Raw genomic sequence first — 72,089 nt, 5'->3', positions numbered from 1 at the left:
TAGACATAACTTAGAATTAAGTTTCGTTTTTCTTAAAAATAATGTTCAGCATACAGATGTTTTCCATCAAGCTATTGATTTTGCGTGTGTGTGTGTGATTTCTGCTAAAACTAAAATAAAATGTAAAAAATACACAGCCGTAGTTTCCGTATGAAAAAAAATCTTGATATGTTACTGAAAATGTATCTAGTGAAAAAAATAATAATAGTCATAAATATTTCTTTTCGCTCGAGAAAATGTTGGCGATCTTTCAATTCTGATTTTATTAGGCAGCTACAGATATACAAATGGGCAAACATGGGGTTTATAATTGTACCTTCTGTCAGTGGCGGACCATGACCCGGAGGAGACAAAGCATTGAAGGGGCACTGTATTGTTTGTGAACAATGCTGTGCCCCTCCAATGCTTTGTCTCCTCCGGGTCCAGGTCTGCCATTGTCTTCTGTAATTTGTAACATGAAAAAGATAAAAGCAAAGAAGAAAAAAAAACGTGGATGATACATGAATCCTTGTTCCCATTTCAGTAGACAAAATTGTTGACAAGTACATTATCAAATTTCCTTTAATAACCTTGGGGGAAAAAACATGACAAATAAGACTCGCTATCTCTTTCTTTTTCCTGGTTGTTATAGAGCAAAACTCCTTTTATTACAACAGCTCCCTTCGGTATTCCGTGCAGCGATCGAAGCCGCCGGTTTTCCCTGTAAACGGGGATCGATTCTTAATTCCCACAGTTCCCCAGAGATGAAAGGATGTATTCTTATGATGCAACCGCTACAGGCAAAATGCATCAGCTTTATGAAACAAGTTAAACAGAATCAACTTGCATCCAAGGGAGAAATTCGTGAAAACTTAAGTCACTGGTTGTCACATTTTTATTGTGCTCTCAGCCAGTTAGATGCAAGTGTTGCACTAGCTTTGAGTAGCGAGTAAAACCCCCCTGTGTTTTGACAAAGTGCGTTTCGTGAAATCCTCTCTAGTAGCCAAAACGAGATTCATATAGACCCAATGAGCTAGACCCTATTTCTATGAAACATCAAATCTGATATTTTTTATTTCGGTATAAACGTAAAAGTAAATGCTGAATAAGTCTTTGCAGCAAAAAAAATCATTAGAAAGTTTTTAAAATCAAGGTTATGTACAACCATATCGTATATATATCTAGTTCTGGTACGTGAAAATAAACTTATGTTTGTAAAAATTATGAAATCTTAGCTAAGAAACAGATAATTCCGATAATAACTAACACGACAAGTCATAATGAAGGATAGTGTATTAATATTGCTTGGAAAAAATACTCGACATTTTCTGAAATTCCGTGCTTATTATGCTAATTTCTCAGCAATTACAGTCATTTGGTACCCATTATAATTACAAACACTTGGGTGGTAATTTTATTGGATTCTATTCGAACTCATTTGAGATTACAATAACTATATCCTTAACGACTTATCTCAATGAGAATGACCATTAATTACCATTTAAACAAGTTACCATTTAAACCATTTAAACAAGTTTCATGCACAACTACGATCTGGGGCAACACATCCTTTCTTTTCAAATTAAAAGATAAATGCCAGTTGTGATAACGATCTCAAAATGACTTTTTACAGAATCCAATATAATGACCACCCAAGTGTCTGTTTGTATGGATAAGAAATATGTGCCGTATGATTTTTTTTTTGAAGAAATTGTTTAATTGCTGAGAAACAAGCAAAATAAACGTGGATTCGGGCACTTCCGTCGGGTCTTTATTCTAGCAATAATATACTGTCCATCGTGTGCCTATCTGTGTTGACGATCTTCAGTGTGATCGTTTTCAGCTTAGATTTGATGATTTCACAAAGTTCATTTGATGTAAATGTACCAGATCTAGATCCACGACGAAATACATGTAGTAAAACCTGACCTTGGTTTTACAGACTTTCTCACGAAATCAGCGTTTTACTGCAACTACTTTTATTTTGCTTAAATGTGAAATTATGTTAACGGAATAAGACTCATCTGGAGTATAGGACCGAATTGCTTCCCCACACACAACAATTCCACACTCTGTCCGATTATCTGTATTCAAGGGCTCTATATCTATAAATGTGCCAGAATCCCCAATGAGCCATGGTTTTCATCACTTATTATTTATGTATACTGCTTATTGCGACTTAGCCCATTACGGTATACCGCTTCAGAAATGCTGAGTGCTTTTTGCTTCAAGTAATATATCACTTCGGTTTGACAGTCTCACTTAAAGGGAAAGTTGACCCTGACAAAAATTTATTATAGAAATAGCAGACAAAATAAAAAAAATATTGCTGAAAGTTTGATCAAAAGAGAAGGAAAAAGTCATTAGGATTTTGAATACATGTATCTGATTTGTGAGCAGTTTATTCTCCATGCACACATTGTATGGTAATAAAAAATCAATGAAATTTGATTTTCTCAGGAAATAATAATAAAAATTACCGTACCTTCAGTTTATCCATAAACAAATCATTCCACACCCGCTTCTAAAAAGAAAGCAAAAATAAGTCATTGCGAACCAATGAAAATGTGAAATTCATTCACTTTATTTTACATAATATATGGGGCAGCTGCTCATTTATGACGTCACAAATCAAAACCTTGAAATTCCCATAACTTTCTAAATCTTTAATGGATTTTCCTCAAACATTCATATATTTTGTATTGTCTTTTTATTTCTTTACAACAAACTTATCTTCAGGGTGAACTTCCCCTTTAAAGGAAAAATACGTCAACCCTGATAGCGATGGCCTCCCGGCAAGCTGGCCCGAGTTATATCTCAGACCATTGCTCTATACGGCTGTCTTACGGCGAGTCGAAAACAACCACCATTTCATCCATATTTATTTAAACCACCTATATGTAACTCACTGGAGGATAAGGGGGGAGGGGGGCACAGCCGGCCCGTGCCCCCCCCCCTGAGAAGCAAATTGAAAATTTATAATGTAAGAATTACATTAAAACAAATGTGTCCCCTCCCCCTTGTTTGTTGAAAGTGAAGGCCTTTTTGTTTTTTTGCTTGTCATTTTTTTTTACTTTTTTTTTGCTTGTCAAATTTATTCTCCGAAAAATGTGCCCCCCCCTTTGGAAAATTCTAAATCCGCCCCTAATGTACATGGTACACAAAAAAGTATAAAATTGCTGTTTTCGAACCACCGACCGTCGTAGAGCAATTAAAGGTGACTGAAGTACTCTGCGCAACTTTTTGTTCGACTAGTGAGCTTTTCGTGAGAGATTAACGGACAAGTCATCCCCAGCAAAATGAATAAAAAGAGAAACAAATAACAATTTCGCTTAATTCAGCAAAACAGTTATCATGGTTACATGCACATCTTGGTCTGTATGCAAATGAGGGGACTTCAGCAACTCACTATTTATTTTGTTTTTATTTATATAGAATATGAAATGTTCCATTATTTATCCTCATCGCGTGAAAGGATTTGTCTTTGAAACACTGCCGTGGCAACCAACAATCTGCCAACTGCGTGAGAAATATCCAAAATTGTTAAAATGTCAGAACCGTCAGAAAAAGTAATTAAAACAGAATAATACTACTACTAATAATAATATATTTACCCAGGGTAGCCACTTCAGTTTCGAAAACTGTTCTATATACCAGCGGGTCCTGCTTATTTCCCGAGGCTTTAGCTGAGCTGCCGAGGTGCTGAAGCATTCAAGGAATTTCTTCCTACTGGGTACCCATTCACATCCCCTGGGTTGAGTGCAGCACAATGCGGATGGGTTTCTTGCTGGAGGAAATTACGCCATGGCTGGGATTCGAACCCACGACCCTCTGTTTCAAAGTCAGAAGACTAATACACCAATGACCCCTTAACAAGCGACAACAAAATCTCCCCCCCCCCGAAAGGATACGATTTTTCTCCGTCATAAATACATAAAAGCAAACGAAGGAAATAAAGGGATATATGCACCCCTACAACCCCACTAACCACTACGCTCCCCTCACTCTAGATCCTGCATCTTCTGATTCCTTCTTGGGTAATTTATGACCAGTAATCGTGACAGCATCTCCATTAACGAGTCAGAATTCGTCATTATTAGTGCATTAAACAGAGTGCATATTGGCTTCCGCTCGGATCCGGAAATGCCCCAGCTTAAACCGTATTCTCAAGATGTTTTTTTTTTCTTGAAACGGCAAAAAAAATGTTAACGGTTGTTTATATTGAGGTACCGTTCTGTGAGCTACCGGTAATGTATTTCATTGCAAAATGCAGCTTCTACGATCTTGTAATTCGAGTTGATAGCAGGGTGAAATAGATAAGTAATTATGAATTATCATGATAATGCAATTCCCATTGTACCCATCTCTACCCCGCTCTCCCTGTCTTTCTTCCCTTTCTCACACACACGTGCCCTCACGCTCAAATTGAAAACCTGAAACACACACACACTTAGTCGAAAATCATTTCACCTCTCTCCCCCTCTCTCCCTTTCTGTTTTTGTCTCTCCCTCCCTGTCAGTTCTGTTTTTGTGTTTTTGTGTCTCTATCCCCCTGCTTTACTCCAAACTCCCTGGTTTGATAACTATCTAGTTCTTTATTTTAATGCATCTTTGCGCTCTTCTTTTTTTTTAGAAGAGAAGGGATGAAACACCTACAAAGTCACTGAGTAAAGTAGCCAATATTAATTTTCAAGTCCCAATTGAATACCGGATCGCTTGTTTGAGTCAGAGCTTTAGATATTCAGTTGGGAGTGTGTTCACGTTTGCAATAAAGAAGGGAATATAATTTTTAGTCTGCATACTTAAGGTGAATACATTCAAACTGAATTTAATGAACTAATATTCCGGCTGTTCAAAGTGAATCGAACGAAATTTGATTTTACTTTTTATTTTTTTTAAATAATAATATAATAATAATAATGGTCTCTATTGGTACTCAAAAAGCATTCGTTGCAGCCAAAGGCTGAATTACAAATGCTAGTACAAGGTAAAAAATATGACACATAAATTGACAAAAAAACGCAAATATACAAACAAGGTATATATCATGTATAGATAAAATAAATAAATAGATAGATAAATAAATAAATAAATAAAACAGCAAGTCAATACAGAATACATAGTGACCTCCGTTCGGCCTTGCAAAAGTAGCAGGAAACATAAATGAGTGAAGATATGGAATTAAGTTGGTAAAAAATCAATAAGTATTTAACACGTGTGAAACGGAAACATTAAGAACAGGGGAAAAGAAATGCGTAACAATTGGGAAAATCATTGAGTAGCATTGTGTATTATTGGATTATAAAGAGAACGATAAATCGGTGTAATTGAACATATTGAATATGTTGTATTTCATTAGAAGCAAAGCCGTAATTAAAAATGAATCAAAGTAATATTCTAATCATGCTTATACAGAACCTCAATTCTAAACAAAAATACTTATCTTTTACCTACAATTTCAGGGCCGTCACCAGCTTTTTTCTAGGGGGGTGCTTTTTATGAAAAAAACACAAAAACACAAAAACAACGTATTAACTCAATTTCATGCAGTTATATAGCCCGCCGGCCAGATCTTTTTCAAAAGAGCCCTCAAGTATCCCTACCCTCCCCCCCTCTGGTTGTTTGTTTGTTTGTTTTTTATTTATTTATTTATTTTATTATTTTTTTTGGGGGGTTCTGAAGGGGGGTGCGTTCGCACCCTCCGCACCCCCCTGGCGACGGCCCTGAATTTTGTTTCATTTCGCTGTAAAAAAATAAATAGAGACAATATGAACAATTCTCATGAGCGCCAGAATAACAACCACCTGAAAAAAAATAATTAAACAAAATTCAATTACCTCTTAGTTCTGGCCACATCAACTTAAGCGACGCGGTAGTTTTCCACTAAGAAGCTCTTCTATTCTTCAAAAATACCGTCACACGTGACGAGTGCCTGCAACAAGTTTCTGGAAAGTCAATGAAATGCTGTTAGGGTTTAATCACTGAAAAGTCCACATGTATCCATTCAGTCTGGCCAAGCGTTAAATCAATTAATTGTAGTTTAAAGGATTGTGTTCGCCGGCGTGGCGCTTTCGTTGAGCGGCAGTGAAGATATGCTAACCACCGGACGATAGTTCACTTTCTTCGTTTGATATGAACTCACTATTGCACGCAAGTATTCATGCACTCCCCGTCCCCGTAGACCGAGGCCGAACGCACAGAATGCTCATACAATACACTGCTCACTTTATCAATGTGTTTATGCGTGTGTATGGAGGTATAACATGTGTGTTAGTCATAGGCTTCGGCATTTTCGTGTACGTGTTGCATAGGAGCACGCAGGCATAATGATATTGGTAATGACCATGCTGTCTGTGTATGCGAGTGTATGAAATGTCTGTAGGCCTACTGTCATGACTCTCATTACAAGAATGCGATGCAGGTGTGGGCAATTTTACATTGCTATTGTGGGAATGCCATCCGGTTTTTATGGCAGCTGTATATAATGTGCACGTGACTACTTTTCTCGAGTCCCATTGGACGGTGGCATTGGACAGTGAATTTGGACGGTTGAATTTAGCGCATATTAGTTTTAAGTATTATGCTCTTATGAAATCTAACATTATGACGAATTTTTGCACCGCGACTCAGAACGATTTCAAAAACATAGAACATGTATTGTCCAATGTCCTTCGTGACAAAGAGAAACCAAGGAATCTTTGTCGAAAATTTGTGAATCGAAACAGCAGATTCATCCTGGACTCTGCACTAACGACCTTTTTTTCATTTTTTTGTCAGCTCCGAATCTTAGCACGAAACTGCTCTACCGGTTCACCAATTTTCGACAAAGACCTCTCTACTGTTCATTGTCATTTGAATGGGCACTGTAAATACATTTGCTGTGTTCTCGCATTAGTTCTGCGTTGATTTACGAAACTCCCTTCTATATATCATGTATATATTATTGCTATTGAATAAACGTATAATGATACGCGACCATGAAGACTCCAATCTGTTAATATATTTTATGAATTTATATATAAATGTTAAATTGTGCTTTATAAATAGTATAAATAAATAAATGTAAAATAAAGGTTTTGTACTAGGAGGTCTTCATTTGATAATAGTAATAAATGTAAGAAACAAACATGCAGAGGTATGGCAATACAAGCGTGAGCTTTAGGCATTGTCACACCTTTCACAACATAAAGCACATAGAGGAAAATACTACGAAAGTTAAACTAGTTAATTATACTGACTATGACTAGAAAAAATAATGAATCATTGTTTCATAATAAAATTTCAATAATAAAAAATATGTATATTTACGAAATGTATATGAGGCCCAATTACTAGAAATTAAAATAGTATTCAAGCACTAAAGATATATACAACAAACAGTTGGTTTTGCGAGAGAATTATATTCCCTCGTCGCTTTGTCGTGTGGGAAACGAGGGTAAATGGGTAATTTCAAGTTCAGTGTTGACCTTTTGGTGTTGGTGTTAGGTCAACACCGAACATAGAATGAATATGCTTCTGAAAAGTCACTCACTGGTTGTTGAGATGTCAATAATGTGATCTGGACCAGTTCTACAAACTCAGAATAAATTTTGGAGCTAGGGGAAGCAATCCAAATTCCAACACTTACACCAACACCGGACTTGAAATCACCCAATGTGACTGTATTGCGAGCTACAAAAATAATGTTTTTTGTTTCAATTCAATTCAATTCATTTATTTGACATCCTTTCAAAATATACAAACATATGTAAAAGTATAATATAATACAACCTGAAAAGAGTAAAAGAATTAAAGTCACAGGATATAAGCAATAAAAATGGTAGAAATATACAAGAAATGAAAAGAAAATGTAGCGGATGTATAAGTCAGAAAGGCCATTGGCATGTCAAAGCCGACTCCCTTGATTACTACATTACGGCACGATTCAAAACGCAAAGTGAATAGTGGCAAAAAAAATAATAACAGACACGAACAATATGTATTAATATACACTTACCTTTATCTGTATAGGCCTACATCAAACGAAGAATAGATTCTTTCTTCAATGTGTGACGATTTCTCTGGTGGCTCAGAAGATATACTGTCTCACTTGATAAGCTGTCTGTGATTTCCTTACACATTCACAATTTGAGATGGAAACCTGAGAAAGGGTCATGGATAGAAAGCAATCCCTTTTTTCTACCAATGTGACAGTTTCGATAATGCCAGGCCTACTAATGCCTTTTAAAATATCCCGTTTCACTTGTCTGCAACTTCACTTACATTTGCAGTGTAAGGGGGAAATCCGAGAAGGGTTTTTTGTACATGTATTTACATTCGCGAGGCCAGACGTGGTTTCCAGGAGTTAAATGTTTATATTTGCATTTCCTTGTAATCTCTTTGTTCAATAATTCGGTATTGACGTAAACTGGTCCATTAAGTGAGTTGGGATCATCCCCGCTCCCGATATGCAAACAAAAGTTGGAGCCTTCATGGAATCAGAAGTACAATCCAATATAAACAGTATTGCGTATTACTCTAAAAAAGATTTACACAGTATAGGGTAAAATGGGAACATGCATGTTGGTTGGGTAAAAAGATATTTTGTAAATTTTACGCAATGTTGGGTTGAAATAGCCCAATACGGGGTAAAAATTGTACCCAGGAAACATGCATGTTCCCTTCCCACCATATATTGGGTAAAATTTTACTCAGTGTTTTTAGAGTGTTTCTTTTTGCAAGGTAATCTGTCTCTCAATGTCGACTTTTCAGATATGATGTCATTTGTATCGGATGTTTGCTTCCATATGTCATGACATTGCGCTAGTTGACGATTTTATTGAATTACGACAAACGTGCTCAGCTCTCGGCCTCGTACTTTCCTCTCTTTTATCTCTCTCTCTCTTTCTTTGTTCAAAACGTCAATGTTTCAGGTCGGAAAAATAAAAATTTCAGCCACGCTTCGCGCAAAAAGACAAAACTAATAATAATTTCCCCTCATAATGTTAAACAAAGTTTTATTCTACCCTAAACATGTGGAATTGTTATTTTCTAACATTTTGTGATCAATCAAGCCGTCCATTTTTGTCAAGTCGGAGAAATATTGTATATTTCATACAGTAAAAAAAAATAGTAATAATGAATAATGAGGGACACCCTCAATTGCATAACACTGAGTTTGTGCATAAAACTGTATAATGAAAAATTAGCAAAATTGCTTGTGTGATAGCTTTCCCGGTGCAAAAGCAATTTTTGATGACATTTTCAGCATTATGGTTGTTTGATTTCTCTCTAGTGATTGAAAGTGTTTTCTAGGGTGAATTTGACCTATAGGACTATGATTTATCTAAATAACGGTCCTTGGAACTCAGAGTCATTGAAAAAAAATAGAAACGAATTCACATATCCCATCAGAGGAAGAAAAGTCTTTATTAATTTAATTATATGAACATGTTGATTTCGGTAATAGTACAGTATAAAGGCCATTGCACACCTTACGACTGGTCCACGATCCGATTTTGGAATAAATCGCATATTGCTCAATTTCTGACAACGTTAATGAAAAGTATATTCATATTTGCGGTTCAAATTAACTGAAAGAATACTAATGTAACAGATTTGGTTGATTGCAAGCCATTTTTTTTTTTTAGAAAAGGTCAAATTTGTTTTAAATCGTGGCAAATCGTACGATTGCTACGATGTCATTACGACTAGATATTAAATTCGCTTTTATTCAAATAATGACGATGGCATAGACATAAATTTGGAATATATTTTCGTTGAGGATTTACAACATTACATAATAAGATATTCCATGTCTCAATATTAGCATGAAATTGTACTATGAGTTACTCCAAAATCAGGTTGTAGACCACTCCTAAACTTTGCGATGGCATTTAGTCTGCTGCACTCAGTTACAAAAAGTAACGTCATACAAATTTCGCACAATACACAACTTCTCAGCTAGCTGGAAATACAGGTATGATATTATTTTGTGGGAAGACATTTTACATTTCAAGTACCAAAATATAGAATGATTGAATAAATAAAAAAAGGAAGAGATACATTTTCCTTTTAACTAAAACCACAAGGAAAAGCAAGGAAAATTGAGGCAGATTACATAACCTTACACTTGCCTCTCTTCATCACAACTTAAAATGCACATCAAATTGCGTCAAACCTTCATTATTTTTTGCGGTCTCAGTAATCGATAGAAAAGGCAATCTCTAAGGTGTGTTATAATTTTCCATAAATATAAAAAATATATATATTTTGCAACTGATATTGATGTGTGACCTTACATAATCAAGAACTTAAAGGGATGGTCCGGGCTGAAAGTATTTATAGCTTTAATAAATACAGTAGAATAGAATAGAGCAAAATGCCAACGATTTCAACAAAATCGGACAACAAATAACAAAGTTGTGTAGGTGCCGTGGTCGAGTGGTCTAAGACGCCTGGCTAAACATTGAAAGTCCGGGGTTCGATCCTCGGCCGCGGCACCTATGCCCGTGAGCAATGCATTTAATCTACAATGCTCTTTTATCTTGCTTTCAAATAAATGGAAATGCTATATGCATTATTGGTAACTAGGTGTACACTTAAAAAAAAAAGTTATTCGATTTTAAAGTTTAGCAATATTTTTTTTAATAAACAATCGTCATGAATATTCATTAGGTGGGCTGATGATGTCACAACCCCATTTGTCCTTTTGTATTTTGCTATATGAAATTAGGTTTATTCATTTTTTTTCCTCCAAGAACTAGAAAAATTGGATTGACAACTGATTTAGTGCATTAGATATTTATTGCTGCAACTTATTTCATTATAAGGGAAACATGTTATTCACACAAGTATGAAATAATGAAATAGTTTTGATTTTATGTAGTAACATAAACAGAAAGTGGGGATGTGACATCATCAGCCAACCTTAATAGGTATTCATGACGACTGTTTTGATAAAATATTGCTAAACTTGAAACTTCAAAAACTGTATCATTTTTTTTCCGAATTTGATGAAATTTTCGGCATTTTTCTCAGTGAATTTTACTCTATGTATTAAAATATAAATATTTTCAGCCCGGACCGTCCCTTTAAGATCACAGTTACATTTTAACTTCGTTCGGAAAGCTACCACGAAAGCGATCAATTTTTTTTTTATATTGGCAATAGAACACAAAATTCTATGTTTCGTAGCCAAGAAATGTATGCTCTATCAAATGACGATCGTATGGGTTATCCATAAGATTCATGCATCTCTTTTCGAAGGCAATCTTTTGAGGCACCTTTCTATACTTACAACATACTTACGACAAGAAGTAGAACTATAATTTTCTGTTCACACGAGTTCTAGTCTACTATATTAACTTTGATAAGGCACCGGACCAGGGTCTAACTGTATAACTATTTCTGGGTAAGGCACTTTTGTATTTCTTTGACAAGTGAAATAAATAAAACTTCAAATAAAAAAAATAGCTGGCGTTCAAAGCTCGACCTGTATACTTATATAAAGTAAGGAAGCCCATTTTACACATTCCATACAAAAGAAAAAAATTCTTTAGGCTATTACTTGTTTTAAAATATCAGCACATATTGCACTTATAATGTTTACTATGCTACACAATGAAATTGTCTACGGCCAATCAATATGTACATGATAAATCAAACGTTTTTATATACATGCTATAAATATTAACTGTAAGCAAGGCATTAACTATTGGCGATCTCGATACAAGCATTAATTTATTACAACAATGATTGTCTTAAGCATTAAAATCGATCGTAAATGTATAAGTCTTTTAAAAAATGATTGTCTTAAGCACAACAGGATGTTCATTGGCCCTTCAAAAAAAGTTTTAATTCTTTCAATTCTGCTAAACTAAATCCTATACCTTTTTTAACATTGTATTTTCTTTCTAGATATTTTTTTAAAGGTGCCAAATTTGACATTTTTTCCTGAGCGAATTAATCACGTATTCGCCTGTGCATTATTACACTGCAAAAACACCGATGTTGATTTAACACCAGAATCTATATATGTCCACACCAGAGAAGTGTTAAACCACATCAGTTTGGTTTAGGTCTAACACCAGATAGGTGTTTATTCAACACCAAACACCAAAACAGCATGGGTTTGATTCCAAACTGGAGTTGTTTCAATACTCACATGCAAGTGACAACTGTGGCATACCAACCAGTTGAGTATGCTTGACAAAAATATGATTTAAAAAAAGTTAAAACAGACTAAAAATACACTACACGTGTTCCTATTCTATTCTCAGCAACGAGGTCAAAATTTAAATACAAATTTGCATGGAAATTCAGTTAAGAATTAAAAAATGTCTAGTCGATGAGTGTCAGTTCGTATGTTTCTAATCACATGCGCGCATGTGGCGTTCTTATTGTGACGTCATGCCTTCGGGTTTCCCTTCATAGGTAGGTTGACTCAATGCCTCAAATGTAAACGTTTTACTTTACACGGGATGTCCCTTCTGGAAATGCCGGTCGATCCTCGATTCTCCCCGTGTTTGACATTCAGAGTTCAGATAAAAGCAATGTATCATTAAAAAATCACATCTTACATCCATGCCGCGGCTTCAGACATCTATGTGACGTCATAAAAAATGCTCTTATAATTAAATTCCGAACCGTGTTCTCATTTCCATGAAGCTAATCAGTGACAAATAAAATAAAATTTACAACCGGAACGTCACTGTCTTTTTTCACGATATCTACAGTTACGCGTCGTGTTTAAAATGTCAAATATTTCAACATGCTATCCTATTGCACGTACTACAGATACAGTACAAATGGAATGTAATTTACATGGGCAAGGAAAACAAGGATAATTAAAAAGAAAAACAAATACGTTTATAAATAAAATATTACAAAACATGTTTAGTTCATAGGAAACATTAAGTGGGAATGATACGGCAAACCACCAATGTAGTTTTTATTATGTCTTTTGAATAAGGCATCAGGAGAAAAACCGGATTTTTTTTCCATGAACGAATTAGGGAAATCTACCATCAAGCTGTGGGAGTGTTCAAACTACACACTCAGCATTCGTAGGTGGCGCTATTGAATCAGTATTTTTCGGTCGGTAAGCTTCGGATAGAGTCGCCAGCATCTTTGGATTTTGGGAGGATCATGTCGGCTCTGTCGGGGAAGTTTATGAAGTCTCGACTCGCTACAATCTTAGACCACATGTATCATTCTTCCAATTATTTCCGAATGTCTGAAGCATATTATACCATCTCATAACGATCGGCATTTTTCGACATACTTCGGGAAAGGTCGGTAAAGTCCAGGCGGCGGCTAACGAGAGTAGCCCTAGAAGTCGCAGCATCCCGATTCCTTTTTCTTCGCTGGGGTTTCTTTGTTCAGCGTTATTCCACTTGAACTAACTTCCAGATCTTCCCGCTTGTGAAGTTGCCTGATAAAAAGGAGCAGAAGGATAGATATTATTCAGTAAGAATATTACGTTCTACCATTATCAGCACATTCGCCACACAAACGCCGCTATTAGAACTGCTTTGAACATGATAATCATACTATATAGAATTATTAGTGCCTGCTGCTATACTACAGCTGGCTATATGATTGTCATTATTTCAAAAAATTAAAATTTGTTATTCTTTTGTTTTCAACTATTACAAAAATTTTATATCAGGGGTCAAAGTTGTCAGTTGTCTCGTTTGATTGGGATTTTATGCTCAAAACTAAAACAACTTTGCAATGAGTTTGACAATTAATTATCACATACGTGGGAACATTAAATGCATTCCACGTGACGTCAGTTGACCAATCAGGCTGCTTACATCATTGAACCCTTGTTATAAAACTTTTTATTACCCACTGATCTGAATAGTGTACAGATCAGTGCTTTTTTTGCTGTTTAGCCTTTATTCAGATAATATCACATTTCCATACATAAAAGGGTAATAATAAAAAGGGCAATATAACAAATGAAACATTATACATTATGATTAACATTTTTTAAACAAAGATTATCACAGGAAAAAAAGAAAACAGTTACTTTCACTTGTATTTACTGTATAATGCGGTATTGTATGATGAAAAAAATCAAAACATAAAGACTTTAAATTCTGATCAAATAATAAAATTTATATATAATACTTTGTTTAATGAACATGTTAATATGCTGTCCCATGATAAAGATATACATATCTATATCTCCATATTTTGTAAGACAATACAAAAAAATTGTCTTTACGTTTATACTTAGAAAGTGTACAACAATCTGAATAAAGATTTTATATATAAAACACACAAAAACAAAACAACAACAAAACAAACAAAACAAAAATCTGAAGGGAGAGCAGCCAAAGTAAAACCCATCTCCTTTATCTTTTACCCATGATGGCATCATGATTTTATGATATTGAATTATTATTATTATATTCATGCTTTGTTTCTATTGATTTTATTGTATTTGTTTTATTCACGTTCTGTTTAAATTGTTAGAAACTCCATATTATAATATTATTATCATTATTATTATTATTATTCCAATACCATACTAGAAATCATTTTATACGAAATAAGCTTTGTAGGAAGACTGTAGGAAGATATTACCTTGTCAACTCTATGACAGCGTCCTCTACGTTCGACCCCTCCTTGGCACTGGTCTCAATAAAAAGAGCGTTAAACGACTGGAAGAAAAAATAAAGAAAAATAGAAAGAGGTTACAGAATTTGACCACATCTAAGGGGAGGAGGGCCTGTCATTACAAAGTGGTCCCTATGATTGAATGCACGTAACCGTTTCTTGTACGGGAATATCTACTGAATAGGGAAAAAATTGGGAAAGCTAGAATGATTTTTAAAATACTAATGAAATATAATGCTATTATAGGGTTATCTGATTCACCCAGTCATGAAAGTTGGGCTGTGAAACATCAAATCCGTTAAAATATATATGAATTATTTGTTTATGTTCATTCTTTAATCAACATACACTCTAAAATGGGTTGAGTTGTGGGGGCGTCGTGGTCTTTCAATCCGAGGGACGTGGGTTAAAATCCAAACCATGGCGTGTTTTAAATTTACCCACATTATGCTGCACTCGACAATAATAACATAATCATGTTAAGCATGGCCCACTGGTAGAACAGTTTTCAGAACTGAAGTGGCTACCCGGATAATATGATATTATTTGATTTGATTTATTTATTTCCACATTACAATAACAAAAACATTTACAAGTGTAATCATTTTTCTTAGCGAAACGTAAGAAAATGAAATAATTAATAACATATATAACAATCTAATAATCTAAATGAAATATATTTATACCTGATAATTTTTTTATTGTAAAAAATAGCAGAAAACAATTATATATATATATATACATACATGTATATATATATACATATATCAACATAATACATTTTGAAATGTGGGAGACCGTCATCTTAAGCTTAGAGCTTGAAATTACCATTATTATAAACACGTTGTGCAAAGATGGAACCTATTTTTTTATTCATGAACCAACAAAGTGGTTGGTTCATAAGTAGTTTGTGACACAGAATCGCGCGAAATTTACACAACATTAATCAAGCGTTGGTACATTTAACGTGCATGCTCCTTTTAACAAAAATACCATGTTAACTGTTTAGGAAGTTTAGGAAGTTCATTGCTTACCGTAGCGAGTCTTTGGCCGTCCTCTGTCCTTACACACCGCACACCCTCAGCCATAGCCAGCGGTCTGGCATCCAACTTGTTCGCGCAGATCATTACCGGTACCGGTTTGTGTGAGCCCTCCTATAAAAGAAAAAAAATGTGAAAGTATATTCATAGTGAGCACCTTGCTGCTTTTTATTCGTTCTGTAGCTCATTTTCTTACTTTTTAAAGCGGTTTTGTAGCCACTATGCATCCCAAGTCTGATGAAACAAATTTGGCCTACGAGAAGATAGCTGGATCTTGCCATTTTCATTATGATAATTATTATTATCATTATTATAATGATAATAGTTATTATTATTATTACTATATCTATTGTGATTATGTAATTGATATAATTATCACTGTCATTGTCTTTATTACCAGTAGAATAATCGATATGTAGTTTGAAAAGTGATTGCGACTAAATTGTTTTTGTCGCTATCGTCAACATAATAAACTTTCTTATAAAATACTTACTTCTATTGCCTCAATCCAATCACGCACGTTAATGAACGATCTCTCACACGTGCAATCATATAGGAGCAACACACCATCAGCCCGTCTGAAGTAGGATTTAGCGATGCTTCGAAACCTTTCCTGCCCTGCCGTGTCCCACAATTGTAAAGATGTGACTCGATCATCCACATCAATGGTTTTCATTTGGAAGTCAACACCTTCGTGATGATAAGAGATTTCGATTCAAAACGTCATAAGAATGGCTTAGACTTAATACATTGAAAAGGAAAGAAAGAAAACTGACATCGCCCTAAGAAAAACATTTAGATCAGCGATATCAGTATCCAAGTAGGCGTGGTTAAGAGCAATGTGTTCTACAGTGTAGAACACACTGTGGAATCAACTGTACACTGTTAAGTTTCTTTGCAAGCTGAATTATTATTGTTATTATTTTTTTTTTTTGGGGGGGGGATAAAAATGACATTCGTTTTCATGTAATTTCCTTTAATTCAAGATAGCCGTATTGCACCATTGATACTTATATTTATTATATACATGTAGATGTGATCAAAGAACTATTGCATTTTATTAGCTTATCTAATTTGAAGGTAGGGGAGAAAACTGATTATTACGATTGTTGAATTTAATTGCACAGAATGTGCAAAATTGCAACATCAGCGGGAAAAGGGTTAAATTTGAGCATTTCAACAGTGTGAATCACACATAGTTGAGCATGTGAACACGCTGTCGTCACGCTGTTCAGTGAATCTGAGTATTCAACAGTTGAATAAAATGTTCGCATAGGCCCGTATTCTGAAATCAAATTTAAGGAGAAATTCCAGTAGTTGCAGTAAAAACTGATTTCATGAGAAAGTCTGTAAAACAGGGCTAAATTGTCAGTATATCATCGAGGATCTAGAATTGGTAGAGTTACATTAACTGAACTTTGTGAATTCTTAAATCTACGCTGAAAAATGTTCACACCGAAGATCCCCAACACAGATAAACGCACGTGGGACAATGTATAATTATTGCTTAGAGCGTCGGGCCCGACGCTCTACCCGAATCCTGTGCTTATTTGCTGATTTCTCAGCAATTACACAATTTCTTCCAGAATCCTTTGGCACATGCGTTTTATTTATACAAACAGACACTTTGGTGGTCATTTCATTGGATTCTGTACGAACTCATTTTGATATCGTTACCAAAACTAGCATTTACCTTTAACTTAGACCATATTCTAACTCTGTGCTAAAATTATGGGAAGCCAAACGTGTCAAAATCGTCATTAAGTTGAATGTTTCTTATATTTACTGTGGTCTTTCCTGAGTCTCAATGATAAGGACAATAATCTATCTATACTTTCCAGACCATTATGAATGATTTGAAAGCCGAATGAGCTGAAATATGATATCTCTACTGTTCGTGATTTCTGTTACAATTGGCTATCCATACTGTTACATATAAGAATAATTTTAGAAGAATTGTAAAAGCAATTACATCCATCTATTAGTTATTTCCCTTTAAGGCTAGCCAAGAATTGTAAAGAACATTCAAGAATGTCTTTTTATTATGCAGGCCTTGCCTATTTAAAGGCCAAGGAGTTGTATTGTTATTTCTGAATAGAGATTAGGAACAATAGGCTTAGCTATGTTATTGACACTCTTGATTTCAATGAGGTCATTCAAGAGTGTTCTGGATTTTGACTGCTCCTGAAAGGAGAAAGTTCTTTTGGAAGAAGGTGCTAGAACCTTCTATGGTGGTGACATTTTTTAGAAGCTTCTAGATTAGTTGAAACTTAGTATAAATAGCTGCAGTTTCTTTAATCACATCATCACATCATCACATCATATTAGATCACTTTGACCATCACATCATATGAGAGCAGGAGATCACATCACATCATATGAGATCACTTCACCAGATCAGATCAGAGCAGTTTATGCATCAATGAACTGTTTGCAGTTATTTTGAGAAATTATCAGTTCTCATCGAGATCATCAACATCATCAACCTGTTCAATGAACACGCTTCAACCCATGGATTGCTGAAATTGACTGTTAATCATCATCAACATCGTCTTCACGGACATTTCAACTCGTTGCAGTGACTCTTATTATTCATCGGACTTCAACATCAGTTTCATTATCGCCATCATTGTGAATTTTCGCCAGTCAACTGGGATTTTATCATTTGGATTATTACTTGGATATAATATCATCACTTCGGGATTTTACATCGGACACTTCAAGAGATTTATGTAAGATCATTATTTGTTTTATTTTATGTATAATTATTTCCTGTAATAAAAAAAAGGAAAATTCAAACTTTATATTTAAAAATCTTCTGTTATTTGTTGCAGTATCGTAACAAATAATTTTGGGGGCTTGTCCGGGAAACGAAAACCAAATTTGTACAAGCCAAGGCAATTTGAAACGAAAACCAAATTTAAAGCCAATTTGAAATTAAAACCAGTTTTTCAGGAAACGAAAGCCAATTTGAGACGAAAGTCAATTTGAAACAAAAGCCAATTTGAATTGGAAACATTTTGGAAAGTTCTAGAATATACTGTACTGTGTTATTACTTGCTTGTATTTGTGTATATTCACTATGGCTACATTTGATGTTGAAGAATTTCTTGCAATGACAGAATTGTCATATGATCATTTGAAGTCACTGAAGAAAGATGATTTGATAACAGTTTGTGATCATTTGGGTGTATCTCTAGCCCCAGGTTTAAAGAAGGCAGAGATAATTGACTTGTTAGCTAGTCACATGAAGCTTACAGAGGAGTCTGAAATTTCTGTTATTGTTTCAGATGATGCTCAGATTCAACTTGCAAAATTTGAAATGGAAATGAAAATGAAAGAAAACATTGAAAAGGAAAGAATCAGAGAAAACATTGAAATGGAGAAAATGAGATTGGAGTACCAGTTAAAGTTGAAAGAAATGGAGTTAGCCCATGCAAATACTAACTCTGCCAAAGATAAATCTCCCCAAGGCTTTGATGTGGCGAAAAACATTCGCCTTGTGCCAAAATTTGATGAAGAGGGAGTTGATACATATTTTGTGTCATTTGAAAAAGTGGCCAAGAGATTGAATTGGCCCGAGGAATACTGGACTCTTCTCCTCCAAAGTGTTTTTGTTGGAAAGGCTGCAAAAGTCTATTCTTCGCTCTCTGAAACGCAATCATGTGACTATGCTACAGTAAAAGAAACAATTCTCAATACATATGAGTTGGTACCAGAAGCATACAGACATAAATTTAGGAACATGCAAAGACAAACAGGCCAGACGTATGTTGAATTTGCTAGGGAACAAGAAATGATGTTCGATAAGTGGTACAGATCACTGAAAGTTGACAAAGATTTTGTTCACCTTAGGGAAGTTGTCCTCCTAGAAGAATTCAAAAAGAGTCTTCCTTTTGGCATTAAATCTCACTTAGATGACCATAGAGTTACTGAAGTCAGTAAAGCAGCCATAGTAGCTGATGAATTTGAGGTCACACATAAAGGTAGTGGAGATAGGCCTCCTTTCAAGAATTATTGGAAAAAGAAAGGTAAAGGGTCATTTGAATCCCACAATAAACCTAGTGAGGGAAAATATGCAAGCAAGGATAAAGACACTAACAAGAATCAGGCTAGTGCGGGCACAGAATCAACCAAAAGGTCTGAGAGTCGTAGTTCCAAAATTTGTACTCATTGTCATAAATCGGGACATTTGAAAGAATCATGTTGGAAATTGGTTGGAATGCCAACCAAAACTAAGAAAGACATGGGTTTTGTCAAGCAAACAAGTGTTCCCTCGATGGAGTTTGTTCCATCAGAGCCCAATCAAGATGTTGAGAGTGTTTCTCTGGTATTTGCTGATAAAGTCAAACAGGTTGATGAAACTTTTAGAAGTTTTTTGCATGATGGTGAAGTATCCCCTTGTTCGACTGGTGCTGCTGGTAGGTCAGTGGTGATCCTTAGGGATACAGGGGCTGCACAGTCCCTGATGGTACCAGGTGATTCGGCTCTTCCTCCGGAGAGTTCAGAGAATGCCAACGTCTTAGTTCAAGGTATTGGCCCAAATTTCATGTCGGTTCCTTTGTATAAGGTCGACTTAAAGTGTGACCTAGTTAGTGGTCCTGTGACTGTTGGTGTCGTTCCAGAATTACCCATGAAAGGTGTTGATTTCTTGTTAGGTAACGACTTGGCTGGAGATAAAGTTGTTGCATCTCCAGTGGTTTCGGAAAAGCCCGTTGAGGTAGCTGAAACTGAATTGTTGCAGGAAGATTTTCCAGGGATTTTCCCGGATTGTGTTGTTACTAGGTCTCAGACTCGTAGAGCTGAAAAGGATGATGCGGAATCTGCTGATGTAGAGGAGAGTACTGATGTCTGGTTAGCTGAAACCTTTTTCAAGGATTTGAATGGGGATAGTGTTGAAGGCTCTGTTGCTAACAATGATAGTTTGTTTAGTAAATCCTCCCTTGTACAGGCACAACAGGCAGACCCAGAATTAAAAAGCTTGTCACAAAAAGCATGTTCTGAGGCTGAGGCTGATAAGGTTCCTGAGTGCTTTTATGTCAAAGATGACATTTTGATGAGGAAATGGAGACCTCCCCGGAGACCAGCTGATGAAGATTGGTGTATAATTCACCAGGTTGTAGTTCCTCCTTGTTACCGCACAGATATTCTGAAAATGGCTCATGAGTTACCTATGGCAGGTCATGTCGGTATTCGGAAGACAGAAGATAGAATTATGAGGCATTTCTATTGGCCTAAGATGCACAAAGATGTTGTGCATTTCTGTAAGACATGTCACACATGTCAGATTATTGGTAAGGCACAGCCTTCTATCAAGCCTGCTCCATTGATACCAATTCCTGCATTTGATGAACCTTTTACTAGGGTTCTTGTTGATTGTGTCGGACCCTTACCCAGAACGAGGTCGGGTCACAGATTTCTCCTGACGATTATGGACTTGTCTACACGGTTTCCAGAGGCGATACCTTTGAGAAGTATCACTGCAAAGACAGTGGTGCAGGCGTTAGTGCAGTTTTTCACTAGGTATGGTCTGCCCAAGGAAATTCAATCTGATCAAGGGTCAAATTTCATGTCAGGAATATTTCAGCAAGTTATGAAGGAGTTGGGAATAAAGCAGATTAAGTCCTCTGCTTATCACCCACAGTCCCAAGGAGCATTAGAACGCTATCATCAGACTTTGAAGACCATGATTAGGGCTTATTGTGAAGACTATCCCGATGACTGGGATAAAGGGATCTCATTCCTACTGTTTGCAACTAGGGATTCCCCGAATGAGTCCACAGGTTTCAGTCCGTTTGAATTGGTCTATGGTCATGAGGTTAGGGGTCCTCTAAAGCTTATCAAAGAGAGGTTTATGGTTCAGGATGATGATGTAAACCTTCTAGACTATGTGTCAAAGTTTAGAGAAAGGCTCTCAAAAGCTTGTGATGTGGCTAAGGAACACTTGAAAGAGTCGCAGGGAAAAATGAAAGCTCAAGCTGACAAAAATGCAAAAGAGCGAAGTTTCAAGCCTGGAGACAAAGTATTAGTGTTGTTGCCTTTGCAAGGTGAGCCCTTGAAAGCTAGGTTTAGTGGTCCCTACATAGTCAAAAAGAAATTGAATGATGTCAACTATGTGATCAGTACCCCTGATCGAAGAAAGTCTCAAAGAGTTTGTCATGTAAACATGTTAAAAGAATACTTTGAGCGAGAGGCTAGTCAGCCAATAGGTACAACACAGGTCAAAGAAGAAGAAAAACATGTAGATGTACATGAAGAAGAATGTTATGGAAAGACAGATAATGAATTGTCTTATACAGATGTATCTAAGAATGAACCATGTGGTGTAAAGTTGTCTAACTCAGAGATGTTAGGAAATATGGATGAGGCATTAAAACACCTGCCTGAAGATCAGAGAAATGATATATCTGGCCTGTTAAGAAAATATGAAAATGTGTGTAAAGACAAACCAGGTCGTACACCTTTAACTGTACATGATGTAGACGTAGGTGATGTAAGACCTATCAAACAGAATCCTTATAGGCTCAATCCAAGCAAGTTGGAAATGGTGAATAAGGAAATACAGTTTATGTTAGATAATGACATAATCGAACCGAGTCAGAGTAGTTGGAGTTCTCCCATTGTAATGGTTCCAAAGCCAGACGGCTCTCAGAGATTTTGCATTGATTACCGAAGGGAAATGCAGTAACTAAGACTGACTCGTATCCAATTCCTAGGTTAGAAGATTGTATTGATAGGGTTGGAAATTCTGCCTATATCACAAAGATAGACTTGCTTAAAGGATATTGGCAAGTGCCACTGACTGACCGAGCCAAAGAGATATCAGCCTTTGTTACACCTGAAGGCTTGTTTCAATGCAAAGTCATGCCTTTTGGAATGAAAAATGCACCAGCAACCTTCCAAAGGTTGACAAATCAAGTGATTGCCGGACTTGACAATTGTGTCGTATACATAGATGACATCCTAGTATACAGTGATACTTGGAATGATCATGTGAATCATTTGCGAGCACTGTTTGACAGGCTGGATAAAGCCAATCTAGTAGTGAATCTGATGAAAAGTGAATTTGCCAAGGCAAAAGTCACATATCTTGGTCATGTGGTTGGTCAAGGGCAAGTGCTACCAAGAGAAGCCAAGATACAAGCTATCTTAGACTTCCCAATTCCCACAACTAAGAAAGAATTGCTCAGATTCTTAGGTATGAGTGGCTTCTACAGGAAATTTGTTCCAAATTTCAGTACAGTGGTTAGTCCTCTGACAAACCTGCTGAAGGCAAAAGTGAAGTATGTTTGGTCTGACGAATGTCAAAGATCATTTGAGAAATTAAAGGCCATTTTGGTGAATGAGCCTATTTTGGCAGCTCCAAACTTCACAAAGCCATTCAAAGTAGCAATTGATGCATGTGATGTTGGAGTAGGAGCAGTATTGCTCCAAGAAGATGAAGAAGGCATCGAAAAACCAGTGTGCTACTTCTCTAAGAAACTCAATCGGTTTCAAAAGAAATACTCAACTATTGAAAAAGAGGCCCTGAGTCTCGTACTAGCCCTTCAGCAGTTTGAGGTGTATCTAACCAATGGAGAGATTACAGTCTATACAGACCACAATCCTCTTGTGTTTTTGGAGAAATTCAAAACAAAGAATCAAAGACTGTATAGATGGAGCCTAATGCTCCAACCATTCCCTTTGAAAATTGTACACATAAAGGGAAAGAATAATGTAATTGCTGATGCTCTGTCAAGAGTATAAAAAGTGAAATTATTCATGATTTTGACCAAGTGTGTCATTTGAAGAAAACATCTTTGATGTTCATTAATTTTAACATGTTCGTTAAGTACTATATCTTTGTACACGATAAATGTAAATGATTTATCAAGATGACTTTGAACAGTTAAAAGAAAAAAGTAATCTTAAAGAAACCTTTACTACGGTAAAGCTTTCTTTTCTCCGGTGGGGGAGGTGTTACATATAAGAATAATTTTAGAAGAATTGTAAAAGCAATTACATCCATCTATTAGTTATTTCCCTTTAAGGCTAGCCAAGAATTGTAAAGAACATTCAAGAATGTCTTTTTATTATGCAGGCCTTGCCTATTTAAAGGCCAAGGAGTTGTATTGTTATTTCTGAATAGAGATTAGGAACAATAGGCTTAGCTATGTTATTGACACTCTTGATTTCAATGAGGTCATTCAAGAGTGTTCTGGATTTTGACTGCTCCTGAAAGGAGAAAGTTCTTTTGGAAGAAGGTGCTAGAACCTTCTATGGTGGTGACATTTTTTAGAAGCTTCTAGATTAGTTGAAACTTAGTATAAATAGCTGCAGTTTCTTTAATCACATCATCACATCATCACATCATATTAGATCACTTTGACCATCACATCATATGAGAGCAGGAGATCACATCACATCATATGAGATCACTTCACCAGATCAGATCAGAGCAGTTTATGCATCAATGAACTGTTTGCAGTTATTTTGAGAAATTATCAGTTCTCATCGAGATCATCAACATCATCAACCTGTTCAATGAACACGCTTCAACCCATGGATTGCTGAAATTGACTGTTAATCATCATCAACATCGTCTTCACGGACATTTCAACTCGTTGCAGTGACTCTTATTATTCATCGGACTTCAACATCAGTTTCATTATCGCCATCATTGTGAATTTTCGCCAGTCAACTGGGATTTTATCATTTGGATTATTACTTGGATATAATATCATCACTTCGGGATTTTACATCGGACACTTCAAGAGATTTATGTAAGATCATTATTTGTTTTATTTTATGTATAATTATTTCCTGTAATAAAAAAAAGGAAAATTCAAACTTTATATTTAAAAATCTTCTGTTATTTGTTGCAGTATCGTAACAATACTTAAACCATCTCTTTAAATCTGAGTTTAAGGAGAATGAAATCTTTGGAACAAAATAGCTTGTATGAAAACAGAAAACTCAAAGAAACAGATCAACGAAAGTTTGAGAAAATTCGGAGAAATAATGAAAAAGTAATGAGCACTTTAATATTGCGATCACTAATGCTATATGGAGATCCTCACATTGGCAATGCAACAAAGATGTGTGATGTCACTTGGGAACAACTCTCCCCATTACTTTAATTTATATATCACTCAGTATTAAAACTGCCTCTTTTTCACATCTTTCAGTAGAGCATATATTCTTTCTATAGGAGGGCATGTAATACAGATTTTTAAAGAATACATCATGGATATAGAGTTTGTATCACCATAAGAAGAAGCAAAATGAGACATTTTGGGTGTATTTTATAGTCCATCAAAAGGAAAGTTGTTCACATGTGACATCACACTCCTTGTCGCATTGACAGTGGGAGGATCTCCTTGGCATTAGTGATTAGAATATTCATATGCTCATAACTTTCTCATTATTTGTCCGATTTTTCTCTAACTTTCTTTGTTCTTATTCTTTGATTTTTTCTGTTTCGACATAAGCCTACTGTCTTGTTCCAAGGGTTTCCTTCCCCTTTAAGTTAAACCCAACTTCAGAATACGGGCCATAGTCCACACTGTGAAACAGTGAAAACACCGTGTGACACACTGTTCCTTCCAGTAAGGGTAGCACCCCAAACTTACCCAAAGTTGAGTTGAGATTACTGTGGAAGATTCCCTTGCACAATCTCATGATAAAACTAGACTTGCCCACAGCTGCGTCTCCTGCTAAAACAATCTTGTACATTCTCTCTGGTTGGGCTGTTGGTGTTGGCGAGAGAGGCTAAAACAAAAGAAAAATGGAAATGACTTCTGGCTTCCTTGTTATCCCAAAAGTTTCAAAAACCTGGGGGGGGGGGTCATTTACTTTTGCATGCCCCATTTTGTGGAATAGCCGTCCTGAAGACATGAAAAATGTAGCACTGTCGAAACTTTCAAGAATCTTATAAAAACTTTTTTTTGTATTTAAGTTTTTATGCGCCTTGAGCACTCTACAAAGTGGATTTGGCGCTTTATTAGTCACATTATTATTATCATTATAGTTATTATCATTATTATTATCAAGACATTAAATCATTGTTAAACTTTAACCATCTTAGTGACGGATCCAGGAGGCACATCCCGCTACTTGTCACATTTTGTTAACAAGAATGCCCCCTCCCGTGTTCCGCGGCTAAACAATCGCTTAAACCATTCATACTCATTTTTTTACGAACTTGCCAGGTCAGCCTAAGCTGAGGTTTAGTTAACCATGTCAATTGATACATTTCATAGATTAGAATCAGTTAAGAGGAGTTAGCAAGGGTTGCGTTATGTCACCCGGTATGTTCAATATATAGGCATAAACATAGCTGCATACCAAGTTCGAATGGTACTTTGGTTAAATTTAATGGAAAGATAAGGTACTTTTGGAAAGCTTTCATTATCCATGCTGTTAGATTTCTTTAAACTATGCAATTTTAGTCATCGACTTTATATTCATAAACTGAAATTTAAACTAAATTTACACAAGAATCAATCAATAATCTTTCAAGAAGTGAGAGAGGATTGTCCTAAAAACATATCACGATATACTTACACTGAGCAAATAAAACAACCACACGTTAGACAAACTGAATCAGCGAAATTATTCTTAGAGAGAACTCGGTCAAAATATACGTCATTGTAAAGGTTTCGGACTTACCGAAGGCATAAATTCAACCTGGTTATAACAACTTAACAATTATTCAACAATAAGAACAGACACCAGTCCGTAGATTTCTTTTTCGAACGTAGCGCTGCAGTTATCTTAGGAATTTTCTAACCACATTCAACTCATATGTTAATTCGGGTGTTATAGAACTTCATCAAAACTAAAACTAAAAATATGGAACACACCTACGATAAACAATTAGTTTTATTGAAATATTAAATATTCAGAGTTTGTCAAAGGAATGTATTGTTATATTATTAGTTTGTCAGACCGTAATTTTGTACCAAGCGTGTTCACCATCAAGAAATCTTGTCCCAATTTACCCAAAGATTTATTGCATATAACTTACAGGATAACGGTTTCATTAAGGATGAATATAATTAATATGTAACTTCTGAAACAAGAGAACATCGGAAAGTTAAGAATCGAACTCTATGCAACTTTTCTATAGTCAGATTATGTTTTAAAATAGAAATGCTATATCTTGGAATTAGCAGCGTAATGTTACAGTGAAAACACGCAGCTATTGTATGCCTACAAAGTAAATCGTCTCTTTTTGGTGTTAGTATTAGTGAGATTGATGAACTTAAAATCCACTGAGAAGTGTCTTTTATGTCAGCGTGAATGTCTATACCTCATTTTCAAAATATTCCATAAGATTATTTACCACTGATGTCACCTAAAAATTAAAAGTAAAGTAAAGAATATAAAAATGATCTCAATAATAGATATTTAGTCAAACAAATTTCAATTTCTAATAAAAATAACAAATATCATCTCCGAGGTAATGCATCAATGTTTGATATTTCTTTACATTCTGTATCATACTCTAATAATTTCATTCCATTGAAAAATTGAGTGGTGACAGACGATAAAATTATTCCATCGAATGGAAAATCTATAAATTTGTTTACAAATGAATATAGGTATGCAAACATTGAACTTCAATGAAAACCATAGGCGGCAGAAGCGGGAGGGGGAGGGGGCCTGTCCCCCTAAATTCGAGGTGGGGAGGACGGTCCCCCCCCCAAAAAAAAAAAGATTTTTTTTCCTTCTTTTTTTGCCTGTATAATTTTTTACCCGTGTCCATCCCAAAATTTCTGGTGGACCCCCCCCCTAAATTGTTTGGCTTCCGCCGCCAATGATGAGAACAGAGGTAGGAGTAAAGTATTTTTTAACAAAAAATAAGTAAGTGATGAAAGCCCTACCTTTAATCATTAAAAAGTTTATTTCATGAAAGTTAAAAAGGAGGATGCCTAGAGGGATTTACTGACATTGCTTTTGAACCGAACCAGTCACATGATATTTTTTTGCAATTAAGAAAACACACACAGAGCAAAAGCTGTGGTGTTAACCGGTGTACATAGAGGACCACACCAGTTATTTTTCACCGGTGTTAAAATGGTGGTGGTGTTAGTTTTACACCTATAAGTGTCATTACAACACCTTTTGTTTTTACATTTACACTCTTTGGTGTTATGTTTAATCTCTAGGGTGTAATTTTAACACCTCAGGGTGTGGTCCTCTATTAACACCAATTGGTGTCAGTTTTAACACCGCATTTTTATACAGTGCATGCGACTGAGTGTAGTGAAAGGGTGCGAGAGGGGCGGGGGATGGAGGGGGAGGAGGGGGCAAGAAGCCACGTAACATTTCCCAAATGAACAACATAAAGTGCCTCACAGCTTATTGACGCCGAACAACCCGTTTGATATTTTTTTCTTCATTCCTATCCCATATTCGATTTCTTTCCACCATCATTGCATTTGTCATCACTTAAAAAAAGGCAAATAAAAAAACACTTCACAGTGGCAGTAGTCACCAAACCCGATATCCCATTACGCCAACATTTCGCAACGAAAATAACCTCTACAGGGAAAAGTTCCAAAATCTGCTGCTAAATAAAATTGAAAATTTGCGACTAGAGTTGTGCAATGTGTAAATAATAAAATGCGAAAATTTTGGCTAAATTAAGAAGTTATAACCAAAATCTTGAATTTATTCACGAAGTATGACACCTGAATTGGCAAACAGGACTATTAAGTCGTGAAATAGGCGATCAACACTGATCTTTCACGACAAAAGTCATGTGTGATCGAGTGTACTTCAAAAACATCATATTACGAATCACGTACCTGTTGGGGAAGCTGGGGAAGGGCGCGCTTACGAGATCCCCCTCCGCTGGATCGCGGGGAGCTACCACGTGATAATGAACGCATGTCTCTGATTGGTTCCCCGTAGTTTGACGTATGGAGACTTGCGCTTGTTGCTCCCCTGGGATTGGTCGAATGTTGGGTTGACGTAGCATGCGTCGCACGTTGGTGCGAGGCTTGTTGGCGATGTGCGTCTTTCAATTCTTGTTTCTAGAATGGTGGAAGTAGGTGAAAATATCGTTGATATCTTTTACATGAATAGCCATTTCATTTGGAATTTGTGTACTTGGTCAGCCCTTGAGATTACTTTCGACCGTGTTTCTATTAAACTTCTTTGGGTCCCCCCCCCCACAGCACTCTTACAAAAATGGGAAAGAAGTAAATATCCGCTTTATTTTGTATCACCCTTTAAAACTGTACGAGTGTCGTCATTATAATCAATGACATATCACGCTGCTTTCAGACTTGTACATATAAATATGCGAAGAGATTTTGTATTATATAATAACAAGAATTGTTGTAATCTATTTCTCTCTCCACCCTCTTTCTCGTTGATATATGTAGACAATTGTAGCTGTACATTAATAGATTATTCATTTATTCATGCAAATATCAAAGATTAACGCATCATGGTATGTATACTTGGAATTAGGTTGGTTGCCTGAGGCGAACATAGTCCACGTAACAAACCACAATAGACCCATACGATTTATATTTGTTAATGAAGAGCTCAAAGAGATTTCCCAAATTCAAACAACAACATACCTATAGATACTGGAAAATGAAATTAATACTCATTCATTTACTTTTATGTGTTGCTCAAATTTTTAAACAATAAAGGCTCAGTTTGAAAATTAACCCCCCCCCCCTTTCATTTCCTTTTATTGCGTTTATTTAATGTTCATTTAATTACTTGTTCATTCTTTTATTTCTACTTTTATTTTATTTCATTTATTTGATTTAGTGTTTATCTATTTAGCTATCTATTTATTTATCATTATTGTTATTATTATTTTTTTTTTTTTGGGGGGGGGGGAATTTTGACGGTGCGTCACATACCATAGACACTGCAATTTCCTCCCGCAATGGTGGCGCTCTTCTGATATCATCTTCGGTTTCCGAGTCGAGCTCATTCGGGTCCCGAAGTGTAGAGTTTCCAGAATCTAGAGGGGAGGGGGTGGTTACAGTAGGAGGTTACAATAATGATGATATTATTATCATTCTTATTTTATAAGCATAGATGTGATAATAAGGATTGGCGAGTAAAAAAACTACCTGCCTTGTGAGATAAGACATTGTTATCACAGTGCATTAAAATGGGTTCACCCAATTATTTGTGTGTGTGTATGTTGGACTGTTTAGCCTGGAACAGACGTATGACGTCACCAATTAATAGACAGAACCTGGGCTGGAACCTCGAACCTCTGCATCAATTTGTAACTTTCCAACTTTAGCGTGAATTACAGGCACACGACCCAACGCCCATGCAGCGTTCCCATGGGATATGCAAAGATAAGATGTCATTAATACCTTGGTCACATTTTCTTAATGGCGGTCGTACGGCGAGTCGAAAACAGCCTATTTGTTAATTTTAATTCGAACCACAAAAAATGTTAAAACGGCTGTTCTCGACTCGCCGTACGGCCGCCGTAGAGCAAATAAGACCAAGGTATAACACTTTTAAAATGCCCAAATTAACCACTGTGGACAGCTTCAGAGCGTGAATGTATAGTGTGTTCACACATGTGTAAAATATAATCCATAGTGTGAGATTAAACAGTGCTAGCCTTATTCCACAATGGGGACAAGTCGACAGTGTAAACGTGCAGTGTAAAGATGGGAGCAGCATTGTCGAAATGCTCATACTGAACGGTGTGAAGACATTTTCACACTGTGGATAGCTCAAAAGTGCAAACATTTGCAAAAATTACATAGTAGACTGTTCCAACGTTTGAATCACACTGTGATAATGCTTAAAAATCAACAGAGTAAAGGAAATTTCACACCGCGTGTAACAATCACGGAAACTAAGGATAAATTGACATCTTAATACAACGTTGTTATACCATATCAACCTTTCAGAGGTTGTTTAACAGTTAACCAACCATGCTAAAAGTATTTCAATATTTTAAAATCGTAATTTTTTTTTATTTATAAACAATAAATTGTGTTGTTTAAGGTTGTAAACAATTGCTTAAACCTTTTAAACAACTACTTTTAATGTTCGTATAGGAAACGTTGATATATCGAATTTTTAACAACGCTTTTAGCGTGATAATAAAATATTGATAACATGATTATTTTTTCTTTATTCATATTTTGACTTTGGAATAATAACTGCTTTAAAAATTATGTATTAACGTATTTCTCGGGAAAACAAAGGGTGTATTAGTCACGCCAAATAAGTTAACACTTGGTTTCTAGTTTGTCTTTAAGTTTGTTCTTTTTTTGTAAGTAATTACTCTTTACAGAAAGTACATATGATATAACGCTATACTGGGTAGTACATTGGTAATAGGAGATTTCTTCTAACGAGGATTGGTAAATTGGAGTCCATACTGTTCAAGCCTCCACCACAATGCACATCCACGAAATACTTTTCCATATCATAATAGAAGAAAGTCAAACGAAATTTCAGTGCAGAAGTCTATAATTAGTAACATCTAAAGGAAGGAATGGGTGTATTAGGCTTCCACACAGTGCAAATCAGCGATATCATGTCACCACGCGATGAGAACATGGTAGGTGGTTATTATTTATCATATCTGGGGGTGTTTCACAAAGATTTAAGTATGACTTAGGTCGCACTTAAATGTCCACGCGTACATGATATGCAACGCGAAATCTTATTGATCAATACGCAGTAGTGCGCGTCCTCTTGGCATTATTTGACCAATGCTGTCATGCCTTTTATACTGCGCGCAACTAGACATTTAAGTGCGACTCTAAGTCATACTTAAATTTTTGTGAAACACCCCCTGAGCTTTTTACACAGCAATCACCACACACTCTCACCGAGAAATTCCTCGAGAAGTTTTCTCGCTCCAGATTGTTGTATGAGTGCTAGACCATCAAATATTAATACAATGATTATTTTGATTTTTGTTTTCATTATTTCAACATCGTAGCGCATCAATCTATACTAAGGCAAATCACCCAAGTCCATGCATATAATGTTTATCGTATATAAGTGACGAACCTGCAAGATTTAGGCATTGGAATAAGTAATATATAACTTACATGTTAAAGAGAAATATATATACCATAAAACAGCAATATAACAATTGAAATGAGTAGTTTAAGTATGAAAATATAATATTTGTCCATCTTTATTAGGGATGAAAAGGATGTATCTTATTTAACTGAAAGTGAATTGAAGGAACTGATTGGCTTTCTGTGCCTACAGGCATATTAATTCTTTTTGTTTTTGTTGTTGTTGAATAGATGTTTTACAGTGCATATTTTATATATTGAATATGTTTGTTTTGTAAATTGGAAAACATGTTCTTATGTATATGTGCATTTTTATGCGAATAAAGAAGACTTTGAATTGAATTGCAATAGTGACATTGAATCTGCATTTTGCATGATGATTATGATGATCCACAGCATTTATATTGTGCCATATTTCTGTTAAAAACATTCAGAGGCGCAGGCTCATCCAACAAGCTAATCACTACACATCTGCCGAAATAAGTGAGTTTTGAGAGACGGTTTAACGAGTTCTATGCTGTCAATATCACGAAGTGAATTAAGGGAGGGAGTTTCAAAGGTGTGGAGCAATAGAAAAAAGGCAGTCTCCAAATCCCCTTGGCAGTGCCGTATCTAGGATTTTACACAGGGGAGGCAAAACCGTCCGCCAAAAAATTTGACAACCAAAAAAAAAGGTCTTCAATCACATAAAGGATATTGTACCAGAAAAAAAAGGGACAAGCAAAAAAAAAAGTTTTCAAGCTGGTCAGGGGGCAGGGATACGTGCTTTGCATGGGTTGTGACTCGTCAGGGGGACATACTGCCCCCCTCCCCCGTAGGTACGCTAGTGCCCCTTAGGTGTGTGATGGGTACATGATAATCATTTGAATAATAATAGCATGCCCCTCGATTTCATGAAACTGTAAAGGACGATCGCAGTAGGAAAGAATGCACTGTCATGCATATCGTTCACAGTGTGTCCAAATAGTTGACTGTGTATAAGGATGTTATTCACATTTGATTTAATGCCCAAATTTTTCAGTGTGAATGTACTTCAACACTGTAAATCTCTACATAGTGAGGTTTGGGTGTGTTCACATAATGTGCTTTTTATATGATTCATCCTGTTTAAATGCTGAAATTCCACTGTGGACACCTGTACAGTGTGAGCGTCTGTCCTGGGTCGAGTGCAGCACAATGTGGACAAATTTCTTGCTGAAGGAGATTACGCCATGGCTGGGATTCGAACTCACGACCCACTGTTTCAAAGTCAGAAGACTTATCCACTGGGCCACAACGGTCCACGCTACATACATGTGTATTACAACCTACCTCCGTCATCGGGGTAGTTATCACCGTCTGTGGTATGGTAAGCAAATTGGCGCCTTCCTCCGCTCATCTGAACCTCCGAGCCATCGTATGAACCTTGCGATGCGTACGATTTACGCTGCCTAGACCTGCGGGTGTGATATGTCAGAAGAAAAAAATCAAATCATTTACATGCGGATGTTGTTCCCCCTTTTAGAGAAAGAATACGATAGCAACAACATTCTTCCATACAAATTATAGAATAAAAACCCCAAAATACTCCTTGCAGCTAATGATTTTACTGAATGTTCCTCCACGGAGCATAATAATAAGCAAATTCAAGATGTGATACATTACATACAATCTGAACACCAAATTTGAATGAGCTGGATATGCCGTGATGTGTATAATACAAGGATTTTGTAGCATGCTTTTGGTTCGTTCTTTCTCATATAGATATTAATACAGATATAGTTTCTCATACAGATATAATTTCTTTTGAAATTGTGAAAGTTATAAACCGCTTTTGAAGCATCAATAAAGAAAAAAATAGTCATACATGTATCAACGAAACATCAGCAAACACAAAGGATTAATAAAAAAAAATGGAATTGGTATATACAAGAATGCAGGCATAAATGCGACAAGCACTCAAACTTAATAGTATAAAGAGTTTATTACATGGAGGCTTGTTTTATATCATGTGATGGTCTTGTTTTTACACGTTTTCTTAAAGCGTGCTGAACCAAATCAATTACACATTCAAATTGAATGTATCGCATTGTATGGATGCGACAAGTACCTAATAACAATAAATAACTAGGAATAAAAAAGAATAATCAGTTTAAACAAAACAAAAGTGAACCAACAAAAAACAAATAACATTAAAACAAAGATACGACAAAGGTGTCTGAAAATGATCTGCATTTTTACTTTTTTTTCTTTTTCAAAGAAAGCCTTTATTCAATATTTCTCCACAACGCATATAAACAAATGCAAAATGTATGTGATACATCAAATTCAATATCATACATATACACAATACATAATTTAAATATGCATTTTTACTTACTGATCTATTATGACGTCATCATCTACGTAATCATTCATGTATGATGCTGAGCTAAGAAGACGTGTCGTTCGAGGCGACATACGAGACGACTGAAAGGAAAATATCATTTGTGTAAGCCGATAATTTACATTCACATCCTTGGAGATAATGAAACATATATAAATGATAATGATACTAAATGCGTAGTAGTAATGATGATAATAATAATAATCATAATAATAATAATACCAACATGCTTATATAGCGCATATCACTGCCAAATGCGTCCCTATGCGCTTTTGAAGGAGACAGAAAAGGCAAAGAAAAAATGAGAAATTTGCTGGAGATTGTGGCACTAACTCATTTAAAAGTCTTCTTGAATAAATATGTTTTCAAAGTGGATTTAATCCTGGGTATAGAAGAGTTCTTTACATATGATGGGGTGGTATTCCAAAGTGAAGGGGCAGCATGGGCAAATAAATGATCGTTCTCCATAAAACTTGGTCTGAACACTAGGGCAATTTGAAAGATACTTTTGAGCTGATCAAAGATTACGAGATTCCATAATGATAATGATGATAATAATAATAATAATATAATAATACATAAATCTTTTGATGATTTATATATGTAATAAATTCATGAAAAGAGGGGTCCGTGGGCTAGGGTGTTACTTAACAAAATAAAACTGCTAATCGCTTAGAATATAGCAAACAATAAGGGATTTCTCAACGAATTTAAGTGATGCCATTAAAAAAAATTGCACGTAAGTCAACATTCTTACTGAAAATTAATTTAAAAATGGATTGAAAATGTTCATTAAAGAAAAGTATGTTTTCCACGTTCGAATTGAATTTATTTAAATTTCAATTAACGCTTTGATTAAAAGAAATCGGAAGAAAATCAGATTACGTCCTGGCACCTTGTATTATTTAAGGCCTATTGCAACGCTGAATCTTACCACCAGATCATAACATGAACTTCCCTTAATCTAGGCTACTTACTCTCGATACATTTTCCAGTGCAGCTCTAAGATCGTCATTCGTATCTTGAAGTTTTTTGTTTGCCTCACTGTAAATCAGAAAAAATAGACAACTCGTTCAGAAATTTATGGATCTCTACAAACTTTGGGTATTTAGTTAAAATATGTTAAAACAAACTACTGTTTTATGATTTATCCGGATTCGTATAAATAACTCTTGTATTAAACAAGCTATTTTTATGACGTTTCCAAACGGTGGAAGAAATATTTTGCTCATGTATCTTTTACCATTTTGATATTAAAGAATCATACTCCTCATGTAATATTTTACTATGTGTAGTTTTAGATGTTTATTTTTTCACATTTTACTTTTTATGTTTTTGAAATATTACAATGGCCTTTCAAGGAAAGAGAACGCTGATTTAGTATCATTTGTTTAATATTATTGCTCAGTGTTTTCTTAACATAAATAACATTTCGTAAAACTATACACTTGGACATTTTGAAAATCTATTCATAACGGTAACCCTTTGCTAACATTATTTCTTTATTACTTTGTAATGTTTATACTACACTCTAAATAATATTGGGTAAAAATGTTCCATGAGGGTACTTCTGTGTCCAGCCAACATTGGGCATTTCTTTTGGGCATTTTTATTTATCCAGTGTGATGAAAATTTTGCCCATTCTAAAGTAATCGCTGCTATTTTTTGAACATTACTGGACAATATGCTTCCCGCATTGGGTAAAATACTCCCCCAAATTAGTTGGACACATAATTACCCACGTACTGGTTACAAAGTTTTTTACAGTGCAGTCTTTGAAACATCTCTTAACTTACTGTAATAATTGGAGTTGTCTCGTGAGATTTTCCTGTTCTCCTATGTAATCCTGTATGACGTCACGATTACTGAAAAAAATATATACACAATATTCATGTTGTTATTTGTAACAATTTCTAGTCAGGACTACATGTAAGTGCATTTGACTAAACTTTTTCGATTAGACATTAACACATGTATGACTAAAAAAAAGTTGTACTTATTTATTTTCTCGTTTATTTATTATTCAAACAATCAGGTTTAAACATAAGATGACAAACATAATCCCAGTAACAATTTTGCAGGGAGGAGAAAGTGCAGTTTGGTGAATAATGGTATCACACATCACCATTTACAATCAGGACAAAAGAACGATGAATTATTCATGAATAGAGAATCAGGAATTTATAATAAATTGATCAATATCCATCTTGATGATTATGGTCCATTATTTGCAATTACGGGGTGGGGGCGACCGCCAAATAATGGAAATACTGAAAATATTTTCCAAATATTGTTTTCGTTTGTGGTAACTCCCGTAGGAACTCGGCAGGACAACTTGTTGCTGGTAAATGCCAGGCTGGTATATAGCCAATTACCTCGAATTGAAAAGAGAAAGGGGAATTTTTTTTTCTCTCTCTCTTTTACTAGAAGTGACGTTTATCATTCAAAGAAAAAACACACCACCTTTAGCATGTTTAGCTCGTCTCTTTGTTGAGCAATAACCTGTCTTCCCCTGCTTGCCACAGCCTCTAACAAATTACACATTTAAATTTGTGAAATGAGATGGGTCAAACCGGTGCGTAAAGTTGAGGGGGGGGGCAGAAATGACGTATGCTGTGGACAAACGAACTATGCTTGCAAATTCCTTGACATTTTCAATTCAAAACTAATTTTAATGCAATCTTATTTTGTAGAACTTTCAATGTAATAATCAGAAAATATATATCACGTTTCTTTTCTTTTTTTTTAGTCTTGAGAGCCCCCATCAGAGTTCCCATCAGTAAGCAAATTTGTAACTTTTCAAGTCAAATATAATTTAAATGCAATCTTATTTTGTGTAAAAAGGTTGATGTAATATTCAGAAAATATCATCTATATCACGTTTCTTTCCTTTTTACTAAAAGTAGTGAGAGCCCGCCCCCATTCCCCCCCCGCTGCAGTAAGCCATTGGGTCAAACACACTTTGAAATGAATCCATTCTGTTCTTCAAAGTCACTTTTCAGGGTGACGAGCTCGCTTCTTGACAGGACCAAGTTGGTCTGAGCCTCGGTTAGACTACTTCTCAGACTTCTATTTTCACTTCTCAGTTGTTCGAGATCCTGTTTCAGGGAATGAAGCAGGTCTTCACGTGGTTTGTCTATTCTGTCGACTTTGTCTTCAGCCTTTAAAGGAGAATAATGGAGAAACATTAAAACATGGTATATATAAAAGACCTCTGATCAGTCTGATGGCCGAATCATTTTTCGGAAACAAGAGTGGTCTGAATTTTAGGCCCACTTGATGTTGACTGGGAAGGCGTGTCAAGTGCATAATTCCAGGGGGACAGAGGGGGGGGGGGGGGGGGGGGGCGTGTCCCCTACTATTTTTCGTCTTTTATGATGGAGAAAAAACAAATCATTCACAATCGAAATAATACACGTATATAAGACTAAATGACCTCACATTTTGGATGAAAACATTTTTTTTTGCATGTTAATTATTTTGGGGTTATAAAATGACCTTACATTTTGGCTGATAATCTTTTTTTTCGTCTTCTTTTCTGCTTGTCAAATTTTCCAGCCCCTGGTTCCTCCCCCCCCCCCTCTACCTGTGGGGACAGATTTCCGCCCATGGTCAACTGTTGTGCTCAACTTGGCTTAACACACAGGTATTGTTTAACGAGTCTGGGTCTGTAGTACAGAATTGATTGATAATATCAAAATAATGTTTATTTCAATATATCATTTAAATAAACGATTTTTTAGAATCCAGAGAAACCTAAATTGGATAGTAAAAAGGTAAATAATCTATCAATCAATAGCTGATGTCCCCCCCCCCCACAACACTTACTCTTTCCCACCCCATCTCTCACTCTCTCTCTCCCTCTCTCTCTCTATCTATCCTCCTCCATATTCTAAGAGAAATTATGAAAAAATTTTACACCTATAGTTATTTTTTAAACTCAAATCTTGAGTGACTTTCGAGTGAAAATGTGCTCTTAAACTTATTCACAAATGGATTAATTTATCACTGAATTAATAATAAGACAATCCTTAACCAAATGACCGAAAATGGATTTTTACTCAAACTTCAGTCATAGAAGAGCATTATCTATGGAGTGTACACTATCACTTACATTGTGTATTTGATTGAGATTACTTTTCAATTCTCTTATCTCTGCCTCAAGCTGCCTTTGGATCTCGGCTTTCTCAGATTCTATTCTTTCCCTTTCCTATAAAGATGAAAAAAGAAGACAAAAACCTCATCAATGTCTTAAACCGAAGTTATGCTCACTTTTAGATGCGACCGGTAATTTTAACATTATACGAGTTCTTGCAAACGCTTGAAATTTGTTATTTCCGTTACTAACCTCAATTATGCGCGATGCGTCTATCTTGAAGAACATGAGTTGTGTAGTTTTGGTTGATACATGTATAGCTAAATTAACAACAACAAATCCTCTGCCCTTAGAGCAAAAAGAGAAATAACGATGTTATACGTGCTTCATACCTACTGGTAAATTTTATTGGTGTATAGTATTATGCCAACCATCAAGATCATTACAAGAGACCATGGTAATTAATAGGAAATTACATTGCTATCATCCTATACCTGGGACGGTGTTGGTCCCCTCGATAAGGATCTCCATGCTCTGGGTCTTGAACCTATCGAGTTTCTTCTTGAAAGAACCACTGCTCCTGGAGATTCATATCCAGGTCCTGGGCTTACGCCACATCTTCTTAGGTCCGGTGTTGACTTGTGCAAGTTTAGATCTTGCCAGCTTGATCTGGATCGAGGCGGTTTATGCTGGCTTGGCCTTTGGAAGCTAGAATTCTCACTGCTGAAGCCGGATGAACTGCTAACCCGTTGAAGATCGGGTGTAGAGTCTGCTTTCTTAAGATCAGACACTGTTTTTGATCGAGTTGACAGTGAAGTGTGTGGGTCGTGACTCATAATTCCTTCATTCGGAGCATCCGTCAAGTGCGTATCAAATTGGCCACTTTTGGACAACGGTCCAGAGCTTGAAGATATTCCTGAATGTCCGACCAAAGGGAATGGTTTGAATTGTTTCGGCAATGTGTTATTGGGCATGGAATGTGTTTGCGGAGATTCCCCATAATAAATTCCTTGCAGACTATGAGCTGCATTTTGAGTAGAATGAGCAAGTAAAGGTGTTGGCTTGTAGTATTTCGGCAATGAATTCTGATTTGAGGTGGATGTTGCCCACTCTTGTTCCTTTGTTGGCATTGAATGTGTTCCAACATCAACATGTTCATCTTTGAAAGGTGGTGGTTTGTAAAGTCGGGAAGCAGTATCTACTGACTTCTGATTCAGATTGTGTTCATTCCCGTGGAGATTACTTGCAGAAGGATTTGAAGAGAGATTAAATTTCTGTTGAGAACTCGTCATACCACTTGAAGTATCATTGATTTGTTTAGCCTCTTTGGGCGTTGGTGCTGCACTCTTCTGAAGAGCAGCCCTGATTTGGTCAGAAGCAGATGGAAAACTTGGCGATGGGGCATAGTACGGCTCATAAATAGAACGACCCTGTTGGTAAAGTAAGGAGGGCTGGGACTTCTGCGCCATTCCATTCTGGTGAACATTTTCTGGATTTACTAAACCACTGGATGGTTTACTGACAGATACACTTTGTTGAAGACCCGATGATGGATTCTGCTTCGCTACAGTGTTCCCTGATGGTTTCTGCAACTGCTGGTAGTTCCCTGTTGCCTTTGACGTCTGTGGAACCTGCTGATTTGGTTTAAACTTATGGGCGGATGCATCGTAAGGCTTAGGAGCGGGCATGGGCTGTGAGAAATCATCCATCGTCAACGACTTGAAGGCCTCGCCAGCCTCACCAAGCGATTCAGTAACATTGCTCCAAGCAGCCTTAAGACTGTTAAAGCTGAGATCCATCGTGCTTATGTTACGTTTTCCTAAACCTCCAAATAAATATCTTTTGTAATAAGTCCCACCTAAAAATCACTTACAGGTGATTCTGAAGGTTGTCCAGATCAACAAATCAAAGAGACCTTTAGCATCTTAAACGGATTACATCGGAAAGCAAGAGATTAAATGACGATCCCCATTGGAAATCTTCATTTTCTGTCACATAATGTAGAATGAATGAAGATCCGAAATAACTTTCCCCGGGAACGTGGAATCATCCATTTCGGTTTTTCCTTCTGAAGGTAATCACATGGGAGGCCAGGTCCAAGACAGAAGTTTCGCCAACGATTGCTAGAACAAGCCAATGTCACTACACTCACTTCCAGGCACCAATGAATCATTTATTGGGTGTGGTCTATTCCTAAAAATCATCCAAGTTCCCAAACCTCCAGACTCCAAAACCGATTAGGATAAACATGAAGCGTGTTCAGGATGATTTCTTCACGGACCAATCATTTGGTAGGTTCCATTATAGACGCCAGATTCATAAACGATCATATGGCACAATCTACAGTGATCCAAGCTTAAGTCTTCTGTGGTCCAGAATGTGGTCAAAGTAGGTTTGGACGTAGGCAGAGCAAGGTCGCAATAAACATCTTAAGAAACCACCCCGATTATTGATCTTATTTTTTCTTAGACTGGTTTCCGAGCATATCTCAAGCAAAATGTGTATGACGGGGTTACCTTATTGGTCGTTAAGATGGCACGGGAATACAGTCTTTTGAATGGCGGTACACATAGGTGTATTGATTTCTTATTGTTAGGCGTTGGGCCATTCATCCTCCTATTGTTCAACTGCCAGCGCATCCATAAATCAATTATCTGATTCGCTGTCGTAGTCTTTTACCGGTATTTAATCATTGAAATATCATTTACCTCCATAGACATAGAGACTCGGTGGTATTGGTAAATTTACAAGCATACGGGTCACACTAATATACACTTTAAAAATGAAGTGTTAATTTACCACTTACAGTGCTTCATAGGGACTGCACTAGAGTGCTGATTTTCTAGTTTAAATTTGAACTACAGTAGAAAATCACCACTCGTAGTGCAGTCCCTATACAAGCACTGTAAGTGCTAAATTAGCACTTCATTTTTTACAGTGTAAAAACATGTTAAAATACTTCTTCTTATTACGGACCTATAGGGCGATGAATAAACAATGATAACTGCTGAACGTGTTGAAAAACAAGTGTATACTTCTGTATATCACATTGAAATAGACATGTAGATCAAATAGCAGTAGCAATGTGTAGTAGAATTGTCAATTAAGAAGTTACTGTAGAATAGTTGTTTTAGAAGTAGTAATAATATAGTATAATAGTAGTAGTATAGTAGTAGTAGTAGTAGTAGCAGCAGCAGCAGCAGTAGTAGTAATAGTGTAGAAGTAATACTAGTAGAGTGGAAGTAGAAGTAGTAGTAGTAGTAGTGGTCATATACCATGTATACGCAGTATCTTCAGTCATTGATACGACATCTCTTACCTCTTTTCTAACTCTCTGTTCTGTTCTTGTCATCTGTACTTCCATCTCATACTCCAGCTGCTGTAGGTGCTCGGTATTGCTTTCATTTGTCCTGCAAAATAGATTGGATTTGATAATGGTGACGATCATGATTATCTTGATGACAATGACAATAATAATGAAAATGATAATAATACCAATGATGGAGTAATAATAATAACAACAATAATAATAATGTGAATTATAAGGCTCCAAATCCACTCTGTATAGTGTTCAATGCACATAAAGAGCAAAGAGTTAAATAAAAAAAAAATAAACCAAATTAAGACAGATTTTTGAAAGTTTCGACAAAGGTGCATTTTTTTAAGTCTTCGGGAAGGCTATTCCACATAGTGGGGCATAAAAAGCAAATGATCCCCCCCCCCCGGTTTTTCAAACCTTTGGAATAACAAGGAGGCCAGAAGTGGATGAGCGCAATAATAATAGTAATAATAATTCCAGTAGTAATGAAAATTATGATGATAATAACAATACTAACAATTACAATGATGATAATCATCATGTCAATGATATTCATTTGTATGGCGCCATCTATCTAGAAACAATCTATTCCGAGGTGCAATGTTATTATTATTACATAATGCAAAAAACTCTGATAAGATAATATTTATTGAATCTGTCGGCCCCCTCCCGGGGTATGATATCATAACAAAAAATATGAAAGAATACAATGAGTTATATATGTATATGAATTCAACCTGATTATAGTTATGATAAATGTTACTATACTACTACTGATAATAATACTAGTGATAACAATAGTGATAATAAAATAAACTATGTATGATAATAGTCACAATACTATACTGAAAAGGAAGGAAATATAAAAAGTTTACCTCTTTAATGATTTCTCTAACCTATCGACTTCCGACTGGTATTGCCTGAGATCCTTTATGACGTCATAGATGACGGATTCATACTGGCGAAGTGTTTGAGGCACCTCCGAAGAATGGAGCTGCTGGTATAGCTCACAAATTTGATCTTGGCTGAAAATAAGAAAAGACAAATTAATGATAAATGAAAATAATTGCAGTAAAGCCGGTAAAACCAAGATTTTCACTAAATCAGTGTGGATCTAGATCTGGATAAACTTATTCTGAATCGTTGTAACTGGCATTTATCTTTAATGAAACCAAAACAACACGAATTAAAGCAAATACGAACCAGCAGCATTTTGAAGCTGCCCCATTGCCATGACAACGAGTCCTCAACTGTTCGAATCTGGCCAGGCTTTTAACCCGTAATGCAATATTTTGTACGTGTATGCTTATAGATGGCAACTTGAGTAATGATGATAAGGTTCACGGCTTACATCACCTCGTAGCAAAGCAAAACAAAACGTTTATCCTCAAGCTAAGTATTTCCCTTGCTTTATTTATTTTACTGTATCTAACAAAGTATATATTAACACTTAATATTTTGTAATTGAGTTTTAGTTCATCATGCATAAACAGTTTAGCATTCTAAATGAACCCCAAAATGGACACCATAAACCTCCCTGCATTCTTTACGCCCACATACGCATCAGCGAAAACCAGACCGTTTTTTTTTCTCTCCCTCTCCATCTTTCTCCTCCTCCAGTCCTCTCTCCCCGTCTCTCTCTCACTGTCCTGCTCTCTCAGTCCTCTCATGGCCGTACTATTGATTTTTAAGAGTCGGCTTTCGAGGAATTTTCATCCATATGTTTCACATGATATTAATCAAATAAACCCTTGGCGTATGTGTATTTCAACCATTTTGACCTTTCTTATACAAACACTAATGCTGGATAATGTTGACATGTAAAGTAAGGTAATTATATATACACACTCGGGTCCGTGTTAAGTCTTATCATCTTCATCGGTTACACTTCGTTATTCCGAAGGTTCGTAATTCCGAAACACGTAAATTGCCTATACCTCGATGTTCGTTAATCCGAAAATGAAAAAGGGTTCGTTAATCCGAACATTTGTGGCGTAATTCCAAAGGTTCGTTAATCCGAAAAGGAAATGAGAGTCGTAATTCCGAAGGTTCGTTTGTCCGAAAAAGAAATGAACAACGAACCTCATTTCGTTTTCGGATTAACGAACCTTCGGAACAACGGACCTCATTTCGTTTTCGGATTGCCGAACCTTCGGAACAATGAACCTTATTTCGCTTTCGGATTAACGAACATTCGGAATAACGAAGCTGCGGAATTACATGTACGAATGTATACGATGTTAAACAAGTTAAAGCCTGTAGAAATGTTACAATTCGACAAAATTGGTACAAAATCAACGAATTTATATCATTGATGGTTAAAATCCCAAAAGAGATTGTACGACGCACTGTTGGTTAAAAAAAGAAGAAAGAAAATGAAAACAAAGTAGACAATAATTAATCAATGTTGAATCTGATTGATTCAGTTGTGTATGTTTGTTTTTAAATGATTATAATGATGCACTTTGCTATATGGGGGATATGCTTTGGGGCAACATATATTTGTTATTGTTTATTCACCCTTGGCCAGCTTGTATCACTGTTCATACTGTTTCGTTTGCTCATGCCATGTAAACAAAAATAACAATGTTTTATTTTATGTGTATAATGTAGGCGTTTGTTTTGAGACTTCGCTAAAAGAATAAATAAATATTAAAAAGAAATAATGATAAAAGCTGTAAATGGTAAATCTGTCGTGGAACTTAATTGTGTAAGAAAAATGAAGACATGGGAATTTGGTATTATTAAAATAAAGTACTTAACATGCAAGAACTTTTAGTCATTGTTGTAATTGTTTATACTATACATGTATTAATACTATACTTAGTAGATTCAGAATGTTTAATAGACTGTTCAATTCAACCGCCTAAACTACATCCTAAATTAGCTTAAGATCCAATTCTTCTCTAAGTTCCTTTATAGTATTACTTAAGACATATCTATTCCGTAAATTGCATGATTTTTTACAGTTAATATGTCCGTAGTTAAATTAGTATTTTAGATATGTAAGGTAGTTAAGTTGATAAGTGAGTTTAGTTTATTAAGTTAAGTAGGTTTTGTGCATTAAGTAGGTTTTGTGCATGTACAGCGCTTAGAGAAATTTTGTTAGGCGCTATTTAAATATTTAATTATTACTATTATTATTACTTGTTCCACATTCGTGCTATTATTTTGTTCCTATTATCATTGCCTTTCTATGTATTCGTAACTAATTAGCTATAAACCTGTAAAATAGTTAAATTTATTGCATCGGTTAAGTGACAAGATAAGTTATCTACAACATTAGGTGCAATAGAAATAACAATACAGGTAAACCAGTCATCATTATAACTATTACAATAATTATGATGCATGATGTAAATAGTAACATTCTAGCCTTAAATCAATTCAACGCAAATCCTAGACTATATAGGCCTGGACCTCAATGCAATTACTGGACCGGCCTTTACTTCTCTATGTGTGTGGAAGGGTGCGTTTGTTTGTGCGCGTGTGTGTGTGTGTATCTAATAGCATTCCTGATGCCTGTTGCATAAAACTTTCTACCTGAGAAAACTCTGGTAAAAAGTGAAAACTAATGTTAGTCTACCTTAGTTTTCACAAACAACCTGAGTTTTATCAGGTAAAAAGTTTTATGCAACGGGCCCCTGCTGTGATATAAGAACGAATAGGCCCTAATCATTCTAATGGAGACAGTTGAGTTTGATTTATACCTCAGTCTCATTTGCTCCACGGCGAGTCGAAAACAGCCGGTTTAACATTTATTATACCAGCTACATACAATTGGTTTGAATGAAAATTAATAAAGCGGCTGTTTTCGACTCGCTCAATGTCTGCCGTAGGGAAAATGTGACTGAGGTATAAATTATGGTATGTTTTTTAGATTTGTTTGCATTTGTATATTCTTAATTGTGTTCTTTATTTAACTGAACGGTCTCCTCTATAATAAATATTCGAGAAAAAATATATACAAATAAAAATGGGCTCGTTTGAAAAGTGATCCCCCTCCCCAATAAAAAGGGAGAGTTAAAGTAATGAATTAACGAATATCAAACTTATAAATATTACAAACTTTGAAAATAAATCATCGTGTGGAATGCTAGCGCATACCATTTGCATCACGAGAAGAATACAATTTCTAAAATTTATTTTGTTAATATTGATTGGATATATCATGTACGTGTCAACCATTAATATGGAATGGTAGAATTGACATTCTGTGGTTAATCTTTTTCAAACATCAATGTAGATTAGACATTAATACATTTATATCTAAATACTTGTAAATTAAAACGGACTTCCAAATACTAAATGGGGAAATACTGAACGAGATCAGACCTATTAGGTTTGTGACGTCATAAGATAAGAGACGGCAAATTTGGACACCGTCAGACGAGTATAACCTTTATATGAAAACCGTGCTAAATGTTCAAAGTCCGATCTATTTGTCATTCTGCTAATTTTGCAGCTGGTGGTGATCTATTTGGTAAACATTATCTAAAGCATCATTCCATCAAAATGTAATGTAAGATATTGCAAAATTATGACATTTTTAAGTTTGGCTTAATTAAAGCAGATACGAACCAAAAGCGCTATCTCGAGTCCTCAACTACTCATACCTGGCCAGTTTCCTGACCCATAAACCTAGTGTAGTTTAGTAATATAGACCCACTTGAATGATAGCATGCTAACTATAATAATAAGTAATAACTACTCAAGTACATTTATACCGAAATAATGTTACTAAGTAACATTGTTTTTTTTGTTCTAGATTTGAGTGTAACGATGCTACCTACATGCATACAGTAAATGTAATTTTTGAAATTTACTGTATAGTGACAGAAGATTTCAAATCACAGAAGGAAATTCGAAATCATTCAGGCTTTATGAAAAGAAATAGACTCATGTTGAGATAGCATTACATTGCCTCTACGATTTGGCATATTGTGCACATTGGGGCTAAACAAAAGCGAAGACGTTTTTGTTTTATGTCCAATGTTATAAATTTGTCCGTGATATGCTAGTTAGATTTTTGTTTGTCTTTTTAAATAAAAAAAGTTATTAGTAAATCCTTCTTCAAAGAGTATAGTGTATTATGATAGCATTGTTGAAAAGTAGACTGCATGTTAAGTTCACAAAAAGATAATGACTGGCATTGAAAAACAATCTACAAACGTATATCAAATAATTCTTGCTTTGGTGCTTTGGTATGGAAAACGTAATACGTTCATAATCTCAAGTCACGGGGGTGTCAAATCTCCATGACTGAATATACTGCTCCGTAAAGATGTGGAAAGGGACAATAAAAGCACAGTTCTATCATTTTATTATTTATTTATTTAATTATCAGTTTATTCATTCATTCATTTATTTATTCATTTATTTATTTATCTATCATTTTTTCGAATAAAAATTAACAATTCCGAGGATGACACATGAACCCATTGCTAGATTTTGAATTTTGTGACAGCCTGCATGTTTGGGAATGCATTGCTAATTGTTTTAAAATGACTCCTTCTTTAACTTGACGTTACAATGACATTTCATACCTCGGTATACACTGATAATTCTTGTGCATGCTATATATGATTAAATATAACTATATACGTATATTCGCATACACTTCATCAGAAAGATATATCGTGCTTTGTGTGTTCAGTAAATACTCAGAATATCACGTTTATGCATGTATTATGCATGGGAAGGCTCCATCTGGCGTCAACAGCCGTGACAAGGTTGGATATTATTCAATATCCCACGCCATTGGTGGTGTAACAGGTGGGGGGGGGGCATGGGGAAGACCCCCATTTTCTTTTAAGTGATAAATATATAATATTAGATATGAAATATTAAAATGGTGTTCTAAAAAATGACATCTTTCATTTCAACCTATCGTAGAACCCTCAGACCTTAACCCGAGAGTTACGAAACAACTCGGCAAACTTTTTTTTTGAGGGGGTACCTTTTGAGTTTTTGTTCTCCTTTGTTTTTGTTTTTGTTTTGTTATCTGTGTGTGTTTTCATGTAACAGGGGCCTCTGGGAGGACAGTGTGCGTCACTGATGAGGCTACCCTGTATAAACAAAACTATAAATGCTAATAATGATGATGATAATGATAGCAATAATAATAATAATAATAATAACAATATTTATATAATAATACGAAAGAAAATAAGAGTAACTGTAAACCATTAAAAACAGTATGAAATAATATACATTAAGAATATCTAGGAAACGACAGGGTCGTATTAATTTATGAAACATTTGTGTTTCAATGAGAAACATCATGCGTCACTTTTAGCTATACTTTCACCCCCCCCCTAATAATAATATACTTGCGCCTCCCCTAATTTCATGGTACACCGCGTACTACTTGCTGAGTATATAATGTGCATAAATTACTTTGTAAATGGTATTATGCAGGCATATTGCTGATTTTGTGGCTGGTATATTTGTTTAAATTACTTATTTTTTATGGGTTTAATCTATGCGAAAATTGGTTGCAAAATTGTTAAATTGGCCCGCTCCTAGAAGCAAATAATGAATCCTTAATGGTATATTATTTATTATTTTTTTAGTTCAAGCTACATATATGGTTAGCTATACTGCGATGAATGCAAGGAATGCTTCCCAGGGAGTGGAAATTGTGCACTTTTCGTGCGGGATTGAAATGAATCCAATGACCGGGTTAATAATATGCTGTAACATGTGTAACGCGCTTTGAGCCATTCTGGGAAAAGAGCTTTATAAAAATTGGCTATTATTATTTTCACCTTCACCTTACATTTCTAATATTCCAAATCGAAAATTTTCATTTAGTGAGCCGTGGAGGCAGGTAGGATGTATTTCAAAGTCGTAGCGGTTTCATTTAATCACAAGCTTTCCTTAGATGCTAGGCAGAGGTGGCAAGGTGTCCCTTCCTCTCAACACCGACAAATTTCAATGACTTTTTTATTTTTATTTTTTTATTATTTTTTGGAGGGAAAAAGAGGTAGCAGTCACACATAATATATTATGTGTCAGTGCTCCCAGATTTGTATTATCATTATTATTGTTATTTACTTCTTGTCAAGAAAATTTAGGCCTTTCTGATAAGGTTTTCTATATTCTCCCCTGCACCTCCTTTACATTTACATCGACCTATATCTCTTAATTTTAATCAAATATATTGCTCTTATGAAAATATAACATGATAAACCCATTAAACTCTAACACATAAATACCGTATGAAGTTGCGATTATTCTTTTTGTTTTGTTCATTTATTTTGTTGTTTGTTATTTGTTTGCTTGTTATATTGAAAATATTTGTTTACAGGACCCCTGGAAAAGACGTAGCCAGAATAATGAGGGGGCACCCTGTATAAATAAAACGAAATAAATAAACAACATCACTTATAACTTTCCTACCCACTATGTAGTTTTCACGGCATGCTTAATCGTATACTGCTTATTCTACCATTTTTATTTACATAATTTATAACGTAATTTTATTTATTTTGCGCATTCGTTTAAAAAATATAGAAAGTGTATCAAGGGATAATGAACTCAAAAATTCATAACTCATTTCTTTAAGGACCACCGCAAACCTTACAATTGGCTTACGACCTGATTTTGGAATAAGACGCCATGTTCCCCAAATTCTCATGTTAATAACGAAATATTGTTTGCATTTATTTTGCATTTAATAATTTATGGAACGTCTTACTTTGTCTTGTTTTAAATCATCACTTGGGTTCATATTCATGGAAATTGTAACTCTTCTTATGATTTTGAGATCTAATTGTAATGACATCATATCCAAAGTACGATCAGTAGCAGATCTACGGGAGATTAAAGGGATTAATGCCCCCTCCCCCTTGGGCTGCCAAGCAAAAAAGTGTTATGACCAACATTTTGAAGCCAACCACAGAATACCTTCATTTTACAGTGAACCTCCTTTATAACTCAGGGCCCTGAAATATATACACACCTTGTTGTTTCATCTAGGCATTTTTGTTTTCACAAGTCTGTTTTTGGAATTGAATTCCATCGTATACAGGTATGGTACGCACCTTGGGAGAAGCGTAACGCCCGGTCCGAGGCTGGTAACCAAGCTTTGCCACGCAGTGTAAGCTGCGGTAGTCTTCCCATCTCTACCGGTCACGGTATTATTGTTCTCCCCCTTCTTTTGCCCCCTCTTGGTCCCATCATTACCCCCATCAACTCCATCTTGCCCCCCTGTCGACACCCCTCCACCACCGCTACTGCTGGTCTTGACCTTCCGTCGGAGGAGCTCCTCCACCCCTTGGAAGCCCTGCTCGAACTCCTCCACGCTTATCTTCCCGTCGCCATCGGTGTCGAGCTCGTCGAACACGCTGCCGAGCTCGGCGTCGGTGATCTCAAGGTCGCTTCCCAGGCAGAGATCGCGGAGGTCGTCGTACTCGATGTATCCGCTCGCGTTGAGATCGCAGACTTCGAAGAGGTGTCGGATGCGTGATTCGTCCATGATTCCTTTGTAATCGTGTTTCCCAGAATAACAATCGCCTACATCCAACAACATCTACTTATCCGTAAGACCCCATTTTCAGGATTGCCTCGTTTTGTTGTTGGCGTTGTAGGATTTTCTTTTTAAATCTAGATTCAGATGAGCTTTATGATGAAATTGTAGTTAACCTGAGGAGGGTGACGACAAAAAATGTTACCCCTTTCTTCCAACTATTATTTTGTAATAGAAAACTAAACAATATGCTTGGATCCTATCCAGACTGTTCCAACTGCAACAAAAACACAATTGTGGTCTACGTCACCAGCAAAAAATGGAATCGGCAAACAATTATCCACATGAAACAGTCTTCATCTCAAATATATTAACCAAACTACTCGAGCCACTGCATCCCCTTCTGGGATTCATTTCCAATGACGTTGTCTATTTCCAAAATACAAATCCGAATTCAGGGCATTATCCTTCCATTCCTTCAGCGAGTGACTGCCATTTCAAATCATTTCAATTTCAGATTGAAATGCTAGTTTCGCAAGCTGATAAATGCCGCTCTGCATTCAACCAAGCACTGGCAAAGAGCACATCTGTTGCCAGACGTCGTGATCAAGAACGGACACACTTCGTATGACGACAGGTAACAATGTATACGACACACTGGTAATTAAAATAAAGGGACCTGTTGCATTGTTAAGCGACATCCGTCTTTCACACTTAAGGAAGATTAAAGGAACCGTTCTCTTCTTGCAGCGATGCAGCTCTGATTAAAATCTGTGTCGACATTGTATACTCTCATTGTGAAGCGAAAAGGAATTGCATGTAAATAGGTTGTTTGTTGACCGCCCGTCGACTTACGAACATTCATATTTGTATATATTAGAATTGCAAAAACGGATAAAAGGGATTTTTTCGACCTAGAAACGCAAAAATGGGTTATCATGGAGATGAAATATTTGAGATGTACTTCGTTAGGGTGTTCTCAGATGGTTATTTCGTCTTGTTTAAGGATCTATTTAAAGTGCATGTATACAAGCACGGTCCCTGCCTTCTAATGACTTGTGACCCCCCCCACCCCAACCAAACCGTCTAAATGTCAATTGGTATATACACACATAACTCAGAGTTTACACTGTTAAACCTCGAGGTATTGACGTTTCTTTGAACAACAGGGCATACATGCTGTATAACGCACGACAGCTAGGTGACGTATATGATATTGTTATATGTCTCCATGGATACCCTCATTCGTTTTTAAATATGAATAATGTAAAAATATAAGATTATTATGATAAATAACGATAATATAATGTATATCTCTCAAAACAATGTTTCTGAGCGTTGCATACCTAGGTTTTAGGAAGGCCACACTGACCTTCCGACCGGGCGCTCAGGCATTCAAGAAATTATTGCTTACAAGGTACCCACTTACTACACCTGGGTGGAACATGGCGAAGGTAGATAAATGCCTTGCCAATTAAGAAAAACGCAAAAGTGCAGCGATGGGATTTGAACCCCGGATTCTGTGGTGCACAAGTTCCGGAGACCTTCCCACTGAGCCACAATACATCTATGATAGGCCTAGTATGAGTATTGGTTAGGCGTGTGGAAATTTTTACGTTTTAAAGCAGCCCCGAACCAGCAGCTTTGAAGAGCACCAAATCGCCATCCTCTCAAACCTAGCCAGATGCCTCATCCATAATGCAACTCTCTTAGCAGTGTAGTTGATGTAATATAGGCCCACTTCAATGAGAACCCATTATAATTCACTATTTAATATCATCTAGTAGCGAACTAATATATTCATCTCAATAACATTATAGTTTCTCTTTAAAAAAAAGTGGGCCATTTTTTTAACTATCTAAAAGACATAATCTTGGGACGAGCTTGAACAGTATTGCTAATTTCGCCCATCATTTAACATTTAAAGTCGAATACGTTCTTTTCTTTAAAAGGTAAGTTAACATAGATTGGAATCTGCCGAAGCCTTGTTATTGATATTAAAATATAGTATATAACGTTTCAGTTTTTTATGTTGTTTGAGGCGTGGGGTTTTAGATGCTGTACACTGACATCAATCCTTTGTAATCTGTCGTAAGCCTATAGCCTCGGTATGACGTGATATTTGTTGTATTACTCAAACCCAACACAGCCACGTTATGCATGGCAAACGTTTATGTTACGGTCACACCCTGTTCACACACTCCAGACCGATCAAAGCTATTACGTTATTACCAATTACATACAATCGATCAGTTTGGAATCGGTATCGTTGATGTGACTGTAGTATAAAGGTATACTCAATTGCAAATAGAAGCACGGTATATGCATTCCGTGTACGAAAATTGCAATGTAACAGGTGTTCGTGTACAGGGTGACTAAAAAAAAGCAGGCAGTGTCAATATGTACAGGGTGTACTAGTAAGGGAATGATGATCATATTGTGAGTATATTGGTGTTCACGATAATGATGACGATAACAAGGATGACGAATTAATGTTGCTACGGATGATGCTGAGGATGATGGTGGTGGTGGTGATGGTGATGATGGTGATGGTTGTAACGACATTAGTAATGACGATGACTATGATAATGATGGTGATGATGATGATGATGGTGATGATGATGATGATGATGACGACGATGATGATGCTGATGTTGGTAATGATGGTGAGGATGTTGTTGATGATGATGACGATGTTGGTGATGATGAGGAGGAGGATGTATGATGATGTTGGTGATGATGATGATGATGATGATGATGAAGATGCTGAGAATGGTGGTAGTTTTGATGATGATGATGATGATGACGATGGTGTTGGTGATGATTGTGATGATGATGATGGTAATGATGGTGATGATGATTACGATGATGGTGAGGATGCTGCTGCTGCTGCTGCTGATGATGATAATGATGATGATGATGGCGATTACTACTGTTTCATACTCTAGGCACCTCTACAGTGTGGATGTTCCAGGAGTTCACAGTGTGAATGTAATTCCTGCTGCTAAAATGGTGATTTAAAATTGTGTTGCACACTGTTCACATATTGTGGAACACAGCAGGAGTATGTTAAAATGTATGACATATCATTCAGACGATAAAGAAAAGGCGATTGAGGGTTAAAATTGTAAACGTGACCTACCACCCCATATAAACCCACAATACGTCGGCCAAAATGAATATGAAAATTAATTTCCAAAGCTTTAAAATTATACATGATATGGTAAAATTGACCAACAATAACCATTCGAAGTACTTGATTGAATGCAGAGGAAATTTAGCAATAGCAATTAAATAAGGAGAAAACAAGGTTTGAAGTTTGGGGTTCACTCAAGCATGACATGTGCATACTGCGTAATCTCACTGACACTTCCATGCAGTCCGAAAAAGTAGTGTCCAAGCGAAACTCTTGTATCTTTTCTTTTATTCAACTTCACGACTTCAAATTTTTACAGTATAAAGAAGAAGAATCGCTCTTTCAGATAAGTTATTTTCAACTTATTGGTGTTTTGGGGGTGGTAAGTCACAATTAAACCAAAAAAAAAAACCCGCGTGAATGTAATTTCGCATTGTGCTCCACACAGTGCACCCACTACTGCTTGGCACAGTGTGAAACAGTGTGTTTTTTTTCATCTGGAATTTCTTAATGTACTAGCATTCAGGCGCGAAATGTATTGCATGGTTGCTGCTTATAATCGTTGTACATTTCTAGGCTCCTAAATTTTGTACAGGCGTTCTTTTAATTACAATGATTACATAAAATATCGTATTTCTACTCTTACGTTGCTCGATGCAGTTGACAAGGGCGATGATATACACAGCGTATTGTTATTTCAATGTCAATAAAAGAAAAACCTGCATGCATATTATATCATATGTATAACACCTGTCACAGCCAATTTGTTAAAATTCCAATTAAATAACATAGTAACACAACAGTGATGCTGAGATGAAGTATCACATCAAATATTTAACGTGTTACTGTGTAAGCTGACAACTATATTGTGGTTGAGTACTCACATTTAAGAGAGTAAGGAAATGAAATTCCAAAGGAGTAAGTGAAATTTAAAACATACACTCTAATTAAAACTCACCTCAAACCTGACGACTAGTCCACTACCAGATTGAGCATTTTTGGTCAATATTATAAACATATTGAATTATCTTATTTTATTTAAATTGTAACTTTTATGATAATTTTTCAAAGTAATTATTCAAGTCTATACGTCAGCAGAAGCAGAGATATGACATAGCCATAAAATCTTATTAAACCATTAGTGGTGTGACAATACAGATCAATGGGTCTATTTTTCTTGCATTGATTAATCTTTTCATCCATTTATTTCCAGTCGAAATTTGGTCGTATATAGGTCTCTTAATTCCACGGTGGCCTTAAATTATTTATAGAATTATTTTGCCCAAAGCCATGAAAGCCGGGAATTAAAAGGACAGAAATAATGGGAGGGGGAATACCTTCATTATTCTAGCAATGACGGTTACAACTTATTATTTTTATTTACCATAAATTACATCCAATATATGACAATCCGAGCGCAGATACCGGAACACATAGACACAACCATACCATTTTGGGGGTGTTTGTTTGTTGTTTTTTTTTGGGGGGGCCCAGTTGATCGTGTAGCATGACGGTTTTCAAAATAAACATCAATCATTGTTGAATATAACAGTGTAATTATGGCAATTGTGCTTTCCCTTTCATCTTTACTCTTTTCCCTCTTGTCTTCATCAGTTTTTTGTAGGTTATTATGCTTCAAGTAATCATTCATTACTATGATTTGTATAAGTTATGTGGTCATTCTCGAGTATTTATAGATAGATATTTGCTTCATAGTCTTATAAGTTCGGATACGTTGTGCATCTGTATCTATTCACCTGAAAAGCAATTTTCTTCTACATATTTATCTTCATTTTTTTCTTGTTGGGAGACGAAAATATTAACATGACATGTATCTTCTATCGTATGCATATTTAATCAAGCCCATTTTTATTTAAATGATCATTGATAACAGATGCACATTGCTACTTCTGCTCTAAATCTGTTGATAAAGTCACGTCTCAAAACATTGAAACAGTGCATTATCACAACAATTCAAAACAATAGATTTTATTACTTACTGAATTAAACTTATGATGGTGGTCCCCAAGTCTGCGCACCTAACAATTTTGAGTTAAGATTTTAACGTGAATTTCTTTTTATTTCACAAAATCTTTCAGTTAACAACGTTCCTTTTATTATTATGAGTAAGTGTACCAAACATCTCATAAAAATTTGAAAGAAATGATAGGAATTTCTTCAGTTAGAAAAAACGTACCCATTCACTTTGCATACGAATCAGGGATTTTGATGAGAAAGGCTGCGTTTTGAGGTCGTCACATGAAATGCCCTAAATTCATTATTTTCCCATCATTTCGAGTAGGATTTTTTAATGAATATCTGTCTATATATTGCATGTATAAAGTCCGTGTTCGTTGCGTATATTCTTTTACCAGAATCACACAGATACGCAGTCTCCCTTCTCTGCGCAGACAGGGGGAACTTGCCATAATTGTCATCTTCACAAATACTACGTATGGTTACAAGAATCTAACTCACCATGACACGAGGTCAAAATCAGGTCCCAATTGTTGCAAAAAGACCTCGAATTCTTCACTGTCGTAATCCTGTAGATATTGCTGGCGCCGCCTACGACGGCTGACGGACAGGAGAGCTTCACTGACACTGTGGAAGCCTTCAGTGAAATCGGTGATACTGATTCGTCCATCACCATCTCCATCTAACGCCTGGGTTACGAAACAAAATGCAAAATAAAGAAGAATCATTAAAAGGATGAAAGAACGGGCAACCACTGTGAGTGTGATAGCTCATTGACTGTATGTTATAAATAGCTATTCTTCAAGGGGAATGTCACCCTGACAAAAAGTTTGTTATAAAAGTAGCCGAAAAATATTGAAAAAAAATGCCGAAGATTTGAGAAAAATCCTTCAAAGAACTAAAAATTTATTAGAAATTTAATCGTTTGACCTGTGACGTCATATTCAAGCAGCTCTTACATGTCGAATGGTAAAAATCTATATAAAAAAATCAGAAAATTGAAAATATTTTTACTGTACATTCATGGATTTTTTATATTACATAACATATGGGGAAGCTGATCGTTTATGACGTCACAAATCCAAATCTTAAAATTCTGATTACTTCCTTAATCTTTCATGGATTTTCCTCAAACGTTCACCAACATTTTTTTTCAATTATTTCTTTCTTTGCTATTTTTACAACAATTTTTTTTTCAGGGTGAACTTCCTTTTGAGATAATACAGAAAATAAAGCAGCCAATAAGTTAATTTTAAGAGATAAACGAGAATGTTTTTTTTTTAGATGAAGGGTGCTTATTTCGCAGCTTGGTAACATGATTATTTATTTGGTGTGAAAATCTTTTATGTGGGCTTCTATATTACAAGACTACATTACTCAGGATATCATGGTTAGAAACCTGGCCAACTATGAGTAGTTGATGCATTTGGGTGGTGCAACTAAGGCTGCTAGATAAGGCTAGGAAGTAGATATATAGGACTCAAACCAGGCACTCTTTACAAAGAATACTTTGCAGAATATTCTCGACATTTACGGTGGGATAATACGACAAATACTTAAAGCTACTCTTGAATCGAAAGAAAGATTTCTCGTGTAGGGTCCTCTTACCTGCATGCCCTAATAACAAGTTAGGGTTAGAATTAATCTTTCGTCTATCTCACAAAGTATTCGTCACATTGGAGTCCATCCCGCCCTTCCCCCACCACCTTCCAAGATTCCGTTTAGCAGCACCATCACTGACCTCAAATATATGCTCCAGTTCATCTCTGTCCAGATTCTCGCAGACCATCTCCAATTCTTCCCATTCGAGCCAGCTTCGTATACCCGTTACCATCCAAATCGCAAGCATCAAACAACTGCTGAATGGCCTCTGGACTTGGACCATCGTTGGTGGCGCTGCCCATATCTGCTTCCAGGTTATCTGATGACGCCCTTGAACCTACAATAAAGTAGATGAAACAAGGTTACCAATTGATTCTGGATTCTGATCTCCTACGTTTATGTCAAGAGGAAGGTGAGACAATTCTATGACAAATTGGTTTCCATAGTAAGCTGAAGGCCGGGTTACACCGGAAACGAATCAGCTGCGAATCCGTCTGAATACACTATTTGGGTGGCATGATGAGTATTCTGGACTCCCTCCGTGAATGCGAGAAAAATTCACGAAGGATTCGGAAACATTCGAATCCACCGGAACCATCCGAATTACGCCGAATTCGGCTAGAATCGGTTCCAATTTATTCGGTAGAATTCGGTTTTGGTGTAATCCTGCATGGTTTTAACCTGTTGCTCACTAAAACTGACTTTTTCCCTACGAAAAAAAGTCAAATGCTAGTCAATGCGTTTAAATGCTACCATTAACACATTATAATTCAACTTATTTATGCCAAATTGAAAATTTCATAACTTTATTTTACAACAGATTTTGATGAAATTTTCAGCATTATGCCTGTTTCATTTGTCTCTATTTATTCAAATCAACATTTTTTTCTGGGGTGGGCTTGACCTTTAAGTCGCTCGTACCTTACGAACAGCTTTATTAAACGCCTACCTGCACTATTGTCTAACGTATTTGCGAGTGACATTAGAAACAATGTAGTAAATTTGGTTGGTCCGCGGAACGCATTCACCAGTGTGGCTTTCGCCCAACATAATAAGATAATAAGATTAGATAATAAGATAAGATGTCAGATTAATCTAATACATGTTTATGATATCATTAACTCATTGACTAGTATATTTCTTATATCATATTGCCTTTGCACACGGATATCACTGTTAAGTAAGCAACAGGTTAAATTGATAATCGTTAATCAATTAATTGAATAATTTATTTATGTATTTGTTTATTTTTTTATTTGTTTATGTATTAGAATATAATGTAGTCAGATAAAAAAGATCAGCAAAAAAAATGTTTTCCATCAATGACCTGAACACAAATCATCAATATCAGAGGCAGTACCTAGGCAATGTTTAGTTACATGATTACATAAACATTTTAACATATATGATAACATGAAAGATGTCAGAGCGGAAAAATATGTAAATCATATAGCATTTACATACATTACTTTGTAAGATTGGAATGTTAAATGAATGTTTGAGCTCAATTATACTGGTGAAGGATATTGTAATTAACGTCAAACTGAGGACAAGAGGTAAATCTTGGCAAGATCTAGTAATATGCCGAATAAATGATAATTTTATAAAAAAATTATTACACGACGGGAAGGGACAACAACCTTTAAAGTCATCATCGCATTGTTGACTCTTTGCACGCTGGATTAATTTCTTTTTGGGGGGGGCATAATAATGACAGTTGTTTCCATGTTATTTTCTTCAATTCAAGATTTACATATTGAACCATTGATGCGTATGATTAGCGTACAGACGTTATCCAAGAACTATTATAATGTATACATTTCTCTAATATGCACATAGAGGAGAAAACAACTAATTATTACAATTGTTAAATTCAATTGTACGATTGTACATATTATTGCAACATTATAGCGCGCAAAGGGTTAAACACACATCACACAAAAAATGATAAAAGTTAAAAGTGTACAGGATTGTTCATGAGGAGTAACCGAGAGGCAAATAAGTTATTAACTTTAAATGCCTATATCAAATGTATTATCCAAGGTATTATAAAAACATTCTCTCCCTCAGAGAGAGAGAGAAAAAAACAAATGCACAGCTAAGAAGACAAAACAAAGGAATAAAAACATTAGTAGGTTTTTAATGTTAGAGCAATGCTTTGACGAAATTCACATCATTACACATTTAAAGGGATGGTCCGGGCTGAATATATTTATATCTTAATACATACAGTAGAATCACTGAGCAAAATGCCAAAAAATTCATCAAAATCGGATAACAAATAATAAAGTCATTGAAGCTTAAACTTTAGCAATATTTTGTGAAAACAGTCGTCATGAATATTCATTAGTGGGCTGATGTCACATCTCCCTTTTCCGTTTTCATATGTTATTACATAAAATCGTATTTTTTTCCATTATTTCATACTTTGTGAATATGTCTCCTTTATAATGAAATAAGTTGCAGTAATAAATATCTAATGCACTTAATCAGTTGTCAATTCGATATTTCTAATTCTTGGAGGTAAAAATTTGAATAAACCTAATTTCATATAATAAAATACAAAAGAACAAGTGACATCATCAGCCCACCTAATAAATATTCATGGTGACTGTTTTCACACAATATTGCTGAAGTTTAAGCTTCCATAACTTTATTTGTTATCCGATTTTGATGAAATTTTCGGCATTTTGCTCAGTGAATTCTACTCTATTTATTAAGTTATAAGTACTTTCAGCCTGGACCATCCCTTTAAGGACTCGTTAGGAAGGATTCAACACATCATGCAACAAACCCTGATGTACCTGACATGGTATTCATGAAATGGATGATGATGACGACAATGAGGGGGAAGACAAAGCTTGCTCTGATCAGGATATCGAGGATCAATGACCACGGAACGATGACGAAGATGATATAGATGACGACGACGGGGGATGGATTAAATACTGAAAGAATCGGGATCATGGGTGGGGGATCGCTTCGTGAGAGATGACAATGAAATGGACGATGATAACACTGACATAAATCGCTGAATGGTGTCACTATTGACTGATGGCTAATGGAGAATGAAAGGGTATTATGTTATTATCTGTAAGTTAAACATGTTGAATAAGCTCATTGTACACATGGAAAAGTACATGTGTTGAAACTACGCAAATATCAACATACTGATTTTGCCAAAACAAATACAAAAATGGTTGGAAAATTAGAATTTCATTTCGATCAACACAATTGTAAGATTGCATGATTGTTATATGAAGTATATGGTAAAAATATGTTCTTTTGATCTTTTTTATATCCATTCCTCTTCAAAATAATATGATAGCAATATGTAAGATATGAAAGAGCTTAATACGGTGGCTAAGAATAAAAAAGAAGATAGGAAGTAAAGAAAAAAAGAACAACTTCAGTCGGCATGTTGTGGATTGACTGATAAAATCTCTTAGAGTCCTCTATCAAGGCAAAAATCATTCCTTCAATTCCAGATCTCATGGACACTAAGCCAGCCACCCCGCCCCCAACTCTGCCACCCCTGCCTTAAACCCTTCAACCATCACCGTCATTGATATCAATACATTAAAGGCATTCGTCCTCGTTGTCGTCAAAATTCGATATGAAAACAATGAGATGAATTCTCGCCTTTAAGGTATATTAAAGATTATTCAAGGCGTTATGCTTCGACTACTTTATAACTTATATGTGGCCCATGCTGGAAAAATGGGTGAAATTTTTAGATTTTTTTAATGTTTTCTGGTTCCTGGACACTTTTACAATGTGTATACAAAATATTAGAGTCTAAATCATATTTACATTAGAGATAAGGCCACTTGAAACAGGGGTGACCCCCCCCCCCCGCTGTATGGGTAATCAGGCTAATTATTCATCTTTTCATGTAAGGGAAATGTTGGTTCTATTGTAATACCCGACATAGGCGAGGTGATCTCATGTAGTGCAGACATAATTTCATACATACACAGCAGGCGAATGCAATAAAACATATCAATAGAAAGATTTTACATGGAGCTTTAGGAGCTTCATGTACATAGTGTTATATACACCACACATATAGCTTTAGGAGCTTCATGTATACTGGACTACATACCGTCATCACAGGGTATCAAAAGACGCAGCATCGTCGAGAGGTATATATCCCAAACGTCGTATGATCCTCCAAAACTCAAAGTTCCCAACAGGAAAACAAACCATATACTGAAACAAACCAGCGTTTCTACGAGGACATGCGCATCATAAGTTGTAGACAGCCGCCAGCATTTTGAACAAAAACATCAAAGATTTCATGTGGTTTTTACCCAGGGTCTAGCGGTTTTGAATAAGATTTGAGTGCGTTTCTTAATACAATGTTCCAACTTGCGTGCAGTTTTCTTCTCGTTTTTTGATACCTGAGTAATCACAGATAGATTTTTATAATAGAACCCCCGAGTTGTTCTTGAAAAGAGGTACAAGGCGCGGTGAATGGGAGTGGAGCCACGATCTTAATTCTTTTATAAAGTTTTAATCAATAGTTTCTTGTAAATCGATCGCTAAAGCGCCTTAACTCGTGTTTTGGGGGCAATGGGATAATCCGTGTATTATGAATGCTAGAGTGACGTGGGTGTGAAAGGGTAGGGTGTATGAACTTGTTTGGAATAAACAAGTCCACATATGAGGCCGGCCAGTCCACCAGGGGCCGATTGCAAGAAAGGGTCTTTGCAAGGACCGTCTTTCGTGTCGCCCATTTTTTTATGATGCGCCATGTGAAACGTATTTTAAATAAATCATCTGCAAACATATTTTATTCGTCCGTTAAAATAAACAAAATATTTGTTTATAAAATGATGTGATATATCATGAAATTGTATAAAATTTGATTTATAAGCATGCTAACGAATCCTATTCTTTATCATAAATTTCAGAAACACCCCGCTTATAGCGTATCATAAAATATGGACGACACGAAAGACGATCCTTGGAAAGACCCTTTCGTGCAATCGGCCCCAGGCCTGCCTGATATTTCGCTGTCGAATATGGGGTGTAAGTTTGCATACCAATTGGGGATCCTAGAGGCTAGATCACCTGCCGGAAAGGACAGTGCCATAGGATGTTCACATAGTGGACTATATGTTGAAAATATTATCCACACTGTTGAAACGCTCAGAGTCAGCACGTGTGAAGGTGTTTTTCACACTGTGGACACCTCGACAGTATGACTGTTCACAGCGTGTTCACAAGGTCGACTGAGTGTGAATATGTAATTCATATCACTGTAATTGGTATGCTTTGACAGTGTGAAGGTGACTTCACATATTGAGTTCCACACTGTGAACACACTGTGGGACATTATTTTCTGCTTCTGTATCGTTCAGTCAGCAAAATACACGGATTGGCACATCAAAACTTGAAGAGCACGCTACGTGTGGAGTGACTCGAAGCATTAATTGATTCATTTTTGAAGGAGTCCAAAGATAATGAGTTAACTATATCTGCAGGGATTCCATTGTGTCCTTCCCAGTAGGCGAGGACAACACTGGGGTGCTGAAATTACACATTGAAGATTAAAATTGCTTTCAAATACTATATAAAACAAACAATATATTAAAACAAATAATAAAGCCCCCCCCCCCTCTATCACACGCGCCAATCACAACAGCAGGCCTTCAGTTAGTGGAGCCTATCGAGTCACGAATCAGTCCTCTCTTTTTCTAATATTCTCCCTTTGTTTTAAGTTGTTGTTGTTTGTTGGATATGGCGACCAGTCATATTTGACTATTACCGTCAACTCGTTAGGCCTACTATTATTTTCTCTCTTTTCTTCGACGTGTCCTTTCAAATCGTTCTATTCCTTCTTTCTTTCTTTTTTCTAGACGTGTACTCACCATAATAACAAGCCATCTGGGAAACGGAGCTCTCGGATTCCACGTCTAGGGTTCGAATCGCACTATGAAACTCCAATGTCCTACATTCATGACGTCATAATTGAGGTACAACAACGTGATGTATTTAGTCTCTTCCATTTCTTTCCTGGCATTATGGTCTTAATGGTTGCTCGAATTAAATCCATTATAGAGAAAACATTTCCTGACGATAATGTTATCAACATTCTCGGAAGTCTGATTTCATGCCAAGAGTCATCCTTCGAAAACCTACATGTAAATGGAAAAAGGAATCTAAGATTTAAAAAAAATACATATCTTTGATAATTTCTATCTCGAAACAACAACGCATACATCATCCAAGCCCAGTCAACTTCATATTTACCCATTATTCATACATTGACTGATTTCCTTTATTCATTTATCGATTTTTAAGAATCAAATTGCTTTCAAATTATTAAATTTGGTATTTCTTGTATTTATTTATTTACTTATTCATTCATTCATTTATTTATTTATTTATTTACCAATTCATATTTCACCAGGGTAGCTCATTCAAGAAGAACTGGTCTTCGATGAAACCCTAAACAACAAACAATTCAACTATATACAAACAGAAATATAAGCTTAGGACCTGGCCTGTACCTCTAGAACAAAGAGCATATGTAGGATAACAGCTGGGGTTGTGAAAATGTCTACTGATTTTGGAATGTCTGTACATTGTTTTCAGATATTGGTGAAATATTTGTCAAAAATTTCGTCTGCAAATATGGGGTTATAAGGCGGTAAACCGTATCCCCCGGTTACCATGTTTATTCCAGTATTCAAACCATACTTTTATTGTAAACATTTGATTAATGATGTATAATTGTATAATGTAGGCTGTAAAGTAAAAACCGTTGTAGAATTCGTTATAATGACAGGAACAATACATTATGACATACCAAAAAATCAAATTAAAATGGTAAAGCAGAATCACAGTCCAATTTGAACGCTATTGTAATAATCATTCCGACAATCCGGTTCTGATCAAAATAAAATAGTAGCTTTCCGAAAAACTGGAATATTGACATGGGGATTAGCTGAAGTACACAGAAATTAGCCAATGTTGACTAACATTAACTTTATAAATGTTGAAAACACGAAACCCACACATGTCGCATATTGAAAACTACATATTTCGTGAGAATTTCATGGCAAATTTTGGGTCGTTATTTTGGAACATAACTTTCCTACTGTGTCATTCACGAACAGCTTTGTAAAAGAACACACAGACCCCCCCCCCCGTTTTGTTTGTTTCTGTTTTGTTGCTGTTGTTGATTTTCCTTTAACCTGGGTATTGCACTGTTTGTCTGGTTTTCCTTCCCTTTTCCTTTTGAGGCCTTCATCATGGAGGTCTCCCACATTTCAAAATGTATTGTCAATAAATGTACATATATACATTTTCTGCTATTTGTTTCAATGATTAAAACAAGAAGAAATTTATCAGGTATAAATATATTTCAATTAGATTGTTAGGATGTATGCGGCATACGTTATTCGTTGTCATTTGCTTATTGTTATGTTATGCTAAGAAAAAAAATGATTACTCTTACATATACTTTTGTTACTGGAATGTGGTAATAAATAAATCAAATCAAATCAAAAGCTCCACCCGGGTGTCACTGTAATCTTAGCGCTGAAATTGAAGTAAACTTTTTTTTCCTTGGTCACAACTTAATATTACAACGTGTGTCCTTGCACAATGTTTGTGTTCCATATGCCTAGAAGAGAATACATGAGCAGCCATAGGTGTCACACGCGTAAAACATACCCCATAGACTTGTGTGTTCAAAAGGCACTTCATAAAAATTCATAAAAAATAAATGTGAAATTAGAGGGTGGAATGTTTACTACCTTTGGATACGATATGTATCAGACATTCCATATCTGACCAGGAAAGGGTATCGTAGCCAGCTCATTTTAAAAATAAATCGCTATTTATGAAGATAACTATGATGGGATCAAAATTCATCGTCTGAAACAGTAAAATAGCCCTAATTCTTCCGCCAGTCAAAAATCGTTCCAAATCATTGACATATCTCCCCAATCAGGACAAAGGAAGTTCAGTAGTTACCACTTCTAGAATCAGTGTTAGATTTTGAATCATATTCATACATGTTTGTCAATCAACAATATCAAATTGAAAAAAATCGAATGGGTTAACTAATAACGCTCGCGGCACCTATAATGCAGAGACCTGATTGGATATTACGATTAAACTACATGACATTTACATGGCATTTCATACGTTCTTTGAACAGTTGAATCATGAATTATAACGTATATTTTTTCTTCCCTTAATTCGGAGGCTTGCCCTTCTGCAAGTAAGAACATGGTCTAGGATGTTCACAGTGTGAACACAATCTCTTACACGTTAAATTTGAGCATTTCAAGTGTGAATCACATAATAATTCACAATCATAGTCGCCCGTGTGAACACGCTGTGAACAGTCACACTGCGTCCACTGTGTAAAACTATCTTCACACTGTTGAATTTGATTTTTTTTTTAACAGTGTGAATAATTTTATTTTCACATAGTCCAATATCTTACACCGTGTTCGTACCGTGTTCTTTCCATTAGAGAGGGGGGGGGGGTGAAATAATAATAATAACAACAACAACAATAACAATAATGACAATGATAACAATAATAATAAATGATTTTATAGCGCATATAATAATTATATAACAGAATCTCTATTTGTTTAGGGATTCAATTCAGGGAATACTTGCCAATTAGCGCATCGTTATGTTTCCAATACTCGTTAAGGTTAGGGTTTCACACGTCAATACTTGTTAAGGGGTGCATTTTCAGAATATGGGAAATACTTGTTTAGGGTGCTTTCCGTTCGAGACCCCACGGTCTCGCATGGTATCCAATCATCAATGGTAGAGTGCCCTCCCCCCGGAATCTCTACGCTTTTTACATATAAGTAATTTAGTCTTATGTACAAGTAACTAATAGAAACATAAATATTAAATGGAAAGTAAAAAAAAAACTATCATTATATTACACCTTTCATAAACAAAATAATCCAACAAGAGAACAAGTAAGCTTTTTACGATTTCATGAAGGTGGAAGTAAATTTAGTATAATTATAGCTCTCAATTTCAATCATTAATTTGTTTCAACAAAATACATGTAAAGTAGAACAGCTACAGCTAAATTTGCAATAAGTATGATAAATAAGATTGTATATACAATCACCACAGTTGAAATAAATGTCGAGCGTGGGCGTGAGATGTAATATTATTAACATGTTAGGAACGCAGCTTGCATTGCTGGGCATACAATTGCTCCAGCATATGCATTTCATTCTTTTCGTGGCGCCAAAATACTCGATCCGCTAGCGCATACTCAAAGCGCCTTACAATATAAGATATAATACATAATACGTAGTGTGCGTTAATGAAAAAAAATGAAAAGGGTTTTAGCCCTTTTAAAGTGATTGTACTGAAGTACATGAAAGGATGTGACTAGGAAGGCTACAAAATAAAAAAACCTGTAATACACACTTACCTATATGTTATTTGATGAGGGAAATAATGACCCAAACGTCAAGCACATCAGATGAATGTTTTATTTTCTGTAGACCAACTAGATTGATCCGCTAGACACGCTTCTACAGACTGTTGGCACATATACCATAAAACCTTTAGCAAAGTTTGTTTTCCGCTTCAAGATGTTTGTCTTTAAATCCAAAGGATAAATAGACCGAGGTGATTCTATAATACGATTAGACCAATGAGGACAGTCGAAAAAACAAACAGATCGTTAACTATCCTTGATTCAATTGAGAAGAAATACTCCAAGAACAGTACATATATGTCCTGTTCTTGGAGTATTTCCTTGGAGTATTACCTTATAAGGTCATGTGGTCTAGTGGGTAGAGCATTACACTTGTGATTGTGAGGTTGTCAGTTCGAAACCCAGCTCGACAATATCTCCACTTAAACCGAAAAGGGGCCAAGAGTAATTTCTCTCGTCTGTATAAGGTCGGCCACAATGACTGATTGACTGAGGAGTACAATATTTCGTATGCAATGGGTTATATACCAGCTTGGCGATGATGCGGGTCAACCGAGTTCCTAAGGAGAATACTTGAACGGAAACAATATTGTTTCACGACCGTTAAAGCGCCATTTCGGAAGCACGAATGATATAATAAAGAGTTACATTAATAGGCACGTTTTCCAGAGTGTAAAAAGCGTACAGCCATGTGTATTAACACCGAACCTCGAGCTGCTATGTGTATTACAAGCTCACGTATCAATTGGGGTGCCACTCCATCAGTACACACGCTTTTATTGTGAGTTAGTCTGCTCAAATCTATGAATTTTGCGGTTGATTTTTGCTTTTTATCGCGGGTAATGAAGCGAGTATGCAATCACTCCGGCAATAACTGTACAACAATGCATATTATTTGGCTTTCAGACGTACAGACAGGGTGCGCTTGGATAAAATACAAAGCAAATTTTGATTTTTCAATTATACAACTTTGAGAGAACTAAATCTAATTGAAGGGGAATGATTTTTTCTCGGATTATTGAACTGTATCTTTCTTAATTTCTGAACCTCAGTTCAAAGCCTTGTCAAACGCAACCTGTAAAGATTTCCAAATTATACCAATGCCAGATCGCACACAACGCTTTATAACTTTTATGGAAGGTCTGAGAAATTCATTTCACAGTTTATTCCCAACGGTCCCATAAGAATAGGGCAACGTCATATTCCTAATGTAACATTTTTGGGGTTATTATTTCAGATTGTTTTAGAATGCTTATAAAAAGGTCCGCTTTTGGTGGTTTTGTAATATTGTACTAAACGTTCCAAGAAAAAAATCATATTTTTGGCAGAATTGCAAAAGTAAATGTTTATACGCCCACTGTTTTAAGCAATATGCATTCAAAAACAGAGTTCTGAGTCGTGTAATCTTATTTTACCCCCCTTTATTAAACTGACAGAGGAAGAGTCATATTTTAAAGACCCCTCCCCCCCCCCCCTCCAGCCTCGCCAATAATTGTGAAACATCCAGACACCGCCACCCGTCTCTTCGAATACCGGTATTGTTTAATCACTTCATTCAACAATTGTTCATTCAACCAATCAGTAAATCGGTTACTTAATCAAATATTCATTTTTAACAATCAGTGTGCAAATCAAACGTGTGAAATCAATATTTCAATCATACAATGGACGGGTTCATCAATCAATCACTCGACCAATCAATCATTCATTCAATCAATCAACCAATTAATCCAACAATCAATCAATCAAACAATCAATCGGTCAAACAATCAATCAACCGACCAATTAAAGAATCAACCAATAAATCGATCAATCAATCACCCAACTATTAATTCAACCAATCTATCAATCATTCATTCAACCAATCAACCAATAATAATAATAATAATAATAATTAAGACTTATATCGCGCCAAATCCACTCTGTAGAGTGCTCAAGGCGCTTTTTAGGAAATTATAAAAGAAATTAAGAAGAATTGAACAGAAATGTTTTGAGGTAATTTTTGAAAGTTTCAGAAGTCAAGCACTGTTTGATGTTATGAGGGAGGCTGTTCCATAGTTTCGAGGATGAATAAACAAATGATCTTTCACCCCAAGTTTTGGAAACTTTGGGGGTAACAAGAGAATTGGAAAGGGAGGAACGTAAGGATCTTGAAGGGGTATAACTTTTGATCAGTGAAATAAGGTACTGGGGAGATGAGCCATGAACACAATGGAAAGTTAACAACAAAATCTTGAACATAATACGCTGTTTTACAGGGAGCCAATGTAAGGATCTTAAAATAGGAGTAATGTGAGTGCGCCTGGTGGATAGAGAAACGATGCGAGCGGCAGCATCAACCAACCTAGTTATCAATCAACCAATCATACGTTCAATCAATAAATCAATCAATAATACGTTCAATCAATAAATCAACCAATCATACGTTCAATCAATAAATCAACCAATCATACGTTCAATCAATAAATCAACCAATCATACGTTCAATCAATAAATCAACCAATCATACGTTCAATCAATAAATCAACCAATCATACGTTCAATCAATAAATCAACCAATCATACGTTCAATCAATAAATCAACCAATCATACGTTCAATCAATAAATCAACCAATCATACGTTCAATCAATAAATCAACCAATCATACGTTCAATCAATAAATCAACCAATCATACGTTCAATCAATAAATCAACCAATCATACGTTCAATCAATAAATCAACCAATCATACGTTCAATCAATAAATCAACCAATCATACGTTCAATCAATAAATCAACCAATCATACGTTCAATCAATAAATCAACCAATCATACGTTCAATCAATAAATCAACCAATCATACGTTCAATCAATAAATCAACCAATCATACGTTCAATCAATAAATCAACCAATCATACGTTCAATCAATAAATCAACCAATCATACGTTCAATCAATAAATCAACCAATCATACGTTCAATCAATAAATCAACCAATCATACGTTCAATCAATAAATCAACCAATCATACGTTCAATCAATAAATCAACCAATCATACGTTCAATCAATAAATCAACCAATCATACGTTCAATCAATAAATCAACCAATCATACGTTCAATCAATAAATCAACCAATCATACGTTCAATCAATAAATCAACCAATCATACGTTCAATCAATAAATCAACCAATCATACGTTCAATCAATAAATCAACCAATCATACATTCAATCAATAAATCAACCAATCATTCAATCAATCAACCAACCAACCAATCACTAGGCTGATCATTCAAATAATCAGTCAAATTTGTACCAACCAAGCATAACCAACTTATACCAATCCATGTCAATCACGAGTCAGGACCCTGTTGCATAACTTTACCCATCATAGTAACTTTGCCATCTAATGGTGACTACCATGGTAGCAATGCTCAGCCAATCAAAATCAAGGATTAAATTAAGGATACCAATGACTGGCCAAGCTACCAGAATAGTAACTTTATGCAACAGGATTTAGAAGTAGATCCAGTGGGGTGCGGGGTGAGAAGGAGGCACATTTGCTACCCCCATTTGGGAATATAAATCACGGATCAACTCCTGGTAGTGATAAGTTGATTGCATCAAGCAAAACAAGGCGCACTGAGTAACAGGAGTTCCATTATTCTGAAAATCTTGATAAAAAACTATGTTTTTATTATAAAACCTTACAGTTACTCAACATCTTCAACATCTACACTAAAAAGGATATACATTATAATAAAGTTATAACACAAATGTAAAAAAAAAAAACTTTACACACACAATATATAATAGTACTATTTCCATATATCTTTCACCATGCCATCAATTTTCACCGCTTCTTTATATACTGTTTTGGTCTCTTTTGGAAGATCTCTAGAATTACATTCTGTAATACAAATATTTGAACTTCCTGCAGAATTTCGACACCAGAAACGATGTCTTTGAGGTCAGAGCAATAGATGTGGAGAGGTCAGGAAAAAGATACATTAAAGCTGAATATTAGATAAAGTTGGACCACCGATACAACGTTTATTCGATCTTGTCATAACTTAGAGAGACGTGGCTGAAGATCATATCACATATTAAGTTTTCCCACAAGAAGTTTGAACAATTGCTTCACTTTTGAAGGGTGAAAGGCAAAACACTTCAGGATCAACTTCATGGCGAAAATTTATTAGTCTGTTTACAAATATTTGTAATACCTGAGGCATTCAGACAAAGACACCAGAACACTACCTTTGATGTTACAGACACAGATATGACACACAACAAATATATCATGTATACAAATAAAAGTTTGAAACACTGTTACAACTTTGATTGGGTGATATAAAAATACCCTAGGTTACAATATATTACACCAGAGGTGCCAACCTGAACAAGAACATGTCAGTATTTTTCACGCTGAAAATCTGTATTTTGGTGGGGAAATAAGTATTTTCAAAGAAATATCAATGGACAACACATAAAACGGAAACTAAAGAAATCAGTATTTTGCATGAAACCATTAGTATTCTTCTCATTTTTCAGTACTAAATACGGATAATCCGTACTACTTGGCAGCTCTGTTTTTCATACACCAAGTTCATTTCTATAAATCTTAATAAGTGCTCATAGTTTTGTAACTGATTTTGGTTTTAATGTGTTTCATTCGAGAATTCTGCCTTGAAGGCTTATCACCCCATAGCTGTCTTACTCGTATTAAGGCTGAGGCAAAAACTTGAATAAATTTTCAAAATATCGTGCAGAACGATATATGGAGTTACAAATAATGCCATGAAGATGTGGACTCGACTACTGGTACAGATTGTCTGACAATAAATGGATCTTGTTCACTAGACACATAACTTTCAGTGAGGTTTCCCACAAGCTTGAAAAAAATTGCTAAAATGCTTAGTTCCTCAGAATATTAGATGCTTGAAAACATAGTTCATCTTAAATATTATGCAGATCAACACGAATCGTTACAATTAATGTCACGACAATATGGAATTTTCAGCTAGAATTTCTGCTAACCAATAGATCTTGTTCTCTAGACATGAATCTTCTGAATATGAATTCTGCCAACACAGGGGTCACTGAGCTGAAAGCATCAATTACACGCTCAGTCATCAGAATATTAAGTGATGACTTTTATCATCATCATTATCATGTACACGAGACGTCATAACAATATGGAGTTTTCCACTAGAAATCTTTGCAATCACTAGACCTCATCTACTAGACTATGATTGCCACCAAGAAATGGATCACTCTAATAAAACCATCAATTAAATGCTCAGTTCTTTGTCACACATCATCTCCTTCAAAGAAGCATATTAAAGAGATGGAAGCACAAACATCATCTTAAACATTTTGCACATCAATGTGTATTACCAGTTTATGCCAATGGGGATATTGAGCTTTCCGCTAGAATTTCCACCAAGAAATCTGTTACGTGACAGTTTTCCACCATAATTGCTCCTGACAAACAGAAGACTCAGATGAAAATGTCAATCCAATTCTCTCATCTCAGGTACGAATAAGCTCCGCAAAGAATGCATCTCAAAGAGATGGCTGAAGAACATTACTGAAACTCTAATGTTCCACTTTTATGTCATAAAGACGTGGAGTTTTCCACTAGAATTTCCGCCAGCCAATAGATCTCTTGTTGGATGAAACGCGTTGATAGAGCAGACCGACGCTAGGTGATCGTCATAGAAAAAGTGGACAGGCTTTCCCTTCGAGCTAAACACCTCGATCTAAAACAATAAAATGAAATAAAGGCTGTCATTTCGCAGGATATTAGAGATAACCTTAAAGAGACAGCTTTATGCCATCCTGATTAAACTGCTTCACCTCATTAAAATGGCCACAATCACTTATTTTATTTACAGACTTTGCTTCAGTCAAATATTAATATAAAGCCAGTTAAATGTATAATCATAGTCATTAAAACCAAAACCAAATTTTCTCTTGCACATTTCTATTTTAGGAATTTCTTACGTTTATATATATATATTTTTTTTTCCTGTAA

General features: G+C 35.7%; 3 protein-coding genes across 6 annotated transcripts in view; all 3 read right to left on the bottom strand.

The window, feature by feature from the left end:
- The window catches only part of LOC121416964, a 15,158-nt gene extending 6,911 nt beyond the window's left edge, over positions 1–8,247 (bottom strand). Inside the window, exons 1-2 of one of the 4 annotated variants that reach the window (XM_041610502.1) lie at positions 7,975–8,247; positions 5,816–5,942 (exon numbers count right to left, since the gene is read on the bottom strand). The gene's annotated coding sequence lies outside the window, so the exon portion shown is untranslated. Of the gene's footprint in view, positions 1–5,815; positions 6,732–7,974 lie in introns of those variants that run through there. The other 3 variants (XM_041610501.1, XM_041610503.1, XM_041610500.1) reach the window with 3 other exon arrangements.
- A 3,674-nt stretch (positions 8,248–11,921) lies between these two features.
- Positions 11,922–61,070, bottom strand: LOC121416963 (ras and EF-hand domain-containing protein homolog). Its single transcript, XM_041610498.1, is given in 22 exon segments — positions 11,922–13,392; positions 14,556–14,632; positions 15,623–15,742; positions 16,122–16,318; positions 25,240–25,378; positions 26,922–26,966; positions 28,423–28,650; positions 29,500–29,603; positions 31,456–31,503; positions 32,965–33,089; positions 34,013–34,101; positions 34,996–35,062; positions 35,815–35,883; positions 36,980–37,179; positions 38,133–38,228; positions 41,434–41,524; positions 42,309–42,458; positions 55,521–55,708; positions 56,761–56,838; positions 56,840–56,958; positions 59,426–59,679; positions 60,727–61,070. Coding segments are annotated over 21 exon segments (2,496 nt in total). The 5' UTR covers positions 59,589–59,679; positions 60,727–61,070; the 3' UTR covers positions 11,922–13,289.
- Positions 61,071–69,724: 8,654 nt separating this feature from the next.
- Positions 69,725–72,089, bottom strand: part of LOC121416962 (WD repeat-containing protein 76-like) — a 19,177-nt gene continuing 16,812 nt past the window's right edge. The window contains exon 14 of the mRNA XM_041610497.1: positions 69,725–71,814. Coding sequence (XP_041466431.1) covers positions 71,665–71,814 — 150 coding nt within the window. The 3' untranslated portion in view covers positions 69,725–71,664. The remainder of the gene's footprint in view (positions 71,815–72,089) is intronic.

This window comes from Lytechinus variegatus, chromosome 6 (genome assembly GCF_018143015.1).
Source record: "Lytechinus variegatus isolate NC3 chromosome 6, Lvar_3.0, whole genome shotgun sequence".
NCBI lineage: Eukaryota > Metazoa > Echinodermata > Echinoidea > Temnopleuroida > Toxopneustidae > Lytechinus > Lytechinus variegatus.
This window is presented reverse-complemented; position numbering and strand designations above follow the sequence as displayed.